The sequence below is a fragment of the Microtus oregoni genome, unplaced genomic scaffold, assembly GCF_018167655.1.
Source record: "Microtus oregoni isolate MIOR12 unplaced genomic scaffold, Mior012 000113F_000, whole genome shotgun sequence".
NCBI classification, from domain to species: Eukaryota; Metazoa; Chordata; class Mammalia; order Rodentia; family Cricetidae; genus Microtus; species Microtus oregoni.
Genome location: NW_024544739.1, coordinates 1987821 through 2048768, shown reverse-complemented (window position 1 = coordinate 2048768; position 60948 = coordinate 1987821). Strand labels below are relative to the sequence as shown.

General features: G+C 39.9%; 1 pseudogene; it reads right to left on the bottom strand.

Annotated features, from left to right (window-relative positions):
• Positions 1-746: 746 nt before the first annotated feature.
• On the bottom strand, positions 747-34561 carry LOC121443790 (annotated as a pseudogene).
• Between the last annotated feature and the right edge of the window lie 26387 nt (positions 34562-60948).

Genomic DNA, 60948 nt, shown 5'->3' with positions numbered 1-60948 from the left:
AATCCTTGGGTAAGCCAGTTCTAATAGCTGGTGTTCGCATTGTATCCTGTCCTTGTGCCTTATTACTCTGTTCACCAGCTCCAATCATTTCTTCAATCATTTCAAGTCATTTTATTATTGTCTTTATTATTGTCTCTTTGAATCCTGAATCTCCTGACCTGCATGAGTTTCTAGTAACCATTGTGTGGTTCTTAGGAGTGCCATATTCTTCCTAAATGATAGAATATGCAAAAGAATACTGAAACCTTGTAACCAGTAAATTAAGTTATCCCCATAGTCATATAAACCTTGTATGATATAACCCATTGTATTGGTAACCAGAACAGTAAATTTGCGTTGGAAATAAAAACTGCCATATTTCCTATTTTCCAACAGGTGGCGCTGTTGCCAAATGGCGAGGAAAACAGGGTCCTTTTTCAGAGTCTGCCTAGTATTTGTTAAAAACTGGAAAATGTAAGTTGCTCAACAAAGTAAATGCAATTAAATCAATTCCAGAGATGGAACCAGAAACCCACTATCCAGGGGTAGAGAAGAGCAACCTGGAAGCCGCTTATGCCTCCACATGACAGAGTCACCCTGAGGGGTTGCAGCTTTCAGCAACCGCATGCTCTGGTTCATGCCACTTAAGCAAGTGAGATTTAAAAATGACTCAGAAAAGAGCAAACCATGCAGGCGGAGAATACGCAGGCCTGTGGAGTTTAAATCCAGGTGTGGAGGCAGATGATAGGGTGCATGGGGGTGGGAAGTCAATCTGAGTTGTCTAAAGAGAAAACATAAAGAACTGCAGCAATTAGGGCCAATGCATGTTGATTTATATTAAGCTGCTGGCTCCACACACAAGACACAGGCCACAAGGCCACCTGCCGGCCAGGGCAGCTGAGGAAGGGAGGCTCACGCCAAGCCAAACTCGCAGCTGGCAGCCGAGCGGGGGAAGGAGAGGTCCTAACACCAAACATTGGGTGCCAACTGAAGGCGTAAGTCATAAACAATGCCACACCAGTTTGGAATTATGATTAATTGGGTGGTATTTATTTAAAGGGGAAAAAAACTTACAGATCACCATCAGCCCTCTGTGCAACCAGGAAGGGAGTCTAGTCGCCCGTGAGCAGGAAGTGAAGAGAGCAAAGAGAGGGAAGTTGCTGCTTTTTTAAAGAGAGAGAGACCACACCCCAATTGGCTGGTATCTCAGCACCTATAGGCTGGAGGAAGTGGAGGACCTCCAGCAACAAGGTTATACCATGAAAGACATAATTAACGATGCCCCCATTCAGCAGGAAGCAGTTTGGAGAGAAAAAACTGCACTCATGTTCCCAAATATGGATTATAAACGTTCTTTTACATTTAAAGAGGGATATGATAAAGATATGAATAATTTGCATTAGTATAGATTTTGCTTAATTGATAGAGATTTAAGGTCAATTTTGTTATATATATATATATATAACAAAAATGCAAAATATATATATGCATTTTTGATCTTTGTTAAGGTATTGTGATTGTGTAGTTCATTTAAAAATGTAATGTATATAGGTTGTTAATGAATAATCATTAATAATAGTCAAGTTTGTAGTCATGTTAGTGGATTTTCTAGCTATATAGATATATATTTCAGTTAGATAGGCATTCTTCATATCTTTCATAGACTACAAAATATGCTATTTAATGATTTAATACCTTAGGGTTTTGCATGAAAATGAGACACTCTGCTTCTGGCAGAACCAATCTACTTCAGGAAGTAGATGGGCTTCAAAGAGGATCCTTCTGGAGTTTGATAGCCATTTGGGCAAGAATCTGCTCTTGCCTGGATGATTGCATGAACTGGACACAGAGAACACGCAGAGAGAGGGCTACTGAACTTGCCTAAATGTGAGATGATCTTTTGGTATTCCTGATTCATGAAAGAGTCTGCAAGACATTCTTCAAGACAAGCAGATAGTGACTGCCTTTGAAATGTCCTGCTTCATGGAAATGTCTGCTGGAAACTATGGGCCTGTAGGCTGAAGATGGGTAAGCCAATGGTACAGAGGAACTTTTGGTGACGGTCCAGGCAGTGAGATGTCTCTGACATTTCTAGAGTTTGAAAGTGGCTTACTTTTTGTTTGCTTAGGAAATATTGTATTCTTCTGGAGTCTTTGATGGAGTTGAAGAACAGATAGATAGTTATAATTTTCCATTGTCATGATGAAAGATAAAATAGATATAAATATTGTAACTGTAATTCTTGCTTGATAACTGTTTTGTTATATGAAATTTTGCTATGTTAAAGTTAAAGATTCCGTTCTTTTTTAAACAGAAATAGGGGAAATGATGGGATAAGGTCATTGGTTAATTAAATAAAGAAACTGCTTGCACTGATAGGTTAGAACATAGTTGGGTGGAGTAAAAAGAACAGAATGCTGGGAGGAACAATAAGTGAGCTCAGAGACACCATGCTCCCCTCTAAAGGAAACTTGTTTTTTTTTTATCCTTTTCTCAATAAAAAAAAAAGTTAAAAAAAAATAAAGTATGTGTGACCACCTTGATGACTGCCTGTCTGACAACAGGGGCAGAGTTCATGGGCATCTGATGCATAGCACAGGATTGTCAGCAATCAATCTCTGGTCCACCTAACTCAACAGCATAAGAGTTGTCATGGTTGCTCATCTGATCTTCCTCATATGACATCCATCCACAGAGATGTCAGAAAAATCCTTCCCTGAGAGAACAAGCTCTTTACAAATGAAAGATTATACAACAGAAGAGACATGGAAGATTTATTTGGGCAAGCTGTTGAAAGGAAAAATTGATGGAAGAAGGTCATTGCTTAATAAAATAAAGAAACTGCTTCCCTTGATAGGTTAGAACATAGGTGGGAGGAGTAAAGAGAACAGAATGCTGGGAGGAAGAGGAAGTGAGCTAAGAGACGCCATGCTCCCCTCTCCCGGGCAGATATTGTAGCTCTGCTCTCTGAGGCAGATGGCGATGCAGCCAGCCACCTGGTCAGACATGCTGAATCTTTCCTGGTAACCAATCTCGTGCTGCAACTAACATTATTAGAAATGGGTTAAGAGAGTGAAAATAATGGGCCAGGCAGTGTTTAAAAGAATACAGTTTTTGTGTTGTTATTTCAAGGCATAAGCTAGCAAGGGGGCCATGGTGCTGGGTATTCAGCACCACTGCTCAGATTACTACAATAAATGGGGAAATGGAAGAAGGGAAGGGAGAAGAGATAGAGAGAGACATGGAAGTATGGATGAATTCAATCATTCATTGGAAAAATGAGTGGACTAATGAATGAGGAGACATAGTAGGATAAAACGTGCTGCATTCCCTCTGTGAGTCAGGCCAAATTAAGTATTGACAAGGTTTTCCACTAAGGAGGAGGCTTACTCTATTTTGCCTTCTTTGTGCTACAGGCGCACCCACAAGAGTGACGATGAGGACAGGGAGAAGAAGAGGTGAGGGTGTACCAGAATGCCCTGGTACAAGTTCTCACCCAAATTGTTGTCAAATCACCTGACCTGGGACAGCTGATCTACATGCTGGACCCTAACTGGCAGTTTGACAACTCTAACAGTTTAACCAAGTTTGTGAAGATGAAAGAACCAAAAAACGCCCCATTACAGGATGGTAGGATCCTTACATGATGCGAGTCAGACATCAATACCATACTGGTATTTGGGGGTCTGATGGTTTTGTGGGGTCTTTGCCACACTCCACCTAGCATCATGGATTCCATAGTTTACTGGTTTTATGGAGCTCGGTGCATTCAACATATGTGTGCATGTCACACACCAGTGTGCATCAGTGTGTATAAGTTATTCATGTTTGTGGGTGAGACTGTTCATGAGTTTTATAACCTAAGTCCTTCAGAACATGATCAATGAAAGGGAACTCCCTTTTACAGATATGGCAGGGCAATTATTTAAATGAACTCACAAGGTTTGGATCACATGCATAAGTCCTATGAGGGTTCAAGGCATACCGAATCCAGGCATGACAAAGGAGGTGGCAGACAGAATTCTGGCAAAAGGAAGTAGGTACCTTGACATCCAACCCACTGCAGAAGACCAACTGGGAGGAGACACTTTTCTCTAAGCAGGAGGCTCCTGGTCACTCCATGCTCCAGAGGAGATCAAACATCCAGTGACTTACAGCCAGTATGAATTAAACCATTCATCAAATGAAACCTAATTTTCGCTGATTTTGAGTATACATTTGTGCCCCTTTCTGATTAATCTACTCTTTATCCTCTTAAGACCCAATACCTCACTCTGATATCTGTCACATCTTTCCATTTGACATTTTTTCCCTCATGCTTTATCCCGCCCTGAGATCCTACAACTTTTTGTCCCCTCTCCACTACTTAATATACAGCCATCTTGTCCATAACCACACCCCACATCCCCAATCCTTTCCTCTCCAAGAGGAAAAGAACATAAATCCTGCTTTGTTTTGAGGCATGTATTTCTGTGATGTCCCATCCACCAAACACAATCCATCATTGACCAAAGAACACAACATGTTCACAAATTTTTATTTTCAGAGGAAAAATATTCCATTGGAAAAGATACCAGGGTTAATAGAAGACCTGAGGTATCTCTGAAAAAAACACATTCCCCAAACACAGTTGTAAGTCTGCCCCTCAAAATTTGGGGATTTCAATTTAAAAGATCTTCACCAAATCATAGACATAGAAATGGAAGTCATTATCAAACTTGATGAAATACACAGAAGGTTTGGTGGGAACTTGGCAAATAATTTTACCTATTTCTTGGGTTCCATCTTTGTTGTTGTACTGCATAATTTTTCCTGCCAAGGAATCTGTGCCTAATTCCAAAGTCACCTCTACTGGAAGACATTCAGGCATGACGTGGTGGTTGACTTCAATGGAGTCATCAAGATGATGGTAAAGGTACAGGACTTGATCATTCTCGTTGACAATGTAGAAACAGTTCATCATAGTCTGCACCTCATCTGGGACCACGCCACTCCACTCCACCTGAGAGCCTGGCATGATGTGGTGGTTGCCTTCATCCAGGGGGTGGTAAATGTACAAGAGCGGATCCTTCTTGTAGGTAATATAGAACCAGGTCTTCATGATTGGCATGTCCTCTAGGACCATCCTGTTCCAGTCATCCTTAGAGCCATTTGTGCCCGTGAATGTATGTTTCACTGCTTTGCCAAGTTTGGTGTTTGAGAGAAGAGTGTCTGTCACCTGAGGAAATGGCACATTATTAGGCAGGATCTTAAGGTTTAAAATCCTTTCTTTGCTGTGAAGCTCCAAGCCATAGACACAATCAATCCCATCATATTCCAACAAATAGAGAGAGGGATATGTTGGCAGTTGATCTAGAATGATGGCTTTCCCTGCATGACTGGTTCATTGGCTTCCTTCCATCCATGAGAAATTCTGCTGCCAACAATATTCTCCAAGGCCTCCAAAGGCTTACTCAGTTTTTGCTTGTGGAGAGATGGCCCATTCTTCTTCTGGAGAGGTGGCATGCATCTCATATTAAGAGGCATCTTCATCATGGTGGTAGACTTACTGAGATAGGCCACAGCACTCATGTTCCACTGTCTCTTGGCTCTCTTTCTGTGCTTGGGTTTCATAGCTGCCAATGTCTGCATTGGAAGAATTCTTCAGTTTCAATCAGACACAAAGTGGTTTCATCCACCATAAGTGCCTGCAAGGATTAGATGGTGAGGATGGAGGTCACGGCTCTGTTCTGGAAGATCTTTGGGGCAGGTGACAAAGGCAGTGCTGAATAGATTTGGGCTGCCTAAATGTAATTTTGTCTTAAGAAATTCATACGACTATTATCAAACAATTGTCCACAGCTCAGTATATGTGTATCGGAGATACATTCCTGCTGCCCAAAGGCAACGGACCTCGACTGAGAAACCTAATTGCTGACTGACTGTGTCAATGAGAGGAGACTCTATGCCTATCCCCAAAGTGAGAAAGAAAAATCTGAACAGATGGCAAAGAATTCAAAGGACAGCCACTTCACTCCTTCCCACTCAAGCTCTTGGTTAGGTGGTTGATCCAAAACCACCAGCACTAGGTCATGGCACTCCAGTCCACTGGCTCTCTGTATTGTGTCTCCTGATCCAGAGCCATGTTTATTACATAAAGCCATTCCGTGTCTTCATTAGAGAAGTGAGTATTGCAAGACAAACTGCAAAAATAAAGACTCATTAATCTGGGTAAGAGCACCATTTAGAAATAATTAATATCTTTTCAAACACATTTGGACAAAGAGGATCTTTGCCACTTTCGTGGACTGATGAATTGGACATTGATAGCAAAGATAAAGTGGGAAGAATACCTGGCATTCATTGTCCCCACAGCTATCAAATATAGAAGCTTTTAACAACATAAAATTTAGACTCACAGGAGATTTGAAGGAAACCTTTCTGGGACTACAGAGGTCCCAGTTGCTTCCTAAACATATTTACCAAAAGAAAATGTCTTGTCTCTCCAGATTCCATCTTCTGGAAATGTTCAGCTGCCTAATCCTGTTGAACAGTTGTGGAGCCCAAGAGCTGAACTCACCTTCTCAGCCACTCTGAAGATAGTACGCCCACCGTCACAGAAGACTAGTGCTTCATATGGAACAGAGTTGCCAACCCCAACCACAGCTTTTTGACACCAACAAGCCTCTATTTATTTCATAAAACCCCTCATAGGCAGGTTTCTTCTCTACTAACCCACAGAAATATCCAGCATACAGGTCCTATAATGCTTCTCATACTGCCCCCTGGGAGAACCAAAATAAAAACCACACTCATCTTCCCAAATACATGAGTCATATTTTGCCAAGTAATTCAATCCCTTTATATGTTTTCTTCTGTAAAAAAGTCGTTGGTGTCTGAGTCAACAACTCACATGAATGTTTTTTTTTCCTAGCTCCAATCTCTTCATTGGTTATCTTCTATTGATTTTTATATTACTTTATAATAATCAATATCAAAATTTCCACTTCTTTTTCTCCTCCCACATTCTTCTTGCTCCCCCACAAAACCTCTCCACTCCAACTCCAGTTCAAATAGAGGGCAGGGTACCTTGACCTGTGGGAAGTCCAAGCCCCCCCTCATCCATCCATTTTTAGGAAGGTATGCATCCACATAGAATAGGATCACAAAAAAGCCTGTATATGAAGTGCAGACAAATGCCAGTGCCATTATCATTGTCTTCTCAGTCAGCACCAATTGTCAGCCACATTCAGAGCTTCCAGATTGATCCCATGTCCTTTCATTCCCAGGCCACTGCTTTAGTTGAAATCCCCTTAGTTCACGCACAGTGTCTCAGTGTGTTGATCAATCCATTTTATTCCTGACAGCCTTGCTCTTTTTCTCCATCAGTCGGCTAGTCAACTGAAGCTTGGAAGCTCCATCTAGTTTTCTGATTTTTACCCTGACTTGATCTCCATCATTTGCCAAACAAAAGTTCCATGGTGATATTCAAGAGAGTCATCAGTCTGACTATAGGGCAAGGCACCTATAGTGCCTATGGACATGGCACATTGCAGTCAACCTCTCCTCACCTGCCCAAGTTCCTAGAAGGGGTCACCCCATGGCTTTCTAAGAAACCCTCGAGAGATAATGATCTCGCCATCCACAAAATGGCCCCCTAAATTGCGATATCATCAGTGTATGTGCATTAACTTGTGTGTGTGTGTGTGTATTTAAATCACAGTAAAAACAAATGGATTGTAATATTGAAATTTCTTTTCATCTTGAGAAGAATGTTTGCTACAGAAACACTGTCACAGTAGTACAGAGAGTGTAAGCTGTCTCAGCAAGGAGAAGTAACTAGAGGAATCCCCCAGGAGTTAGGCTCAGTGTCCCAGGAATTACGCCCAAGGAAAGACAACGAACTCATGGATGGAAGATAAAACTCAGCCTAAATAACACTCCAAATCATTTAGGTGGAACATGAGATACTCTTGCAACAGTTTCAAGATGTCAAAAATGCCTGGACTAGAACATAAGGGGAACACAATGATGTGGAGCTGAGAGTGCATGGCAAAACTGATTGGATCTGGCAAAAATTATGGAAGCATACCAAGGAAACCACCAGGGGGCAAAACCCTAAGAAATCTGTATGACAACATATCATGTTTACAATTCTGTGATTTTTAGACAAAGCAAAGATCCTAAATATGTCACTGCCACACTGGTGATGATTAACCCATTCCATCGTAGTGTGACTCCCTGATGTGTTTAAGATAACCTGTCAATTCTGTCTATTTAGTTACAGGGAAATTTGCATTGTTTGCAGAGATTAACTAACAGCATCATTTACTGACAAGCAAGGGCAAGGCAAAGCAATCATAGACATGTTGTTGAATGCTGATGATGTTATTTGGAGTTTTGTGGGGTTTTTCTTAAATGGAAATCATCGGTGAATCTCATGCATGAAGCAGATCCTGTCTCTGTGATGTATCTGGAAGGACTGAAATAAATAAACTAAATTTTTTTCACATACTATCAACATTTTTTTTGCTATATCCAAAGAAGTGTGTTGCATGAGTTCCTTCTCTCCTTCAGCCAATAACCACTGAGATACCAGCCCATTGAGAGTTGGTCTCTCTCTCTTTCAAAAAGCAACATTACCTTTAGCTTGATCTCTTGCTTCCAGTTTCCCTTCTGGATTCTAGGCTCCTTTCCTGATCCCACAGAGGGCTTTTGTCATGGATGGTCATGTGTAAGTTTTTCTCCTTTAAAGAAATAATCATTCAATTAATCAAAATTCCAAACTGGTGTGGGAGATTGTTTGTGACTTATGCCTTCATTTGTGATACAAGCAACCTGGGTGTGGAGGGTGTTCTCTCTGTTCATGTGTGGAAGGCATGGAAGCAGGAGTAGATGGCTGCTCATTATCTGTATGGAAATCAGGAAACAGTGGAAACCAAGGACAAGGATGTCCTGAAATATCAAGGCTTGTCCTTTCAGGCCCCAAAGCCTCCAGCTAGGTTCAGGGTCACCACAATCTCCAAAACCCACTGAGCGTGAAGTATTCAGAACCAGAAGCCTGTGTGTGCCAAATAACATGAAATCATCGTGAATACACCAATCTGTTTTTCAATGCTACATTCTTTTGTCCCATCCCAACCATGTTTATTACCAATAAACATAACTTGCTGCATCTTTTGGGTCTTATAATTGCTTTAAAGGGAAATCATCAGTGAAACTCATGTATGAAGCAGAATTTGTCTCTGTGATAAATCCTGTAGGAATGAAAAAAGTATATAAACTAAAATAGGTTTTTCTCACATACTGGTAATTTTTTTTTTGCTATGACCAAGTATGTGTGTTGCAGGAGCTTTTTTCACTCCTTCAGTTAATATCTGATGAGATACCAGCCCATTGGTTTGTGCTCTCTCTCTCTTTCATAAAGCAGCATTAGCCTTCTGCTTGATTTCTTACTTCAATCTTCACTTCCAGCTACTAGGCTCCTTTCCTGATCATGCAGACGGTTGTTGTTTGGAATGGTGATCTTTAAATCTTCCCTTTAATGAAATAACCATTCTATTAATCACAAATCTAAACTGGTGTGGGAGACTGTGACTTATGCCTTCATATGTGATGAAAGCAACTAGGGTGTGTAGGGGTTCTCTCTGTTCTTGTTGGGGAAGGCATGGCACCAGTAATAGGAGGCTGCTCGTTCCCTGTAAGGGAATCAGTAAACAGTTGAGACCAAGTGAAATGATGCCTTGAAACATCTAGGCTTGTCTTTCATACCCCAATGGCTATAGCTAAATTCTTGGTCTCCACAACATCCAAAACCTGCTGAAGGCCATTATTCAGAACCAGATACCTGTGTGGACCATATATATGCAATCATATTGATTACGCCAATCTGTTTTTTAATGATACTTAAATTTGTCCCACGAGAACCATCTTTCTTACCAATAAACATAACTTGCTGCATTTTTTTGGGTCTTAGAATTGGTCTAATGTGGTGCTAGTGAGTTCTTATGTACCTTTTTGTGTTGTTATGAGACCTTAAGGGGACCGCAATTGTTTCAGAAATCAAAGGCAGTTGGGTTCAAACATGAGTTTAGCAGTTGGCTGGACTACCTTATGGAAGTACTCTATAGCTACTCTATGGAAGGATGGATTTAACAAATATAGGGAGGTAGCACCTGTGGAGGCAGGTTGCCTTACTTTGCAAATGACCCATTTTGAGGCCTTACTTCAGACAACTATGTTATATTCATCTTGGCTTCTTCATCAGATTTGGACAAGAATTAAACTTCACTCTCCAGGATCTGTGAACACTGAATGAGTTAAGTATGTGTGAACAGAGTGATGTCTGCCAGTCTGTCACCAGGGGCAGAGCTCATGGACCTCTGACTCATTGTACAGGAATGTCAGCCATCATTATATGGTCTGCTTAACTTTACAGCACAAGAGTTGTCATGGTTGCTCATCTGATCTTCCTCATATGGTCTCTATCCATACAGAAGCAAAAAAAAATATTCCCTGAGAGGATAAGATCTTTACAAATGAAAGGTTCTAGAAGAGAAGAGACATAGAAGGTTTATCTAGGAAAGCTGTTGACAGGATACAGGGGAAAATGGAAGAGGGATTGAAGAAAAGAGAGAGAGAGATGGGAGAATGGATGAATTTTATCTTTCATTAGATAAGTTAGTGATCCAATGGATGAGTATGCCTTGTAGGATAAAATGTGCTGCATTCCCTCTGACAGTAAAGCTAAATTGAGGATTTACAAGGTTTTCTACTAAGGAGGAGGCTTATTCGATATTTTCTTATTTGTGCTCCAGGCCCACCCAGGAGAGTGATAATAAGAACAAGGTTAAGGGGTGAAAATGAACCACTGTTGCCTGGTACAGATTCTCACCCACATTGTATCCAAATCACATGTCCAGGGACAGCTGATCTACATGCTGAATGCTGACTGGCAGTTTGATACCTCCAAATTTTTAACCAAGTTTGAGAAGATGAAGGAGCCAAAAATTGCCCCATTATAAGAGGGCAGGATCCTTGCATGATAGGAGTCAGGCATCAATATAACACTGGTATTTGGGGGTATGATGAGTTTGTGGTGTCTTTCCCACACTCCACCTAACATCACAGATTCCCTAGTTAAGTAATTTTATGGAGATCGGTGCATTCACCATAGGTGTTCATATCACACAGCAGTCTGAATCAATGAGTACATATTTATCCTGTGTGTCGGTGAGACTGTTCATGAGTTTTATAGCCCAAGTCCCACAGAACATGATCAATGACAATGTAACAGTGTTTTCCAGATATGGTAGGGAAGATATTTAAATGAACTCACCAGATGCTCATATACCTCTTCAAACAACTCTAAGGAATCAACCAAATTGCATGTGTTATCAACGGCATTGGGAAAATTCTATGTCTCTCCAAAATACACTGAGTTCTTTCTCATCAAGATCAGGGACTGTAGAATATTGAGCATCTTCCACATTAATTCTGGGTCCAAGAATCTTTCCAAAATAAGCTAGGACACTTGTTTTCACAGATTTATCACCATTTTTCAATGGTCCTACAGGGCCTTGGTGATTTCCTTCTGGAACTACAGGACATTTACAGCATGGCACCAGATCCCATGAATCATTTTTATCAACATCCAAAGATCTAGCACATTTTCTATATGACCACCTTTACATATGTACTCAGGGATCTCTACATTATTCACCATATAATCAACAATCACTACTAGAGACATCTTCCCATGAATAGTTGGGAGTATATAAGATTGACCAGTGAATACATAGCCATCTGTCTTCTATACCAGATGATTTGGGAATGTCTCCATTTGTCTCAATGATTACAGACACATTGCCACCAACACCAATGACTTTCCTCTCTAACACAAGCAACTCTAGTTCCTTCTCCATCATTTTTTTGTTTATTTTATTTTTTTATTTGTTGCAAAAAAAATTTCTACCTCCTTCCCGTTTCCCATGTCCCCCCCCTCCTTGCACACATTACCCACTTCTTTCACTCTCATTATTCTCTCCCTCTCCCGCAACACTATTCCCCCTCCCTCTCAAGAATTAAGAGCAGTCCAGATTCTCTGCCCTGCTGGAAGTCCAAGGTTCTCCTACTTCTATCAAGGACCAGGAAAGTGAGCATCCAAACAGGCTAGGCTCCCACAAAGACAGTTCATGTATAAGAATCGTAACATAGTGCCATTATTCTTGGCTTCTTATCAACCTTCATTCTCCACCAGATTCAGAAAGTCCGGTTTCATCCCATGCTTTTCAGTCCCAGTCCTGCTGGTCATGGTGAGGTCCCAATAGATCAGTTCCAATGTCATAGTGGGGGTGGGGTGCAACCCTCATTGTCCTGACTTCCTTGTTCATGTTCTACCTCCTTCTGCTCCTCTTTGAATATTTTTTTAATTGAAAAAAAAATCTGCCTTCTTCCAGCTTCCTATTTCCCTCACCCTCCTCCCACCATTCTTCCCCTCCCCCGCACTGCTCTCCCTCTCCCTCTCCAGACTGAAGAGCAGTCAGGGTTCCTGCTCTGTGGAAAGTCCAAAGATCTGCCTCATCCATCATGGCCTAGCATGATGAACATCCATAATGGCTAGGCTCCCACAAAGCCAGAACATGAAGTAGAATCAAAACCCAGTACCATTGTTCTTGGCTTCTCAGCAGCCCAATTGAACGCCATATTCAGAGAGTCTGCTTTTATCCCATGCTTTTTCAGTCACAGTCCAGCTGGCCTTGGGATCTTAAGCTCAGACTGGTGCTCCAATTTGGGTCTCTGTCTATATCTTGATCCATCGCCAGATGAAGGTTCTAAGGTGATATGCAAGATATTCATCAGTATGGCTATAGAATAGGGTCATTTCAGTTTCCCTCTCCTCAGTTGCTAAAGGTACTATCTGGGGACATCTCCCTGAACACCTGCGAACCCCTCTAGTGTCAAGTCTTTTGCCAACCCTAAGATGGCTCCCTTAATTAGGATATAAATTTCTCAGCTCCCATGTCCACCCTTCCTTTATCCCAAACATCCCATTCCCCCATGCTTCCCCCATTCTCCCCTTCTCACATTTCTTACTCCATATCCCCTTAGCCCCATGCCACCTCACCCACAAGATCCCAGTTTTGCCCTGCAATCTTGTCTACTTCCCATATCCAGGCGGATGACTATATGTCTTTTTTTTGGGGGGGGGGGGTTCACGTTCTTATTTAGCTTCTCTAGGATCATTACTTATATGCTCAATGTCCTTAATTTACGGCTAGAAACCAATTATGAGTGAGTACATTCCATGTTTATCTCTTTGTGTCTGGGATACCTCACTCAGGATAGTGTTTTCTATTTCTATTCATTCTCATGCAAAATTTGCGAAGTCATTATTTTTTTTTAACCACTGAGTAGTACTCTTATATGTATATATTCCACACTCTCTTCATCCATTCTTCCATTGAATTCATCTAGGTTGTTTCCAGGTTCTGGCTATTTTAAATAATGCTGCTATGAACATAGTTGAAGAAATGCTTTTGACATATGATAGGGCATGTCTTGGGTATATTCCCAAGAGTGGTATTACTGGATCTTGGGGGAGCTTGATCCCAAATTTCCTGACATACCACAACACAGATTTCCAAAGTCGTTGCACAAGTTTGCATTCCACCAGCAATGGACATGTGTGCCCCTTACTCCAAAACCTCTCCAGTAAAGGCTATCATTTGTGTTTTTGATTTTAGCCATTCTGACAGGTGTAAGATGATATCTCAAATTTGTTGTAATTTGCATTTCCTTGATCACCAAGGAGGATGAACATGACCTTGAGTGCTTTTTGGCCATCTGACCTTCTTTTTTTTTTTTGAATTCTCCTTTCAGTTCAGTGCCCCATTTTTAAATTGTGTTTATTAGCATTTTAAAGTCTAGTTTCTTGAGTTCTTTATACATTTCGGAGATCAGACATTTGTCTGTTGCTTTTTGGTGAAGATCTTCTCCCAGTCAGTGGGTTGCTTTCTTGTCTTAATGACAGTGTCCTTTGTTTTACAGAAGCTTCTCAGTTTTAGGAGGTCCCATTTATTCAATGTTGTCCTTAACGTCTGTGCTGCTGGGGATATGCCTAGGAAGTGATCCCCTGTGCCCATATGTTGTAGAGTACTTCACAAGTTCTCTTCTATCAGGTTCAATGGGTTCAGCCTGATATTGAGGTCATTAATCCATTTGGACTCGATTTTTGTCCATGGCGATAGATATAGATCTATTTTCATTTTTCTAATGGTGACGACCAGATCTGCCAGCACCATTTGTTGAAGATGCTTTCTTTCTTCCATTGAATAGTTTTAGCTCCTTTATCAAATAACAGGTGTTCATAGGTTTGTGGGATAAAATCCAGGTCTTCTACTCTATTCCATTGATCAACTTATCTGTTTTTGTGCCAATACCAAGCTGTTTTCATTACTGAAGCTCTGTAATAGAGTTTGAAGTCAGGGATGGTAATATCTCCAGAATTTCCTTTATTGTATAAGATTGTTTTGACTATCCTGGGTTCTTTGTTTTTCCATAGAAAGTTTATTAATATCCTCTCAAGATCTGTGTAGAATTTCGATGGGATTTTAATGGGGATAGCATTGAATTTATAAATTACCATTTGTAGAATTGCCACTTTTACTATGTTGATCCTCCCAATCCAAGAGCAAGGGAGGTCCTTCCATTTTCTGATATCCTCCTCAATTTCTTTCTTCAAGGACTTAAAGTTCTTGTCAATTAGGCCCTTCAGATCCTGGTTAGAGTTACCCCAAGATATTTTATGCTATTTGTGGCTATCATGAAAGATGAAGCTTCTCTGATTTCTCTCTCTGCTTCCTTGTCCTTTGTTTATAGGAGGGCAACTGAGTTTTTGGAATTGTTCTTGTATCCTGCCATGCTACTAAAGGTGTTTATCAGCTTTAGGATTTCTTTGCTGGAGTTTTTAGGCTCGCTCATGTACACTATCATATCATCTGCAAATAATGAAAGTTTAACTTCTTCCTTTCCAATTCAAATCCTTTGGATCCTCTTATGTTGTGTTATTGCTATGGCAAGAACTTCAAGCACTATATTGAAGATGTATGGAGAGAGTGGACAGCCTTGTCGTGCTCCTGATTTTAGTGGGATAGCTTTGAATTTCTCTGCCTTTAATTTGATTTAAGTTGTTGGCTTGCTTTAAATGGCTTTTATTACAGTTAGTTATTACCCTTGTGTGCTTAATCTCTCTAAGACCTTTATCATGAAGGGATGTTGAATATTGTCAAATGTTTTTTCAGCATCTAATGAAATGATTATATTTTTTCAGTTTATTTATATGATGGATTACATTGACATATTTGCATATGTTGAACCAGCCCTGCATCCCTAGGATGAAGCCTACCTGATAAAAATGCATAATTTTTCATACGTTTTGGATTTGGTTTGCCACTATTTTATTGAGGATTTTCGTGTCAATGTTCATGAGTGAGACTGGCCTGTAATTCCCATTCTTGGTTGAGTCTTTGTGTGATTTTGGTGTCAGGGTAACTGTAGCTTCATATAAGGCAATGACTTTTCTGTTTCGTTATTGTGAAATATGTTAAGGAGTATACGTATTAGGTCTTCTTGGAAGTTCTGGTGGAATTCTTCATTGAAACCATCTGGATTTGTGCTTTTGTTGTTAGGGAGATTTTTATAACAACTTCTAATTCTTCGCGACAAACAGGTCTATTCAAATTGTTCACCTGGTTCTGGTCAAACTTTGGTATATGGAACTTATCTAACAAAATGTCTGTTTCTTTAACATTTTCCAATTTTATGGCATATAGACGTTTGTAGTAAGATGTAATGATTTTCTGAATTTCCTCTGTGTCTGCTTTTATGTCCCTTTTTTCATTTCTGATCTTATTAATTTGCATATTCCCTCTCTGCTGTTTGATTAGTTTGGATAGGGGTTTATCAATCTTGTTTATTTTCTCCAGGAACCAGCTTTTTGTTTCATTGATTCTTTGGATTGTTTTTTTGTGATTCTATTTTGTTGATTTCAGCCCTCAGTTTGATTATTTCAAGTCTTCTACTCCTCCTATGTGAGTCTGCTTCCTTTTTTTTTCTAGAGCTTTCAGGTGGGCTGTCAAGTCTCCAACGTGTGCTTTCTCTGTTTTCTTTAAGTGGGCACTTAGTGCTATGAACTTTCCTCTTACCACAGCTTTCATAGTGTCTCATAGGTTTTAGTATGTTGAGTCTTTATTTTCATTGATTTCAAGAAAGACTTTAAATTCTTTCTTTATTTCTTCCTTGATCCAGGTGTGGTTCAGTAGTTGACTGTCCAGTTACCATGAGTTCGTAGGCTTTCATGGGGTACCACTGTTGCTGAATTCTAAAATTAATCCATGCTGATCCAATAAGATACAAGTTGTTCCTAATATTTTTTTTATAACTGTGTAATTTTCTTTGTTAATGATTATGTGGTCAATTATCGAGAAGGTTCCATGAGCTGCAGAGAAGAAGGTATATTCTTTCCTATTTGGGTGGAATAATCTATAGATGTCTGTTAATTCCATTTGATTCATTACCTCCCTTAATCCTTTTATTTCTCTGTTAGGTTTCTGTCGGATTGACCTGTCCATTGGTGAGAGAGGAGTGTTGAAATCTCCTACAATTATTGGTTGTGGATTGATGACTGCCTTGAATTTTAGTAATGTTTCTTTTACATAAGTGGGTGCTTTTATATTAGAGGCATAGATATTCAGAACTGAGACTTTGTCCTCATGGATTGTTTCTGTTATGAGTAAAAATGTCCATCTCTATCTCTTCTGATTGATTTTAGTTTGTAGTCAACTTTGTTAGAAATTAGTATGGCTACACCTGCTTCTTTCTTTGGTACATTTGTTTGATAAAACTTTTCCCAGTCCTTTACTCTGTCTTTGTGGTTGGGGTGTGTTTCTTGTAAACAGCAGAATGTTGGATCCTATTTTAGTTTCCAATCTCTTAACCTGTGCAATTTTATAGGTGAGTTGAGTCTGTTGATATTAAGTGATATTAAAGAACTGTGGTTGTTTACTCTGGTCACTTTTTTATTTTTTTGGTAATAGAGTTTGTGTTTTTCCCTTCTTCTAGTTGTGTTGGTGATGGGCCACTAGATGTCTGAGTTATTGTGGGCATTGTTGGACTCCTTGTGTTGTGATTTTCCTTCTATAACTTTCTGTGAGGCTGGATTTGTGGCTACGTGCTGTTTAAATTTGTTTTTATGCTGGAAAGTTTGGTTTCTCCATTTATACTGAATGAAAGCTGGGCTGGGTATAGTAATCTGGGCTTGCATCCATGTTCTCTTTTTTTCTGCAGTACATTTATCCAAAACTTCTGGCTTTCATCCTTTCCATAGAGAAGTCAGGTGTACGTCTGATAAGTTTACCTTCATAAGTAACTTGTCCTTATTTCTTTGCATATCTTAATATTCTTTCTTTATTCTGTATGTTTTTTGTTTTGATTATTGTATGGCAAGGATATATATATATATATATATATATATATATATATTCTTTTTTGGTCCAGCCTATTCAGTGTTCTGTATGCTTCTTGAACCTTCAAAAGAATATCTTTCTTTAGGTTGGGAAATTTTTCTTCTATAATTTTATCAAATATATTTTCTGGACCGTTGAGCTGTACTTCTTCTCCTTCTCTACCCCTATAATTCTTCTGTTTGGTCTTTTTATTGTGTCCCAGACTTCCTGAATGTTTTGTGATGAGAATTTGTTGGTTTTGCTGTTTTCTTTGATCAGTGTTTTTATTTTCTCTATGTTATCTTCAGTGTCTGACATTCTTTCTTATATCTTTTCTAATCTGTTTGCAGTACTTGTCTCAGTAGTTCCTGTTTGTTTACCCAGATTTTCCATCTCCATTCTTTCCTTGGTTTGTCTTTTCTTCATTTCTTCCATTTCATTCTTAAAGTCTTGAACTGCTTCCCTTACATTTTTGATTGCTTTTTCTTGTTTCTCTTGGTTTTCTTGGGTATCCTTGAGCGATTTATATATTTCCTCTATCTTTTTGTTTGTAATCTCTAATTGTTTATGACAGTTTTTCACCTCCTGTTTAGGGTCCTCTATTATTTTCATATAATTCCCCTTTGAGTCGATTTCTTCTAATTCTTCTGGAGTAAGCTATGCATTTCTTATTTCAGGATCCCTGGATTCTGGTGATGTCATGTTGCCATTCAGGTTGTTGGAGGAATACTTGTTTGGCGCTTTCCAATCCTTCCTGGTGTCTTGAAAGAGACTTTGCTGTGACTGACTCTCTGGGTGTATCTCCTCAGTGTAGAAGCAGAAACCATTCCCATCCAGATGAAAGTCCTCAGCACCAAAACATGAACACCGGGTAATCCAATGACCCGCAGACAAATGGGCAAACTTGGGGGCAGGGCAGGGTCCAGTAGAGCACAGGAGACCCTGCCACCAAACTGAAGTTGCCCGAGCTATCTTTGGGTGTCGTAGAGGCCTGCCCAGTAGGAAGCCACTCACCTCTCTGGGTGGGTAGCCTTAGTGTAGGAGTAGAAACCTGTTCTGAGCAAAGGACTTTAAAGACCACACAGGCTTTGGCGGGGGTGTTAAAAAGACAGCCCTGCAGAAGAGGCTGGGGGAGAAGGGTTTGTACTCTCTTATGGGACAATCCATCCCTGGATAGCACACACTCACCAGTACAGATGGAGCTCCTCAGCACCTAAACTGGGACAGCTGGTAACCCAATAAGCCTGGGACAAAAGGAAGAATGTGGCAGGCAGGGTGGTGTCCAGAAGAGCACAGGAGACCCTGCTGCCAAGCTGAAGGTGCCCGTGCTAACTTTGGGTATCTCTGAGGCCTGGCCGGTAGGCAGTCACTCACCTCTCTGGGTGGGTAGCCTTAGTATAGGAGCAGAAACCTGTTCCTGAGCAAGGATCTTTCAGAACAAGCAGGTTTGGGGGTGTTGTGTGTAAGAAAGACAGCCCTCAGAAGCAGCTGGGGGAGGAGGCTTTGTGCTCTCTTCTGGGACAATCTGCCCCTGTATCGCACACACTCACCACTACAGATGGATCTCCTCAGCACCTAAACAGGGACGGCTGGTAGCCCAAAGAGCCTCCTTGTACATCTTTGAAAAAAAATGATGAATTTTGACCATCTTTACAAGAAATTGACAGTGAAAACATAAGGGCAGGTGATGCTGAAAACTTCACCTACTACTCAAATTCCTGAAAAAACTATTCCTTATACAGAACCCACTTTGGTAAATCACACACAGGCAAAAAGCACAGAAAGATATCCACCTTCTAAGTTAGAAACTAATCAATGTGCCCATAAGGAACTCAGTGTTTCTCCACCTGCTCAAATGCTGCTGGTAATTGCTTTACCTACAAAAGGAACTGTAGAATTTTGGGCATCTGCCCAAGAATCTATGATCTTCACTATCTAAACAAGGGTTTCAAAAACTATCTATATCAACACAATGAATTGTAGGGACTCTGGTACCTTCAAATAAGGCTTTGAAACATCTAATTTCTTCCCAATAGTCTAAAATTATTCCTTCATCTATCCAACATATTACAAGGATTACAAGGACTAGAGGATATAACAAATCTAGCCAGAAACCTCAGGGAAATTTTGTCTTAACTAGAGCACATAGAACATTTATCATTTTCTCTAGATGATCTGGAAAATCTTTTATATAATCCATGGTCTCTAGGAAATTTGCTATTTTGAAATTTCCTAAAGTAGTCTCAACAGCTACAGAGGTAACTTTGCTTGCCCAAGTTCTTTGTCATTTATTCAAAGGTCTTCAAAACAATCAGTATATTCTTCAAAAATTTTGAGACAATAGCAATATTCCCAGAATACCTTGGGGCATTTTTCAGGTGTGAGAGAAAGTGTGGAAACTTGGTCTGCTAAAATCATAATAGAAGCTTTGTAACAAACTCTAGTGCCTAGATGATTTTTAAGTTCTGCCAAAGATCTGCAGATTTTTTCCCTTCTGGCCAAGGGAATATAAGAGCTTTGAAACCTGCAAATGGGCCTCTGGAACATGTTATGTCATCTGAGGAAATGCTGAATTTAGCATAATTAACTGAAGAGTCCCTGCAAATTTCTTCACTTTTCAACGCAGTTCCAGTGCCATATACAAATTCTCCATCTACCCAAGTGACCAGGGGAACATTCCATCTATACCAGGGCATCTGGGTGTTTTGTCATCAAGATAAACAACTCCAGCATCTTCTTGTTCTGATGAAATGATTGTGGGAACATGCCCATCATCACAAGGAACTCTGAAAATGTCCAAATCTGCACAAGGGACTCTTAGAGTCTTCCTCTGCTTCCCAGGATACTGTGGAGATTCTCATTCCTGCCAAAGGCACAATTGGATTTGACCACTGTAAAACATACAGTAGGACATTTTGCATCAAGGACAGAACCTCTGACATTTATTCAACATACCCAGACACTGTTAGATTCTTTGCAATCTAGTCAGATATCTTTGTGAGTATCAGGATGCAGAAGGGCTTTTTTGGACCCTTCTTTATTTCCCCAACTGTCTTTGGCCTTATCTGTGTCTGCACAAGGAACTCTAGCGACATTGCTGTGTAATCGAGGAACTAGGAAGCATCCTGCTCCATCTCAAATCCCTCAGAAAACATCTCATTCTGTGCAAAATTCTTTACAGTATCCACCATCTGTCCCAGGATCTCTGAAACTTTCTCAATCTGAAAAGAGCACACAAGGATCTTTGTCCTCTCCTCAAGCCATGGTTCTCAAGAAATGTTTCAAATTTCAGTGAGTTCAGGATATCCTGAACATTTTCTATATTTTGGATCACCTCTGGAAATTTCCTTTGTGCACAAGGTACTCTGTGATTTTTTCATTTCCTCGAGGAGAACTTTATCCTTTACATTTATTTCTGGTAATCTAGTACCATCTTAACTTGTCCAAATGAATCTCAGCCATTTGTCTTCTGTCAGAGAGCCTGTGGTAATCTGTCCATCTATTCCAGGTCCTACATAGTCTTCACCAATTAATAAAGTGCCTAGAAGATTTTCATCACATGTCCCAAGTGATCCAGCATTTCTAATCTCTGCTCATCTGCCTCTAGAAGTTAATGTATCTGATCACTGAGTCCATCAGCATCTTCAAAAGGAACTCTGGGGCCTTTGTTATCTTCTGCAGACATCCAAGGAAATGTCCAAAATACACATAGTTATCATGGGCAATGTCACATAAAAGAGAGACATTAGAAAATTATCCATCACATGAAGGAGGTTCAGTAAATGATCCTTGTCCTCAAGACACTCTGGGACTTTACTCCTTTTGCCAGGTGAGTTAAGCAACTTCTCAATGTGCTCAAAAAATGTAGGTTCCTGTGTATTTACACAAGGGTCTGTCCACATCTGCACAAAGGAGTCTAGGATATCAACATGCTCAAGGGCTCTCAGGAACTTCCGCACATACACAACATACATTATCACAGTAAACTTTTGCACAAAGTACATTAGCATATTCATCATCTACCCCAGTGTCTCAGGGATATAGCCAGCATGCCAAAAAATGGTAGAAACTTTGAAATCTGTTCCAGGGTTTCTAAAAATTTTGTAGAACCTTTGCTAACTGCCTGGGACTCCTCAAGATATTCATCATCTTCACCACGTGTATACAAAAGTTCTACAACTACCAGATGACATGTGGTATCTGACAAGCCATGGGAATATTCCGAATATGCCCCAGAAAACTTGAGTTATTTCCATTCTTTCCAGTGCCTTTTGAAACCTAAACTGTCGGAAGAAGGAACTTTTGTTTACTCTAAACCTAAGCTAGGCAATCTAAGACCCTATCTTTGATTTTATAGGACCTCTTTGATATTGGCAGTCTGCACAAAGGGTTCACCAAAGAGATCCATCTGCTCCAGACACTTTAGGAACTTTGACTTCTTGAAAAGGGCAAATGATGATTTCTTTATCTGGGCAATGCACTCTATCCTCTTCCCCAGAGTCTTTGGAAATTTCCTTATCTGTTCAAGTGACTTTCAGATATTCATTATCTTTACTAGAAGCTGTGAAATTTTTCCTTTATTAATGTGGGAAAAAGACTCTGGAAGTTTCCACCTGTTCACATGGCAATCTAGTGTTATCGAATTACTCAAGAGTGGATTTGAGATCTTCATTATCTACTCCCGTGACGCTAAGATTTTTTTCCACATAACAAAGTGGATTTAGGAATGTCTCCATCTGTTTCATGGACGCTCAGACCTCCTGTGTCTACGCAGGGTGTTCCAGGAACACCTCCATCTTCCCAAGAGGTATAGGAATCCTTCGTTAATCAGAGGAGAACAGAATCTTAGCCATATGCCAATGAAGATCTCTTTCCCAAGGAACTGAGGGAAATTCTTAATTTTCAAAGGGGAAATTAAAAGACTGGTCATCTGCCCAAGGGGTGTTTACAACTGCTCTATCTATTTCACAACCTGTAGAAAAATTTCTATCTGCCTCAAGGACACAATGGCTTTTCAGTTCTACACTCCAACATACTGGGAGCTTTTCTCTATTTTCACGAAATAAATCAGAACTATACACATCTTTCTAGAAGCATCTAGAATCTTCACCAAATGTCCAAACTTCTCTAAAACATTCTCTATCTTCCCAAGAGTCTCTGAGACATACCCCGCTTAAACCAGCTACTCTGGAACAATCCCCAGTAGATCAAGTGTCATAGAAAATTTCTGTATCCACAAAAGTGACTCAAGGATAAACAACACATCAGAATGCATATGAAGGACTTCATTATCTCTCCAAGGTACTTTGTGATTGTCTATATCAGGACAAGAGTCTCTAGGACATTGCTCATTTGTCCAAGGGTCTCCAGAATCATGTAGATCTTCCCAAAAAGTGCAAGACTCTTCTTATAATCAAGGGTCTGTAGCAAACTTCCCATCTGTCCCACAAGAAACATATTTTTCCCTGCCCATGGAATATTGTAATATTTTTCAGCTTCTCAAGTTATTCTAGAAACATCATCTTTTCTCCACAAAATAGAAGGTTCTTTAGATGTGCATGGTGCTTGGCAACTTCAACCTGATTCACAGAGTAGTTGGGAAATTCCCAATGGATTCCAAAGTCATCAGAAACTTTGACATCTCCCTTAATGGTTTTTAAATATTCAGAGTCTTCATCTGTGAGTTTAGAAACTTTGAAACTTCTCCAAGAAATTCTGGTACATTCAATATCTCCCCGAAGTGCTCTGCTCTGTTGCTTTCTGTTTCTGACTATCAAATTCAGGAATCATCATCTCTCCAAAAATCTGTTCAATTTTCTCCATCTTCTAAACGTTCACTGAGACCTACTCCATCTGTACTAGGGACCTCCCAATATTTATTTTCAGCTCAATTGTACTCAAAATTGTCTAGAGCTGCAAAGGGATTCTCAGATCATGAACACTTCAGTATGGGTGTTTAGGAGATTCATTATGCATACAAAAAGCTCTTGGAACTTCCATATCAGCAAAAGCATTTGTAGGACATTCAAAATCTAATGAAGAACCTCTAGAAATGTTCATTTCTTCTCAAGCGGACCTAGAACCTTCTTTAGCCCAAGAGGCTGGTGAACATTCATCATCTATTCCACAAGATTGTGGAATTTCTCAATCTTCAAACGATCCTTTAGGAACATCACTATCTACCCAAGGTGCTATCCAAAAGTCTATTGTAACAGCACCATTATTACCTCAAAGTGTTCTAGAAATTCAGGCTTCTTTGGAGTGACCTCTGTGTTCTTCCGAATATTGCTTAAGAGACAACAGATTCTTTGCCATTGTATATCGAGATTTGTGGTATTTTGAAATCTCTCTCAAGGTCTATAGACACTCTGACATCTATTTTAGAGACAATGAGATTTTCAACAATTGCCAAAGGTGCACAGTCCCTCTATAACTGAACAAGTGACACTGAGATCACCATCAATTTCCTACAAAGCTCTGGGATTTTCTCCATCTAACCAACACTTTGTGAATACTGCCTCATCTCAAATGGGGCCTGGTAGAATTTCATTAATCGACAAAGATTTAAAACAAATGTCTTCATACAAACATGTGACTTTATGATACAACTGCTGCAAAACTGTCCAAGAAATGCACTGTCTGCAGAAAAGTAGGCTCACATTTTCCATATATATCAGGAAGGACTCACGTTCTACCGCTACCCCTCCAAGGAGTGTTTCCAAACCAAGTATCATCAGAATTGAACTTCAAATCTAGTTCCCCTTCTACAAAATATCAAAGATGTTCTCCCTCTCAACAAGATGGTTCCAAACATTTGTAATCAAAGAAAACAAAATCAAAACTTGATTCTAAAGAATCATGCCCCAAATCTGTGCCAACAGAAGATGAAGGCTTAAAATTGCACCATTCTCCCAAAAATGGGGCAGAGGTTTGGTTTCTAACAAAGTTGCTACAAGGCTTAAAACTGAGCCTAAAGAGAGCCTCACTACTACTTCTGCAAAGGGAGTTTGAGATCCTCACAACCTTATGAGGAGGGCCTCAGGTTTTCTCTGTCTTCCCAAGGAATTTCTAGATATTTCAAATCTACCAAAATCAAATTGGAACAGGTCCCCTCTAACAAAGCAGTTTTTCATTTTTCCCATTCAGAACATGAAGGCTGCCTAATATGCTCTTTGTCCAAAACAGAGTTCAAGCATTCATCCTCCAAAGTGAGCCAGAAATAAAAAGCTACTTCTCAAATGTGCAGAGAACCTTCCATGTCTAAGGGAGGCTGCAGATCTTTGCAATCCCATGAGAAGTGTGGTAGAGGTATTGTTTCTCCCAAATGGAGCCATAAACATTCAAGACCTATCAAAACTAAATTGGTACAGGCTCTAACAAAGCAGATATTCATGCTTCCCATACAGAACATGGGGGCTGTAATCATCTCTCTTTGTCACAAATAGGATTTAGACATGTTTCATCTGCCAAAAGGAAAAGAAACCCCTATGACAAAGATAATCATACAAACACATACGTGTTCAATGGGATCTTACAACTTTCTGCTTTTAGATCACAGGACAGAAGGTGGAAAGAGAAAATTGGCTCTCAAGCCATCTGTCTCCAAGTTTGTTTTTAAAAACAAACACTGTTTCTTAATATTCTTTATTTAACCTGTGTATTTAGTGTTTTGATTATTATATGGTGAGGGGATGCTTTTCTTTGATCCAGTCTTTTTGGTGTTCTGTATGCTTCTTGAATATTCAAAGAAATCTCAAGGTCCAAATCAGGAGCAGAAGGAGAGAGAGTATGAGCATGGAACTCAGGACCGCGAGTGTGTACCCACACACTGAGACAATGGAGATGTTCTATAGGGAACTCACCAAGGCCAGCTGGCTTGGGTCTGAAAAAACCTGGGATAAAACTGAACTCACTGAACATAGTGGGCAATGATGACTACTGAGAACTCCAGAACAATGTCAGTGGGTTTTTTATCCTACTGCACGTATTGGCTTTGTGGGAGCCTAGGCAGTTTGGATGCTCACCTTACTAGACCTGGGTGGAGGTGGGTGATCCTTGGATCTCCCACTGGGCAGTGAATCCTGATAGCTCTTTGGGCTGACAAGTCAGGGGAACTTGATTGGGGGACGAGGAGGGAAATGGGAAGAAGTAGCGGGGAAAGACAGAAATCTTTAATAAATAAGTAAAAGGAAAAATGCACTGTCTCTATATGCACAGATATGTACATCTGAACATATCCTTGAGGAAATATTAATGTTTGCATTACTACTTAGTCCCCTGGAAGATTGTTATGAGATTTGCCTTAGACTATCAAATGTTTCTCATTGGGTATGTATGATTTTATTGTGAAAATTAGCTGGATGCTAGTGCAGAGCCAGATACTTATTCATTACCCATGATGCCTTGCGACCTTCCACTTTTGATCCTGGATGAATTGCATATTACTATTTTGCCAAATATGACTGGAGCCCATCTCCCTGTGAACAATGATAATTGGAATTTCTCATTTGCTGAAGATAGTCTCATAAATTTCCATTCTAAGAAGAGGTTTTCTGTAGTCCTGTTTCCAAGAAACCTCATGTATACTTGTTTAATGAAGTTTTCATGAAAACTACTCTGGGTCAAACTGAGCCATCATCCTTATCTCCATTAAGAATGTGTACTTATACCTAATCCACCTATCTCAGGAAGATTAGGAAGCATTGTCTTTGAATCAAGGAAACTCATACATTCCTTTTATTCAAGAGGTGACATTAGAGATGTTATTTTGAATAATACTGCACCCTACCTTGAAGAATTCTGTCAAGAACTCTCAATAATTTTATTCTGTTTCAAAGTACCCCCCAAATATGCTGCTCTAAATAAAAATGATTTAAATTTTAATATTAATTTAATATTTGGTACAGGTAACAAGTGAAATGCATTGCTCCACTGTAGGTTTTGGGTCCCTGTCATAATTTTAAAATTAGAAACTGAATCCTAAGCTATGTTTTTAAATCCAATCACTAGAAATCAACTTGCCACATCACTGGTGCCCATACATGGGATAAGAAAACAACCAGAGAAAGAAGAAATCTAGCTGCTGACAGACACCAAGACATATTGAAGAAAGCTCTTGCTGCTGCCTAACTCTCCAAGAGTAAATAAAAGATGAGAAAGTTCTAAAGAAGTATTGGAAGTTAAAGTGCCATAGTGGGACCTTCCTTCTCTGAATGGGTTAGTGAGGACATTCACCTATAACAGGATGGTGCATGATATTTCACCCCTGTGTTCAAGGGTTTTCCAACTCATACGCTTTCCCTACAGAGGTCTCAAAATTTACCTTTTCTCATGAAGAGCCAATGCCTTGACTCCCCTCAAGTTAGCTTACTCCATTTATTTCACTGAATAAACTGTCAGACCTCCCTCCTAGGACAAAGCTTACTCCAGACTTTCGCCATTTGCCAAAGGTGGTCTCAAGTATTCATTTTTTTTTGGCAAAAACCCTCAAGCTTTTCCTTTGAATACAAAGGGCCCAGATTAAATAATCCTTACACTACTGACACTGTTGAAGTGAGAATCACATTTGCCCATATTCAGTCCAGCATAGTGAAAGTCTCCAACATGTGCTTTCTCTGTTTTCTTTAAGTGAGTACTTAGTGCTTTGAACTTTCCTCTTAGCACAGCTTTCATTGTGTCCCATAGGTTTGAGTATGTTGAGTCTTTATTTTCATTGATTTCAAGAAAGACTTTAAATTCTTTCTTTATTTCTTCCTTGATCCAGGTGTGGTTCAGTAGTTGACTGTCCAGTTTCTAAGAGTTCATAGACTTTCTGGTGGTAGCACTGTTGTTGAATTCTAACTTTAATCCATGGTGATCCGATAAGATACAGGTTGTTCCTAATATTTTTTGAAACTGTGTATGTTTGCTTTGTTAACGAATTATTATGGTCAATTATCGAGAGGGTTCCATGAGCTGCAGAGAAGAAGGTATATTCTTTCCTATTTGGGTGGAATGATCTATAGATGTCTGTTAATTCCATTTTATTCATTACCTCCCTTAATCCTCTTATTTCTCTGTAAGTTTTTTGTCTAATTGACCTGTCCATGGGTGAGAGAGGAGTGTTGAAATCTCCTACTATTTGTGTGTGTGGTTTGATGATTGCCTTGAATTTAATAATGTTTCTTTTACATAAGTGGGTGCTTTTATATTAGGAGCATAGATATTCAGTATTGAGACTTTGTCCTCATGAATTGTTTCTGTTATGAGTAAAAATGGCCATCTCCATCTCTTCTGATTGATTTTAGTTTGAAGTCAACTTTGTTTGAAATTAGTATGGCCACTCCTGCTTGTTTCTTAGGTCCATTTGCTTAATAAACCTTTCCCCAGTCCTTTACTCTGAATTGGTGTCTGTCTTTGTGGTTGAGGTGTGTTTCTTGTAAACAGCAGAATGTTGGATCCTGTTTTTGTATCCAATCTCTTAGCCTGTGCATTTTTATAGGTGAGTTGAGTCCATTGATATTAAGTGATATTAAAGACCAGTGGTTGTTAACTCCGGTCACTTTTTTTTTTTGGTAATAGAGTTTGTGTTTTTCCCTTTTTCTTGTTGTGCTGGTGATGGGTCCCTAGATGTCTGATTTTTTCTGGGCATTGTTGGACTCCTTGTGTTGTGATTTTCATTCTATAACATTCTGTGAGGCTGGATTTGTGGCTACATGTTGTTTAAATTTGTTTTTATTCTGGAAAGTTTTTTTCTCCATTTATACTGAATGAAAGCTGGGCTGGGTATAGTAATCTGGGCTTGCATCCAAGTTCTCTTTTTTTCTGCAGTACATCCATCCAAATCTTCTGGCTTTCATGCTTTCCATAGAGAAGTCAGGTTTAAGACTGTTAGTTTTACCTTCATAAGTAACTTGTCCTTATTTCTTTGCAGATCTTAATATTCTTTCTTTATTCTGTATGTTTTTTGTTTTGATTTCTATATGGCAAGGAGATATTTTATTTTTGGTCCAGCCTATTCAGTGTTCTGTATGCTTCTTGAACCTTCAACGGAATATCTTTCTTTACGTTGGGAAATTTTTCTTCTATAATTTTATTAAATATATTTTCTGGACTTTGAGCTGTACTTCTTCTCTTTCTCTACCCATATAATTCTTTGGTTTGGTCTTTTTATTGTTTCCCTGATTTACCAAAGGTTTTGTGATGAGAATTTTTGGTTTTGCTGTTTTCTTTGATCAGTGTTTTTATTTTCTCTATGTTATCTTCAGTTCTGACATTCTTTCTTCTATATCGTCTAATCTGTTGGTAGTACTTGCTCGGTAGTTCCTCTTTGTTTTCCCAGATTTTCCATCTCTGATGGAGGAAGGTCATTGGTTAAGTGATAAAGAAACTGCTTGGACTCAGAGGTTAAAACATAAGTGGGATGATTAAACAGAACAGAATGCTGGGAGGAAGAGGAAGTGAGCTCAGACTCGACAGCTCTGCTCTCTGTGGTAGAGACACCATGCTCCCCTCACCAGGCCAGAGGAACAGGATGAAGCTCCAACCCAGGATGGACATAGGCTAGAATCTCCCTGGTAGCCACCTCGTGGGCTACACAGATTATAAGAAATGGGCTATTCCAAGTGAGAGAGTTAGCCGAGAAGAGGCTAGATTGAAATGTGCCAAGCAGTGTTTAAATGAATACAATTTGTGTGTTGTTAGTTCTGTCATAAACTATCAGGTGGTCAGGGTGCTGGGGACGCAGCCCTGCTGATCCTATTACTATAGAATGGCACCCAGACGTGTGGACAACTGAATCCACAGGAAGCCTGAAAAAGCTTGGGAAAGAGTAAAGCATGTTTTCTTGATAGTAACAATTTCTCGGGTCTACTGTGCTTGCTAGAGGCAAGCAAGAACTCTCATCTAAGAGAGGCTTCCTGACTCAGCTTTAGCTGCAAAATCCTGCAGCTCATTAAGAGGTCCTGCCACGAAACACTTAAATGGTGTTGATGAAATGCTGAATGCATGCTTTTCGGTTTTCAGCCATAGCAGGAAAAAAGCTGCGCCGTTTAAAAATGCCGGAATTCTGGGTCATCCTGCCAGGACAAACTCTGACTGTTTGAGGCAGGAGGGCCGACTACAGAGAGAGGACTTGTGTGTTGTCTGTGGACATAATGCTGCAACTTACTTGCTGGCAGGGACCTTTAAACGCCATAGAGTTGTGGCAGTAAACATGACTGCAGCCTGTATATCCGCCATGAGGCTGGAAAGCTAAGGAATGGACTGGATCTAGCTGGCAAAGCCACGCCTTTAATCCTACTGACATTGCTTGCTAAATTAAGGACTCAGGTGGTCAAAAAAGAGACATTAACAGTAAAAGAAAGATTCAAAGTCAAAGAAAATGTTTAAATGGTTTACAGTGTGTTAGAAATATATGTATGCTAAAGATTAATGTTCTTAAAGTAAAAAACAAAAAAAGGGAAGAAAGAGAGTAGTTGGCTGTTGTAGTACAAAAAAATTCGAACACTTGGGAGGCAGGGGGAGATTGACCTCTGTGACTTCAATGTGTGGTAGCACACACCTTTAATCCCAGTGCCTAGAAGGCAGGGACAAACATATCTCTGTGAGTTCAAGCTGTAGTAGCATACAACTTAAATCCAAATGCCTGGGTGGCAGAGAGAGGCAGATCTAAGAGACTTCAACGACAGCCTGGTCTACAGAGTTATTCCAGGTCAAAGATACAGAGAAACTGTCTCAAAATACAAAAAATAAAATGGAAAAGTATATAAAATAGAGGTTAAAATGAAGCACACAAAGATTGAAAATACACAGAGAATTTTGATATTGTATGCTATTACACACTGTTTGAATCATTTGAATTCTGAGGAAGGAGCAATAGCTGCTAAAAGATATTTGTTTATAAATGCTGCTGAACTAATCCAACATAGATATTTTGGCACCCACCCACTGAGACAGTGGAGCTGATCTATTGGGAGCTCACCAAGGCCAGCTGGACTGTGACTGAAAAAGCATGGGATAAAACTGGACTCTCTGAGCATGGCGAACAATGAGGGCTGATGAGAACCCAAGGGCAATGGCACGGGGTTCTGAACCTACGTAATGTGCTGGCTTTGTGGGAGCCTAGCCAGTTTGGTTGTTCACCTTCCTAGAAATCGACGGAGGGGGAAGGAACTAGGACTTACCACAGGGCAGGTAACCCTGACTGCTCTTTGGGCTGGAGAGGGAGGGGGAGAGAAGTGGGGGAAGGGGAGAAGGGTGGGAGGAGGGGGCGTAGGGTGGGAGGAGGAGGAGGGAAATGGGAGGCTGGGAGGAGAAGGAAATTTGTTTTTATTTCCTTTTCTCAATAAAAAAAAAGTTAAAAAAAAAAAGAAAATGCCTTGACTTTGAAATTTGGATCTAAGGACATGATGCTTTAGAAAGGAGTTTCTTATTTTGTTTTCACAGAGGGTGACCATCTCTGGATTGCCTCTGTCTCAATATGGTATGATGGACCACGTCCTCCTTAAAGATTGCTGTGAACACCTTCAAAAAATTGATTCTCTCAACTGCCAACTGAGATGAAACTAGCACACAGGTTACACCATGAAAGACCTAATTAACCATGCCCCCATTCAGCAGGAAGGACGTTGGAGGGTAAAAACTGCACCCATTTTCCCACATATGGTTTATAAACGTTCTTTTACATTAAAGGGGGATATGATTTAGATTTGAATAATTTGCATTAGTATAGATTTTGCTTTATTGATAGATATTTAAGGTCAATTTTGCTATATATATATATATGCATTTTGATCTTTATTAAGGTATTGTGATTGTGTAGTTCATTTAAAAATGTAATGTATATAGTTTGTTAATGGATAATCATTAATAATTGTCAAGTTTGTAGTCATGTTAGTTAGATTTTCTAGCTATATAGATATATATTTCAGTTAGATAGGCATTCTTCATATTTTTCAAAGACTATAAAATATGGTATTTAATGATTTAAGAACTTAGGGTTTTTCATGACAATGCGACACTCTGATCCTTTCAGAACAAGTCTACTTCAGGAAGAAGATGGGCATCGAAGAGGATCCTTATGGAGTTTGATAGCCATTTGGGCAAGAAACTACTCTTGCCTGGAGGATTGAATAAACTGGACACAGAGAGCCCGGAGAGAGGACTACTGAACTAGCCTAAAGGGGAGATGGTCTTTCGTGGTTCCTGATTCATGAAAGAGTCTGCAAGACTTTCTTTAATACAAACAGATAGTGAATGCCTTTGAAATTTCTTGCTTCATGGAAATGTCTGCTGGAAACTATGGGCCTGTTGGCTGAAGATGGATACCCATATGGTACAGAGGAACTTTGGGTGACTATACAGGCAGCAAGATGTCTCTGTCATTTCTTGAGTTTGAAAAGGCTTACTTTTTGTTTGCTTAGGTAATATTGAATTCTTCTGGAGTGTTTGATGGAGTTGCAGAATAGATAGCTTGCTATAGTTTTCCATTGTTATGAGAAAAGATAAAATAGATATAAATATTGTAACTGTAATTCTTGCTTGATAACTGTTTTGCTATATGTAATTTTGCTATGTTAAAGTTAAAGCCTTCATTTTTTCTTTAAAAAGAAAAAGGGGAAATGATGGAGGATAGGTCATTGGTTATTTAAATAAAGAAACTGCTTGCCCTAATAGGTTAGAATATAGGTGGGTGGATTAAACATAACAGAATTCTGGGAGGAACAGTAAGTGAGCTCAGAGACCCCATATTCTCATCTCCCAGGCAGACACTATAGCTCTGTTCTCTGAGGCAGATGGCAATGCAGCCAGCCACCAGGTCAGACATGCTGAATCTTTCCTGCTAAGCGCACCTCGTGGTGCCACATAGATTATTAGAAATGGGTTAAGAGGATGAAACCAATGGGCCAGCCAGAGTTTAAAAGAATACAGTTTTTTTGGTGTTATTGCGGAGCATAAGCTTGTGAGGCGGCCATGGTCCTGGGGACACAGCCCCGCTGCTCAAATTACTACAATAAAGGGGGAAATAGAAGAAGGGAAGGAAGAAGAGAGAGATGGAAAAATGGATGAATCAAATCATTCACTGGAAAACGAGTGACCCAATGAATGAGGAGATCTAGTAGAATATAATGTGCTGCATTCCCTCTGAGAGTCATGCCAAATTGAGGATTGACAAGGTTTTCCACTAAGGAGGAGTCTTATTCCATTTGCCTTCTTTGTGCTCCATGGCACCCACGAGTGATGATGAGGATAGGGAGAAGAAGGGGTGAGGGTGTACCAGAATGCCCTGGTATAAGTTCTCACATAAATTGTAGCCAAATCACCTGACCTGGGACAGCTGATCTACATGCTGGACCCTAACTGGCAGTTTGACAAATCTAATATTTTAACCAAGTATGTGAAGATGAAGCAACCAAAAATTGCACTGTTACAGAATGGCAGGATCCTTACATGATGGGAGTCAGACATCAATACCATACTGGTATTTGGGGTTCTGATGGGTTTGTGGGGTCTTTGCCACAATCCACCGAGCATCATGGATGCCCTAGTTTACTGATTTTATGGATCTCGGTGCATTCATCATATGAGTGCATGTCACACACCAGTGTGCATTAATGTGTACATGTTTATCCTGTGTGTGAGTGAGTCTATTCATGAGTTTTATAGCCCAAGTCCTACAGAACATGATCAATGAAAGGGAACACTGTTTTCCAGATATGGCAAGGAAATTATTTAAATGAACTCACAGGGGTTGGATGGCATGCATAAAAACTATGAGAATTCAAGGCATGCGGAATCCAGGCATCACAGCATGCTCCAGTGGGGATCAAACATCCAGTGACTTTCAGCGAGTATGAATTAAACCATTAATCAAATGAAACCTATTTTCTCTGATTTTGAGTATACATCATGTCCCTTCCCGATTAATCTACTCTTTATCCTCTTAAGTCCCAATACCTCACTCTGATATCTGTCACATCTTTCCATTTGACATGTTTTTCCCTCAAGCTTTATCCCGCCCCGAGATCCTACAACTTTTTGTCCCCACTCCACTACTTCCTAGACAGCCATCTTGTCCTTTACCACACCAAGCATCCCCAGTCCATCCTCTCCAAGGGGAAAAGACCATAAATCCTGCTTTGTTTTGAGGCATGTATTTCTGTGATATCCCATCCACCAAACACAATCCAACATAGACCGCAGAACACAACATGTTCACAAATTTTTATTTTTCGAGCAAGAATATTCCATTGGAAAAATACCAGGATTAATAGAAAACCTGAGGTATCTCTGAAAAAAACACATTCCCCAAACACAGTTGTAAGTCTGCCCCTCAAAATTTGAGAATTTCACTTTAACAGATCTTCACCAAATCATAGACATAGATATGGAAGTCATTATCAAACTTGATGAAATACACAGAAGGTTTGGTGGGAACTTGGCAAAAATTTTACCTATCTCTTGGGTTCCATCTTTTTTGTTGTACTGCACACTTTTGCCTGCCAAGGAATCCCTGACTAATTCCAAAGTCACCTCTACTGGAGGACATTCAGAAATGATTGGACGTTGCCTTCAATGGAGTCATCAAGATGGTGGTAAAGGTACAGGACTGGATCAATCTCGTTGACAATTTAGAAACAGGTCGTCATGGACTGCACCTCATCTGCGACCATGCCACTCCACTCTTCCTTAGAGCCTGGCATGATGTGGAGGTTGCCTTCAAGGTAGTCATCAAGGAGGTTGTAAATGTACAAGACCAGATCTTTCTTGTAGGTAATATAAAACCATGTCTTCATGATTGGCACCTCCTCTGGGACCATCCCATTCCAGTCTTCCTTAGAGCAATTTGTGCCCATGAATGTATGTTTAACTGCTCTGCCAACTATGGTGTTTGACAAATGAGTTTCTGTCACCTGAGGAAATGGCACATTATTAGGCAGGATCTTAAGGTTTAAAATCCTTTCATCACTGTGAAGCTCCAAGTCATAGACACAACCAATCCCATCATATTTCAACAAATAGAGAGAGGGATATGTTGGCAGTTGATCTAGAATGATGGCTTTCCACTGGGTGACTGGTTCATTGGCTTCCTTCCAGCCATGAGAAATTCTGCGGCCAACAATATTCTCCAGGGCTGAAGGCGTAAGTCACAAACAATGCCACACCAATTCGGGGTTATGATTATTAGGGTGGTATTTATTTAAAGGGGAAAAAACTTACAGATCACTGTCCCAGGCAACAGCCCTCTACCCAACCAGGAAAGGAGTCTAGTCACCTGCGGAGCAGGAAGTGAAGAGAGAGAGGAGAGGGAAGTGGCCGCTTTTTTAAAGGGAGAGAAACCACGCCCCAGTGGGCTGGTACCTCAGCGGTGATAGGCTGGAGGAGTGGGAGGACCTCCCGCAACACCTCCCCCTTTTGTTTAAATAAGAGAGTTCTAAACCTACTATGAAATTATATACAATAAGTACAAATATCCTATTCTAACTAGCTTAGGTCTTGTATAATAAATAACTTGGCCAACTCATGAGAGAAAGTAACTACATTTATATAGTCTTCAACCCCATCAAAGATCTGAGAAGGGAAATAATGTTACCTGAGTGATGTGGGAGTGATTTCTTATTAATAAAGAAACTGCCTAGACCCATTTGATAGGCCAACCCTTAGGTAGGCGGAGTAAACAGAACGGAATGCTGGGAGAAAGAAGCTGAGTCAGGGAGTCGCCATGATTCTCCCACTCCAGACAGACGCAAGTTAAGATCATTTCTGGTAAGCCAGCTCTTGGGCTATACAGGTTAATAGAAATGGGTTAGATCAATATGTAAAAGCTAGCCAATAAGAAACTAAAACTAATGGGTCAGACAGTATTTAAAAGAATACAGTTTCCGTGTAATTATTTTGGGTAAAGCTAGCCGGGTGGCGGGACACAGCCCGCCGCTCCGTACTTCAACAGAGTGGTAGCCGGGTGGCGGGACACAGCCCGCTGCTCCGTAACTACAACAGAATGGCGCCCGACGTGATGGACTAAATCCACTTAAAAACCTGAAAAGGCTTAAAAATAAGGGAGAGAGACTTTAACACAGATTTTTGCTGTTTGTTGGTGGCGTGCTGTAGAGAGATTTCCTGATTCGGCAACAGCAGCAAAAAAAAAAAGCTGCGTCATTTTAAAGTGCGGCTTCTTGGGACTGTGCAGCCAGTGCAAACTCTGGCTTTAAAGCATTTCAATGGATTTTATGGGACTGGATGTTTGTGTTCCCGCTTGGGATCTGAAGGAGAGTGCTCTCAGCGCTCCCCGCCTGCACCTGGGCAGATGGCAGAATCAGGCTTAGGCAGGCGGAAGAGCATGGTGGAAGAGACATGTTTTCAGACTCCGCAGTGCTCTGCGTGTCAGATTTGGTTGTAACTTGGATAAAAAGAGTTTCTGTGCTACATGCTCAGTCTCAAAATTAAACTGCTGAATGCGGCTCCAATGAGGACTTGCTGTGTGCCTGAAACTGTGCACAGCTCAGGGGCACCAAATGGATCTGAGACAGGAGCGGCTGCTCCTTGCTGAACTATGCTGGTTGGCAGGAACTACCGTAATTACCATAATAACAGCACAGTTAAGGTTTAGACTGGGCAGGACACAGGTGGTACCGTATTACCTGTACATGGTGCAACTTAAGTTTTCAAGAAGTGCTTAACATTTTAAAAAATGCTCCTGGATAGTAAAAATATTACAGATTCACAATAAAACAGATTCAGACATAACAGACCTCAGTGGATCACAGTGTTGGATGAATGTACATAGGCTTGAGAGAGAAAAGAATAAGAATATAGAGAATAAAGTAAATGTCTTTAAAAAAGGGTAAAGTCTTTAAAGAGACAGAGTACAGATAGTTAAGAGATTAAAAGAAATAAAGAAAAATAAGCCACGTAAAAATGAAAAATTCACAGAGAGTCTGGATTATGTACATTGTGTTTTCTTTAAAATTTTTGACTGTAAAGGAGCTAAGTACAGACAGACATTTCATTACATGGGCTGCCAAGCTAAACCAGAATGGATATAAAGGTATTACGATTTCAAAATTTGGGTCTAAGGATATGATACTTTGGAAAGGGTCTTCTTTTGTTTTCACAGAGGACCAGACCCTGTGGATTTCTTCTATCCCAATTTGGTATGATAGACCGCGACCTCCCGAAAAGTTGCTGTGAACATCTTCACAAAATTACTTCACTCAACTGCCAACTGAGATGAACCTGACACACAGGTTACACCCTAAACGATCTAATTAACAGCGCCCCCATTCAGCAGGAAGCAGTTTGGAGAGAAAAAACTGCGCCCATGTTCCCAAAATATTGTTTGTAAATGTTCTTTTACATTTAAAGGGGGAAATGATATAGGTATGAGTAATTTGCATTGGTGTGGATTTTACAGTCAATTTTGTTATATGTATATGTATTTCTGATCTTGATTAAGGTATTGTGATTGTGTAGTTCATTTAAAAATGTAATGTATAATTAAGAAATATAGGTTAATGGTTAATCATCAATAATAGTCAAACTTGTATTCATGTTAGTTAGATTTTCTAGATATATAGAGATACATTTCAGTTAGATAGACATTCTTCATATCTTTCAAAGACTGCAGAATATGGCATTTAATGTTTTAATAACTTAGGACTTTTCATGACAATGAAACATATCTGCTCCTGGTGGCACCAATCTATTTCGAGAGGAAGATGGGCATCGAAGAGGATCCTTATGGAGTTTGGAATATGGCATTTAATGTTTTAATAACTTAGGACTTTTCATGACAATGAGACATATCTGCTCCTGGTGGCACCAATCTATTTTGAGAGGAAGATGGGCATCGAAGAGGATCCTTATGGAGTTTGATAGCCATTTGGGCAAAAAACTGCTCTTGCCTGAACTGTTGCATAAAATGGACACAGAGAACCCGCAGAGAGAGGACTGCTGAACTTGCCTAAAGGTGAGACGGTCTTTTGGGGTTCATGACTCATGAAAGAGTCTGCGAGACATTCTGCAGGACACAGCAGATAGTGACTGAACTGTCTTTGAAATTTCCTGCTTCATGGAAATGTCTACTGGATACTATGGGCCTGAAGGCTGAAGATGGATGCCCCAACCATACAAAAGAACTTTGGGTGACTGTCCAGGCAGCAAGATGTCTCTGTCATTTCTAGAGTTTTCTTATTTCTTGTTTACTTAGGTAGTATTATATCCTTCTGAAGTCTTTGATGGAGTTAAAGAATGAATAGATAGTTATAGTTTTCCTTAGTTATGATAAAAGATAAAATAGATATAAATATTGTAACTGTAATTCTTGCTTGATAACTGTTTTGCTATATGTAATTTTACTATGTTAAAGTTAAAGCCTTTCTTTTTTGTTTAAACAGAAAAAGGGGAAATGATGTGGGAGTGATTTCTTATTAATAAAGAAACTGCCTAGACCCATTTGATAGGCCAACCCTTAGGTAGGCGGAGTAAACAGAACGGAATGCTGGGAGAAAGAAGCTGAGTCAGGGAGTCGCCATGATTCTCCCACTCCAGACAGACGCAAGTTAAGATCATTCCTGGTAAGCCAGCTCTTGGGCTATACAGGTTAATAGAAATGGGTTAGATCAATATGTAAAAGCTAGCCAATAAGAAACTAAAACTAATGGGTCAGACAGTATTTAAAAGAATACAGTTTCCGTGTAATTATTTTGGGTAAAGCTAGCCGGGTGGCGGGACACAGCCCGCCGCTCCGTACTTCAACAGAGTGGTAGCCGGGTGGCGGGACACAGCCCGCTGCTCCGTACTACAACACCTGAGTAATTAGGAAGTTCAGTAAAACAACTTCCAAAACATGCAACAAATCACAGAGACAACTGGCTACCTGGGCAATCACCCAAAATCACGTTAGCAGCGTTGAAGCAACCAACTTTGGCTAAGGCCTAACATAACTGACATACCATTTTCAAAGGCAAGCAACTTTTCAAAACTATCTTACCCTGTCTTGGCAGGATATGACAGCCCTGTTTTATCCACTGATGCACGCTCTGTATCTTTGTCAGTCGTTGAGGTATGGGCATTTCTTTGCCCAAAGGCCAGTTCTGCCAAAATGAAGGCTCCAGGTGGAGTGTCTTTGGTGCTCAACATTCTCTCGGGAATAGAGTGGTGTTGCCAGGAGCAATTGTGTCTCACTACCACAAAACTCTGAGTTAGATTAAAGGCCATTTTCTACAGCTCTTTGAAGAAGTTGAAGATTATCTCTCTATACTGAGTATAATCTCTATATATCTAAAGAACCTGATTAGTCTATTATAAATGACAAACTTAGATGAATATTAGTCTATATAATTCTCAATATCTATCTAACTTAAAGACTAAGACAATAAACGACTGTGAAACAAATGAGGACAATGACCTCCAAATATAAACAATGTACAAATATACATTGCAGTAGGTAAATATATATCAATACACAATCATTATATAAGTATCTTAATCAGAGGTCGAAATGTACACTGCAATATGTTAAATATATACAATATATATATATATATATCAATACAATATATGTCAATACATAAAAAATGTTTTAAACAGAGGTAGAAACATGCGTACAATAGTCAATATAATTTAACTTTGTATCAATATACAAGAATCTATACCAATGTATTTGTCTAAAAACAGTAACTCACAATTACAAATCTATTATCCCATCATCCCTTTTTTTTTCAAAATGATCCCTGAGCGTATAAAATTCCTCCCCCAACCCTCAATCGCATACTAATTATAATCAACCCCTAAATGATGTCCCTAAACCCAAGGGCAAACTTTACTGTGAGAGGGGACGTCGTCCTCTAGAATTACTTCCAGCTGGCATGGGGGTGACGTTCTTTCTGGGGGATCCTGTGAAAGTAAAATGATGGTTAAATTTCAAGATCAATGTCTTTTAAAATTGCCAATAGTCTCTGAGTATTTTGTGCTGGTCTGGCCAAAATATTGTATAAGATGTGCACCATTTCAGCTAACCAAGTTGGAACTGTCTTGTGCAGCTGGTACCCAAATCAGGTCTTGTAGTAGCACTATCAGTATCATGACATCATATCAACCAGGTGGAGTTCTTGTTATGGGGCCCCATCTTCTTCCTGGAAACTTCAAATGTCACTTCAGGAAAAACTCATTGTTCATTATGAAAAACTTAAACATTAATCATATAGACATATATACACATATATATGTCTATATATATATATTCAATGAATATATATATATTCAATGAAAGACATGATAGATATATTCAATGAAATGTATGATAGATATGAAGAAAAGCAAGGATGTTTTCGAAACTCATATTTCTTTCTGTCCCATATCATGGCTCTTGACATGAGACAGAAACTCCAGAAACTCTGGGTTTTTCTCTTACTAACAGGCTTGGAATTGGAGAGGGACTGAGCCAGAGTCCAACTTCAAAACCAGCTTTATAAATTTAGAAATATGGTTTAATATTACTTACACAACCCATTCAGTTGTCTTGATATTTCTTATTGGGCAGGTATTTTTCCATCTGTCAGTATCCAAACATCCAGGGTCCCTTGAATTTCTCAAAGATGAGTGTTTTCCTGTGGAGATAAGAACAGAACCCTGCCCCCATTCTATATGTTTTTCTTACCACCTGCATGAATATCATCGTTGTGGATGAGTTGTCATTTCTCCTTTCCAAGAGGTTTCTCCTCTTCAAATCGAAACTTTATTAATTTTGATGTTATCCACAATTTTTCTTCTCCTGTGGAAACAAGAGCAAAACCCCTTCCCCAACGTAGCACATCTCCTGGCTTCCACTGAGAGGTCAGCACATCTTTGAAATAAATCGGTTGATTTAGTTCAGCAGACTTTTCCATTATCCAATGTCTTTCTGCTGCTGTCATTCCTTTCTCATTAGCGTTAAGAAAATTCAAGCTTAATAAAGCATTATGTAATCTATTTCTGGGGGTATTTTCAGTCCCTTTCTGTTTGTTCAGCATATCCTTTATAGTAAGATTTGATCTTTCTATAACTGCCTTACCTGTAGGATTATTTGTTTTTTTTTTTAATAATTTTTTTATTAAGAAAAGAAGAAAAAAACATAAACAAAAAACAAGTTTCCACCTCCTCCCAGCCTCCCATTTCCCTCCCACTCCTCCCACCCTTCTCCCCCTCCTCCCACCCTTCTACCCCTCCCCCCACTCCTTTCCCCCTCCCTCTCCAGTCCACAGAGCAGTCCAGGTTCCCTGCCCTGTGGTAAGTCCTAGGTCCTCCCCCCTCCGTCCATATCTAGGAAGGTGAACATCCAAACTGGCTAGGCTTCCACAAAGCCAGCACATTAAGTAGGATCAAAACCCCGTGCCATTGTCCTTGGCGTCTCATCAGCCCTCATTGTTCGCCATGTTCAGAGAGTGCGGTTTTATCCCATGCTTTTTCGGTCACAGTCCAGCTGGCCTTGGTGAGCTCCCAGTAGATCAGCTCCACTGTCTCAGTGGGTGGGTGCACGCCTCGTGGTCCCGACTTCTTTGCTCATGTTCTCCCTCCTTCTGCTCCTCATTGGGACCTTGGGAGCTCAGTCCAGTGCTCCAGGGTGGGTCTCTGTCTCTGTCTCCATCCATCACCAGATGAAGGTTCTATGATGATATGCAAGATATTCGTCAGTATTGTTCTCGGATAGGGTCATTTCAGGTTCCCAATCCTCAGGTACCCAAGGAACTAACTGGGAACCTCATGTTGGGCACTTGGGTGCCCCTCTAGGGTCAAATCTCTTGCTCACCCTAAAGTGGTTCCCTTAACTAAGAATTGAGTTTCCGTGCTCCCCTATCCACCTTTCCTTTATCCCAATTCTCCTGATTCCCCAAGTCCCCCCTCCTTCCCTTCTACCTTTTCTCTCCCCATCTCCCCTTACCCCCATCCCACCCCACCCCCAAGATCCTAATTTTCTCCCCGGCAATTGGGTCTACTTCCCTTAGCCAAGAGGATAACTATATGTTTTTCCTTGGGTTCACCTTCTTACTTAGCTTCTTTAGGTTCACCTATTGTAGACTCCGTGGCCCTAATTTATGGCTAGAAACCAATTATGAGTGAGTACATCCCATGTTCATCTTTTTGGGTCTGGGACACCTCACTCAGGATAGTGTTTTCTATTTCCATCCATTTGCCTGCAAAGTTCGAGAAGTCATTGTTTTTTACCGCAGCGTAGTATTCTAGCGTGTATATATTCCATACTTTCTTCATCCATTCTTCCATTGAAGGGCATCTAGGTTGTTTCCAGGTTCTGGCTATTACAAATAATACTGCTATGAACATAGTTGAACAAATGCTTTTGTCATATGATAGAGCATCTGTTGGGTATATTCCCAGGAGTGGTATTGCTGGGTCCAGGGGTAAGTTGATCCCGAATTTCCTGAGAAACCGAAACACTGACTTCCACAGTGGTTGCACAAGATGGCATTCCCACCAGCAATGGATGAGGGTACCCGTTCCTCCACAGCCTCTCCAGCAAAGTTTATCCTTGGTGTTTTTGACTTTAGCCATTCTGACAGGTGTAAGATGATATCTCAAAGTTGTTTTGATTTGCATTTCCCTGATTGCTAAGGAAGTTGAGCACGACTTTAAGTGTCTTTTGGCCATTTGAACTTCCTCTGCTGAGAATTCTCTGTTCAGTTCAGTGCCCCATTTTTTAATTGGGTTAATTAGCATTTTAAAGTCTAGTTTCTTGAGTTCTTTATATATTTTGGAGATCAGACCTTTGTCTGTTGTGGGGTTGGTGAAGATCTTCTCCCAATCAGTAGGTTGCCTTTGTGTCTTATTGACTATGTCCTTTGCTTTACAGAAGCTTCTCAGTTTAAGTAGGTCCCATTTATTCAATATTGCCCTTAATGTCTGTGCTTCTGGGGTTATACATAGGAAGCGATCTCCTGTGCCCAGCTCCTGTAGGGTACTTCCCACTTTCTCTTCTATCAGGTTCAGTGTGTTCGGGCTGATATTGAGGTCTTTAATCCATTTGGACTTGAGTTTTGTGCACGGTGATAGATAAGGGTCTATTTTCATTCTTCTACAAGATGACATCCAGTTGTGCCAGCACCATTTGTTGAAGATGCTTTCTTTCTTCCATTTTATACTTTTAGCTCCTTTATCGAAAATCAGGTGTTCATAGGTTTGTGGGATAAAATCCGGGTCTTCTATACGATTTCATTGGTCGACTTCTCTGTTTTTATGCCAGTACCACACTGTTTTCATTACTGTAGCTCTGTAATAGAGTTTGAAGTCAGGGATGGTAATGCCTCCAGACAATCCTTTATTGTATAGGATTGTTTTGGCTATCCTGGGTTTTTTGTTTTTCCATATAAAATTGATTATTGTCCTCTCAAGATCTGTGAAGAATTTTGATGGGACCCTGATGGGGATTGCATTGAATCTATAAATTGCCTTTGGTAGAATTGCCATTTTTACTCTCCTCTGGAAACAAGATCAAAACCCCTTCGTCAATGTAGCACATCTCCTGGCTTCCATTGAGAGGTCAGCACATCTTTGAGATAAATCGGTTGATTTAGTTCAGCAGACTTTTCCATTATCCAATGTCTTTCTGCTGCTGTCGTTCCTTTCTCATTAGTGTTAAGAACATTCAAGGTTAATAAAGCATTATGTAATCTATTTCTGGGAGTATTTTCAGTCCTTTTCTGTTTCTTCAGCATATCCTTTATAGTACGGTTTGATCTTTCTATAAGTGCCTGACCTATAGAATTATTTGGTATACCTGTAATGTGTTTTATATTATAATAATCAAAAAAGCATTTCATTTTCTTAGATACATATGCTGGACCATTATCTGTCTTTATTTGAGCAGGTATACCCATGATGGCCATAACTTCCAATAAATGTGTGATTACTGAATCAGCCTTTTCTGAGCTCAGGGCAGTAGCCCATTGAAAACCTGAATACGTGTCTATGGTGTGGTGTACATATTTTAATTTACCAAATTCCATAAAGTGGAACACATCCATCTGCCAGATTTCATTTCTCTTAGTACCTTTTGGGTTACTCCCTGCAGGCAACGGTGTTTGATTATAGAATGAACAAGTAGGGCATCTCTTTATAATGTCCTTAGCTTGTTGCCAAGTAATGGAAAATTCTTTCTTTAGGCCTTTACTATTGACATGATGCTTCTTATGAAATTCAGAGGCCTGCAACACACTTCCAATCAATAATTGATCAATCTCAGCATTGGCTTGGGCTAGAGGACCAGGCAGACTTGTATGGGACTGGATGTGTGTTATGTACATCGGAGAAAGCCTGTTCCTGATTATGTCTTGTACCTGGATAAACAATGAAGTCAACTCTGTGTCATCTGGTATAAATTCAGCGGTTTCAATATGCAAGATAACTCTTTCTGCATATTGTGAATCTGTAACTATATTAAGAGGTTCTTTAAAATCCCTTAGCACCATAAGAATGGCATATAATTCTGCCTTCTGGACAGAATTATAAGGGCTTTGTTCCATCTTACTCAATTCATCTGACTTGTAACCTGCTTTCCCTGATTTATTTGCATCAGTATAGAACGTACGGGCTCCAGTTATTGGAGCATCACGTACAATTCTAGGAAGAATCCAAGAAGTTCTTTTTATGAGATTAAGTCTATCACTTTTGGGATAGTTGCTATTAATTTCTCCCAAAAAGTTAGCACAAGCTCTTTGCCATGGTTCATTGTCTTCCCATAACTTTTTTATTTCTTCAGTAGTAAAAGGCACTATAATTTCTGGTGGGTCTATACCTGCTAGTTGACGAAGTCTCAGCTTACCTTTTATAATTAATTCAGAGACTTTTTCCACATAAATTTGTAATTTTTTACTTGGTTTCTTAGGTATAAATATCCACTCTAAAATAATATCTTCCCTCTGCATTAGAATCCCTGTAGGAGAAATTCTGGAAGGCAATATGACTAGGATGCAGCTAAGATTTGGGTTCACCCTATCCAAATGTGCCTCCTATAATTTTTCCTCAATCATTGTCAGTTCCTTTTCTGCTTCAGCTGTCAGTTCTCTTGGACTGTTCAAATCTTTATCACCATCTAAGGTTTTGTTTAAATGAACTATTAGATCAGGTGTTATCCCAACAGCTGGGCGTAGACTGGAAATGTCTCCTAACAATCTTTGGAAGTCATTAAGAGTCTTTAACCGGTCTCTCCTAATTTGTGCCTTTTGCGTTTTAATTTTCTCTAACCATATTCTGTAACCTAGGTAATTAATAGAATTTCCTCTTTGAATCTTATCAGGGGCAATTTGAAATCCCCACCTAGGCAAGACTTTCTTTACTTCTTCAAACATCCTTTCTAAAGTATCTTTATTTGAATCAGATAACAAGATGTCATCCATGTAATGATAAATGATGGACTTGGGGAATTGCTTATGAATTATTTCCAATGGCTTACTTACAAAATATTGGCACAGTGTAGGACTATTGAGCATACCCTGTGGGATGACAGTCCATTGATATCTCCTATTAGGCTGAGAATTATTATAAGTAGGCACTGTGAAGGCAAATTTTTCTCTATCCTTTTCTTGTAACGGTATAGTGAAACAACAATCTTTCAAATCAATAACTATAAGAGGTCATCCTTTTGGTAACAGAGAAGGCAAAGGAATTCCAGATTGTAGTGGGCCCATAGGTTGAATTACTTTGTTGACAGCTCTTAGATCTGTCACCATTCTCCATTTACCAGATTTCTTTTTTACAACAAACACAGGAGAATTCCAAGGGCTGGTTGATTCTTCAATATGGTGAGCATCTAGTTGCTCTTGCACCAGCTGTTCCAATGCCTGTAGTTTATCTTCAGCTAGAGGCCATTGTTTGGTCCATATTGGCTTCTCAGTTAGCCATTTTAATGGTAGGGCTGTTGGTACCTCTAAAGGTTTGGTATTTGCTGTATGTTCTTGTAGAGCCTGAATGGCTGGTGACCTTTTTCCATAATACCTCATCATATCCTTCCTAGAATTATGAGTTCCTGGAAATACAGGAATGTTAATCTGGGTATCCCATTGCTGTAGCAGGTCACGGCCCCATAAATTTATGGCAATATTGGCTATATATGGCCTTAGTCTTCCTATTTGCCCTTCGGGCCCTATGCATTCAACCCATCTTGTGCTTTGTTTTACACGAGATAGGGTTCCAATTCCCAGGAACTGAACATCTACCTCTTGAAGAGGCTAATTTGGATGCCAAGATTCTGGGGTAATGATACTTACATCCGCACCTGTGTCTAATAAGCCTTCAATAAAAGTGCCATTTATACAGACTCTTAGCTTTGGTCTTTGATCATTAATAGAAGTCTGCCAAAATATACATTTACTCTGTCCTATTGGGTTTTTTGACTCATCCTCCACATGTAATTCTTCATTTAGACCAGTATTACTTTTTACAGCAGAAATTGGAGCTTTTAATTTTCTTGGTGAGGCACGTTCTCCACTGTGACTGGGCCACTGATGGCTTGGGGGCCTGCGAGAGGCCCCCCATGGAGTTTCCTGATGATATCGGATTGCCCCGTCTGTCTGTTGTTGACCTACATTCATTGGACCAATGCCTGTCTTTACGGCATCTCCTACATATACCTGAAGGCCGAGGTCTCCTATTTTTGTCATTCCCAGAAGAGATATTATTCCTAGAAATTCTTTGCCTGCAATCCCTTTGCAAATGTCCTAATTTACCACAATTAAAACACCTGGCAGTTTGATGTCTCCTCATTGCTTTGGAAATCGCTTCTCCTACCCAAGATTCATCATTATAGCTAAACGTCTCAACATTCATCGTATGCTGAATCCATTCATCCATAGGTGCTGATCTAGACTTTACAGGCCCAATTATCGTTTTGCATTCTATGTTTGCAATCTCAAAAGCTAGAGATTCAAGAAGTATTCGTCTAGCTTCTGGGTCTGTTACCCCTATGTCCAGAGCCTTAATTAATCTTTGCAAAAAGTCAATAAAGGGTTCTCTCTGTCCCTGCCTAATTCTGGTATATGATTCAACCCTTTTTGCTGGATCTTGTATCTTATTCCAAGCATTTAAAGCTGCTTGGTGACATAAACACAGTACTTCATCGTCATAAAGAGCTTGGACCTGTGGATCAGCATATTCTCCTGCACCAAGAATTTGATCTTGGGAAACCTCAATACCTTTTGCTCTTCCTTGCTTTTCCATATGTTTGGATTCTTCTCTGAAATAAATTCCAAACATCAAGGAAGGTCCATTATCTAAAACTGCAGACACTAACTGATGGAAATCATGGGGGGTAGCTCTATCATTAGAAGCCCAAGTCCTTATCATTTCCTTTACATATGCATTGTGCAAGCCAAAATTAACAACAGCTTGCTTAATTTCTTTCAGATCATTCATTGCTATTGGTGTCCATCTAGCTTCTCTGACTCCCTTTGAGCCTTTAGAAGTTGACGCTTTGTCAGAATTAAGTATAGGGTATGTCGCTAGAACCCTGGGTAAGTCAGTTCTAATAGCTGGTGGAGGCATTGTATCCTGTCCTTGTGCCTCCTTACTCTGTTCACCAGCTGCAATAATTTCCCCAATCTTTTCAAATCTTTTTATCATTGTCTCTCTTAAATCCTGAATCTCCTGACCTGTATATATTTCCAGTGATTTCACTGAGGTATCAAGTTTTTGGTCCCCATTCTGCACCTGTGATTCCAAAGCTTTAATTTTTTCCTTCAAAGATAACATGTCCTCCTTAAACTTTTCTTGTATATCATATAGATTCCCATCTTGGAGGTACATTCTGTCTGTTACCTTATCAAAACTTTGTGATAAAGTCTGAAGGTCAAATTCAACAGCCTGAACCCTTTCAGGTAACTTTCTAATACCCTTGGATATGGAATTAATTTTGTCTGTCATAGTATCCACTTGTTCAGATAACCTCTGATTTTCAATAATTTTAATCCTGTCAATTAGTTGTTCATTATTAGTTCGTAAAGATTCTATCATTCTTAGGAGTGCCGTATTCTTCTGTTCATTATTAGTTTGTAAAGATTCTATCGTTTTTAGGAGTGCCATATTCTTCTGTTCATTATTAGTACGTAAAGATTCAATCGTTCTTAGGAGTGCCATATTCTTCCTTAATGATAGAATATGAAAAAGAAAACTGAAGCCTAGTAACAAGCAAATTCAGGTATCCCCATAATCATATAAACCTAGTATGATGTAATTTATTGTATTAGTAAATATAAATTTACTAATCCATTGTATTAGTGAAAACAAAGCAGTAAAATTTGCGTTAGAAACGAAAATTGCAATATTACCTATTATCCAGCAGGTGGCGCTGTTGCAGAGTCGCGGTGAAAACATGGTCCTGTTTCAGTGCCTTAGTAGATGTTAAAAACTGGAAAATGCAAGTTTCTCAACAAAGTAAATGTAATTAAATCAATTCCAGAGATGGAACCAGAAACCCAGAAGCCAGGGGTAGAGAAGAGCAATCTGGAAGCCGCTTATGCCTCCACGTGACAGAGTCACCCTGAGGGGTTGCAGCTTTCAGCAACCGCGTGTTCTGGTTCCTGCCACTTAAGAGCTGTGCTAACAAGGGAGATTTAAAAATGACTCAGAAAAGAGCAAACCATGCGGCCAGAGACTACGCGAGCCTGTGGAGTTTAAATCCACATGGGGAGGGCAAGGCTGCTGCTGGAAGGCACAGGCAGCAGCTGAGGAAGGGAGGGCTCCCGCCTAGCCAAACTCGCAGCTGCCAAGCCGGACTCGCGGCCGCCAAGCCGAACTCGCGGCCTCCAAGCCAAACTTGTGGCCACCAAGCAGAACTCGCAGCTGCGAGCGGGGAAAGGAGAGGTTCTGAAACCAAACGTTGGGTGCCAAAATGAAGGCGTAAGTCACAAACAATGCCACACCAATTCGGGGTTATGATTATTATGGTGGTATTTATTTAAAGGGGAAAAAACTTACAGATCACTGTCCCAGGCAACAGCCCTCTTCGCAACCAGGAAAGGAGTCTAGTCGCTGGCAGAGCAGGAAGTGAAGAGGGAGAGGAGAGGGAAGTGGCTGCTTTTTTAAAGGGAGAGAAACCAAGCCCCAGTGGGCTGGTACCTCAGCGGTGATAGGCTGGAGGAGTGGGAGGACCTCCCGCAACACGGGCCTCAAAAGGCTTACTCAGTTTTTGCTTCTGGAGAGATGGCCCATTCTTCTTCTGGAGAGGGGGCATGCATCTCATACTAAGAGACATCATCATCATGGCAGTAGACTTACAGAGATAGGCCACAGCACTCCTGTTCCACTGTCTCTTGGCTCTCTTTCTGTGCTTGGGCTTCATAGCTGCCAATCTCTGCATTGGAAGAATTCTTCAGTTTCAATCAGACACAAAGTGGCTTCCTCCACCATAAGTGCCTGCAAGGATAAGAAGGTGAGGATGTGAGGTCAAGACTCTTTTCTGGAAGATCTTTGGGGCAGGTGACAAAGGCAGTGCTGAATAGATTTGGGCTGCCTAAATGTAATTTGGTCTTAAGAAATTCATAGGAAAATTAACAAACTATTGTGTTCAGTTCAGTATGTGTATCAGAGACACATTCCCGCTGCCCAGAGGCAATGGACCTCTACAGAGAAACCTAATTCCTGTCTGACTGTGTCAATGCGAGGAGACAGTATGCCTATCCCCAAAGTGAGAAAGAAAAATCTGAACAGATGTCAAAGAATTTGAAGGACATCCAATTCTGTCCTTCTCACTCAAGCTATTGGTTAGGTGGCTAATCCAAAACCACCTGCCCAAGGTCATGGCACTCCAGTCCACTGGCTCTCTGTATTGTGTCTCCTGATCCAGACACATGTTTATTACATAAAGCCGTTCCTTGTCTTCATTAGAGAAGTGAGTTTTGTGAGACAAACTGCCAATGGAAAGACACATTAATCTGGGCAACAGCACCATTTAGAAATAATTATCTTTTAAATCACATATGGACAAAGAGGATCTTTGCCATTTAAGTGGACTGATGAATTGGACATTGATAGCCAAGATAGAGTGGGGAGAATACTGGGCATTCACTGACCCCAGCTATCAAATATAGGAGCTGTTAACGACATAAATTTTGGACCCAGAGGAGACTTGAAAGAAATCTTTCTGGGACTACAGAAGACCTAGTTGCATCCTAAACATATTTACCAAAAGAAAATGTCTAGGCTCTCTAGATTCCGTCTTCTGGAAATGTTCAGCTGCCTAATCCTGTTGAACAGTTGTGGAGCCAAAGAGCTGAACTCGCCTCCTTAGCCACCGTGAAGATAGTAAACCCACCTTCCCAGAAGATTAATGCTCCATGTGAACAGAGTGGCCACCCCCAACCACAGCTTTGTGACATCACCAAGGCTCTACTTATGTCATAAAACCCCTCATAGGCAGGTTTCTTCCCTACTAACCCACAGAAATATCCAGCATACAGGTCCTAAAATGCTGCTCATACAGCCCCCTGGAGACCCAAAATAAAAATCCCACTCTTCTTCCCAATTACTTGAGTCATATTTTGCCAAGTAATTCAATCCCTTTATATGTTTTTTTTTCTTTAAAAAATTCTTTGGTTTATGAGTCAACAACTCACATTAATGTTTCTTTTTCCTAGCTCCAATCTCTACATTGGTTATATTCTATTGATTTTTATATTACTTCATAATAACAAATATCATAATGTCCACTTCCTTTCCTCCTCCCACATTCTTCTCGCTTCCCCACTAATCCTCTCCACTCCAAATCCAGTCCAAATAGAGGAAAGGGTACCTTGACCTGTGGGAAGTCCAAGCCCACGCTTCTTCCATCCAGATTTATGAATGTATGCATCCACAAAAAAGTATGATCACAAAAAAAGCCTGTATATGAAGTGCAGACAAATGCCAGTGCCATTATCATTGGTTCTCATTCTGCCCTAATTGTCAGCCACATTCAGAACTTGTAGTTTGATCCCATGTTCTTTCATTCCATGGTCCCTGGTTTAGTTGAAATCCCCTTAGTTCAGGCACAGTGTCTCAGTGTGTGGACCAAGCCATTTTATTCCTGATATCCTTGCTCTTATTCTCCATCTGTCTGCTCTTCCACTGGAGCTTGAAAGCTCCATCTACTTTTCTGAATTTTACCCTGAGTTTATCTCCTTCATTAGGCAAACACAATTTCCATGGTGATATTCAGGATAGTCATCAGTCTGACTATGGGATGAGGCACCCATAGTTGCTAGGGACATCGCACAGTGCACTCAACATCTCCTCACCTTCATAAGTTCCTAGACGGGGTCACCCCATGGCCTTCTAAGAACCCCTCAAGAGATAATGATCTTGACATCCCCAGAATGGCCCCCTAAATTGAGATATCATCAGTGTATGTGCATTAACTTGTGGGTGTGTGTGGGTGTGTATTTAAATCACAATAAAAACAAATGGATTGTAATATTGAAATTTCTTCTCATTTTGAGAAGAATATTTGGTACAGAAATACTGTCACTGTAGTACTGAGAGTGTAAGCTGTCTCAACAAGGAGAAGTAACTGGAGGAATCCCCCAGTAGTTAGGCTCAGTGTCCAGGAATTATGCCTAAGGAAAGTCAATGAACTCACTGATGGAAGATAAAACTCAGCCTAAATAACACTCCAAATCATTTAGGTGGAACATGAGATACTCTTGCAACAGTTACAGGATGTCTAAAATGCTTGGACTAGAACATAAGGGGAACACAATGATGTGGAGCTGAGAGTGCATGGCAAAACTGATTGGATCTGGCAAAAATTATGGAAGCATATCAAGGAAACCACCAGTGGGACAAAACCCTAACAAATCTGTATGACAACATATCATGTTGACAATTCTGAGATTGATAGACAAAGGAAAGATCTTAAATATGTCATAGTCACACAGGTGATGATTAACCAGTTCCACTGAAGTGTGACTCCCTGATGTTTTTAAGATAACCTGTCAATTCTGTCTATTTAGTTACAGGAAATTATGCTTTGCTTGCACAGATTAATTATCAGCATCATTACTGCACAATCATAGGCAAGTCAAAGCAATCATAAATATTTTGTTGAATGCTGATGATTGTATTTGGAGTTTCCTGTGTTTTTTCTTAAAGGGAAATCATTGTTGACTCTCATGCATGAAGCAGATCCTCTTTATTAGATGTATCCTGAAGTACTGAAATAAATAAACTAAAATAGTTTTTTTTCTCATATACTAGTCACATTTTTGTTGCTATATCCAAATATGTGTGCTGCTTCCGCTCCTTCAGCTAAGAGCCACTGAGATACCAGCCCATTGAGGTGTGGTCTCTCTCTCTTTAAAAAAGCAACATCTAACTTCAGCTTGATCTCTTCCTTCCAGCTTCTCTTCCGGCTACTAGGCTCCTTTCCTGATCCTGCTGAGGGCTTTTGTCAGGGATTGTCTTCTGTATGTTTTTACCCTTTAAAGAAATAATCATTCTATTAATCACAATTCTAAACTGGTGTGGGAGATTGTTTGTGACTTATGCCTTCATATGTGATACAAGCAACCTGGGTGTGGAGGGTGTTCTCTCTATTCATGTGGGGAAGGCATGGCAGCAGGAGTAGGAGACTGCACATTCTCTGTAAGGAAATCAGTAAACAGTGGGGACCAAGTACAAGGATGTCCTGAAATATCAAGGCTTGTCCTATCAGCCCCAAAGATTCCAGCTAGGTTCAGGTTCACGATAATCTCCAAAACCCACTCAGCATGAAGTATTCAGAACCAGAAGCCTGTGTGTGCCATATCATATGAAACCATCGTGAGTGCACCCATCTGTTTTTTAATTCTACATTCTTTTGTCCCATCCGAACCATGTTTATTACCAATAAACATAACTTGCTGCATCTTTTGGGTCTTATAATTTCTTTAAATGGAAATCATCGGTGAAGCTCATGTATGAAGCAGAACCTGTCTCTGTGGTATATCCTGTAGGAATGAAAAAAAATATGAACTAAAATACGTTTTTCTCACATACTGGTAATTTTTTTTTTTGCTATTGACCAAGTATGTGTGTCGCAGGAGCTTTTTTCTCTCCTTCAGTTAATATCCGATGAGATATCAGCCCATTGTGGTGTGCTCTCTCTCTCTTTCAAAAAGGAGGATTAGCCTTCAGCTTGATTTCTTTTTTCAAGCTTCACTTCCAGCTACAAGGCTCCTTTCCTGATCATGCAGAGGCTGTTGTTTCGATTGGTGATCTTTAAATTTTCCCTTTAATGAAATAACCATTCTATTAATCACAAATCTAAACTGGTATGGGAGACTGTGATTTATGCCTTCATATGTGATGAAAGCAACTAGGGTGTGGATTGGGTTCTCTCTGTTCTTGTTGGGGAAGGCATGGCACCAGTAATAGGAGGCTGCTCATTCCCTGTAAGGGAATCAGTAAACAGTTGAGACCAAGTGATAGGACGCCCTGAAATATTAAGGCTTGTCTTTCTTACCCCAATGCCTACAGCTAAATTCTGGATTTCCAGACATTCAAAACCTGCTGAGGGCCAAGTATTCAGAACCAGAAACCTGTGTGGGCCATATCACATGCAATCATGTTGATTACGCCAATCTGTTTTATAATGCTACATCATTTTGTCCCACCAGAACCAACTTTCTTACCAATAAACATAACTTGCTGCATTTTTTGGGTCTTAGAATTGGTCTAATGTGGTGGTGGAGAGGTCTTATGTTCCTTTTTGTGTTGTTATGAAACCTTAAGGGGACAGCAATTGTTTCAGAAATCAAAGGCAGTTGGGTTCCAACATGTGGTTAGCAGTTGGCTGGACATTTGTACTCTATGGAAGTACTCTATAGCTCCTCTATGGAAGGATGGATTTGACTAAGACAGGGAGGCAGCACCTGTGGAGGCAGGTTGCCTTACTTTCCAAAGGACCCATTTTGAGGCCTTACTTCAGGCAACTCTATTCTCTTCATCTTGGTGTCTTAATCAGATTAGGACAAGAATTAAACCTCACTCTCTAGGATCTGTGAACACTGAATGAGTTAAGTATGTGTGAACACAGTGATGTCTGCCAGTCTGTCACCAGGGGCAGAGGTCATGGTCATCTGACTCATTATACAGTTATGTCAGACATCATTATATGGTCTTCCTAACTTTAAAGCACAAGAGTTGTCATGGTTCCTCATCTGATCTTCCTCACATGGTCTCCATCCATAGAGAAGCCAAAAAAAAAGTCCTTCCCTGAGAGGATAAGATCTTTACAAATGAAAGGTTCTTGAACAAAAGAGACACAGAAGATTTATCTAGGCAAGCTCTTGACAGGATACAGGGGGAAATAGAAGAGGGATTGACGAAAAGAGAGAGAGACATGGAAAAATGGATGAATTTTATCATTCGTTGGATAAGTGAGTGAACCAATGGATGAGTATGCCTTGTAGGATAAAATGTGCTGGATTCCCTCTGACATTCAAGCTAAATTGAGGATTTACAAGGTTTTCTACTAAGGAGGACACTTATTCCATTTTTCCTTCTTTGTGCTCCAGGCAGACCCAGGAGAGTGATGATGAGGACGAGGAAAAGGTGTGAGGATGTACCAGTGTTGCCTGGTACAGGTTCTCACCCACATTGTAGCCAAATCACATGTCCAGGGACATCAGATCTACATGCTGAATGCTGACTGGCAGTTTGATACCTCCAAATTTTTAACCAAGTTTGTGAAGGTGAAGGAACGAAAAATTTCCACATTACAAGAGAGCAGGATCCTTGCATGATAGGAGGCAGGCATCAATATAACACTGGTATGTGGGGGTATGATGGGTTTGTGTTGTCTTTCCCACACTCCACCTAACATCACAGATTCCGTAGTTAAGTAATTTTATGGAGATCGATGCATTCACCATAAGTGTTCATATCACACAGCAGTGTGCATCAATGTGTACATATTTATCCTGTGTGCCGGTGAGACTGTTCATGAGTTTTATATCCCAAGTCCCACAGAACATGATCAATGACAATGGAACAGTGTTTTCCAGATATGGTAGGGCACATATTGAAATGAACTCACCAGATACTCATATATCTCTTCAAACAACTCTAAGGAATCAACCAACTTTCATGTGTTATCAACGGCATTGGGAAAATTCTATGTCTCTCCAAAATACACTGAGTTCTTCCTCATCAAGTTCAGGGACTGTAGAATATTGAGCATCTTCCCCATTATTTCTGGGTCCACCAGAATCTTTCCAAAATAAGCTAGGACACTTGTTTTCACAGATTTATCACCATTTTTCAAAGGGCCTACAGGGCCTTGGTGATTTCCTTCTGGAAGTACAGGACATTTACAGCATGGCAACAGATCCCATGAATCTTTCTTATCAACGACCAAAGATCTAGCACTTTTTCTATATGACCAACTTTACATATCTACTCAGGGAACTCTACCTTCTGCACCATATAACCAACAATCACTACAACAGTCAGCATCTTCCCATGAATAGTTGGGTCTATATAAGATTGGCCAGTGCACACATAGCCATCTGTCTTCTATACCAGATGATTTGGGAAGGACTCTATTTGTCTCAATGATTACAGACACATTGCCACCAACACCAATGACTCAAGGACTTTCTTCTCTAACACAAGCAATTCTAGTTCCTTCTCCATCATTTTTTTTTGTTTATTGTATTTTTTTAGTTGTTGCAAAAAAAAATTTCCACCTCCTTCCCATTTTCCATTTCCCTCCCCCTCCTTGCACACATTACCTCCATCCTTCAGTCTCATAACCCTCTCCCCCTCCCCCTCGCCATTCCAACTCCCTCTGAAGAATGAAGAGCAGTCCAGATTCTCTGCCCTGCCAGAAGTCCAAGGTTCTCCTACTTTAATCTAGGACCAGGAAAGTGAGCATCCAAACAGGCTAGGCTCCCACATAGCCAGTTCATGTATTAGGCTCAAAACCTAGTGCCATTGTCCTTGGCTTCTTATCAGCCTTCATTCTCCGCCAGATTCAGAAAGTCCGGTTTCATCCCATGGTATTCAGTCCCAGTTCCGCTGGCCATGGTGAGCTCCCAATAGATCAGTTCCAATGTCATAGTGGGTGGGTGCACCCCTATTGTCCTGACTTCCTTACTCATGTTCTCCCTCCTTCTGCTCCTCTTTTGGATATTTTTTTAGTTGAAAAAAATATTCTGCCTTCTTCCAGCCTCCCATTTCCCTCACCCTCCTCCCACCCTACTTTCCCTCCCCCCACTGCTCTCCCTTTCCTTCTCCAGACTGAAGAGCAGTCAGGGTTCCTGCCCTAAGGAAAGTCCAAAGATCCCCCCCGTCCATCCTGGCCTAGGATGATGCACATCCATAATGGCTAGGCTCCCACAAAGCCAGAACATGAAGTAGGATCAAAACCCAGTGCTATTGTCCTTGGCTTCTCAGCAGCCCTATTGTCTGCCATATTCAGAGAGTCCAGTTTTATCCCATGCTTTTTTCAGTCACAGTCAAGCTGGCCTTGGGATCTTAAGCTCAGTCCGGTGCTCCAATTTGGGTCTCTGTCTATATCTCGATCCATCGCCAGATGAAGGTTCTAAGATGATATGCAAGATATTCATCAGTATGGCTATAGAATAGTGTCATTTCAGGTTCCCTCTCCTCAGTTGCTAAAAGTCCGAGCTAGGGACATCACCCTGGACACCTGCGAGCCCCTCTAGAGTCAAGTCTCTTGCCAACCCTAAGATGGCTCCCTTAATTAGGATATAAATTTCTCTGCTCCCGTGTCCACCCTTCCTTTATCCCAACCATCCCATTCCCCCATGCTCCCCCCATTCTCCCCTTCTAACTTTTCTTACTCCATGCCACCTCACCCCAAGATCCCAGGTTTTGCCCTGCAATCTTGTCTAATTCAAATATCCAGGCATATGACTATATGTCTTTTTTTGTGGGGAGTTCACCTTCTTATTTAGCTATTCTAGGATCATAAATTATATGCTCAATGTCCTTAATTTATGGCTAGAAACCAATTATGAGTGAGTACATCCCATGTTCATCTTTTTGCGTCTGTGATACCTCACTCAGGATAGTGTTTTCTATTTCCATCCATTCTCAAGCAAAATTTGCGAAGTCATTTTTTTGTAACGCTGAGTAGTACTCTAATATGTATATATTCCACACTCTCTTCATCCATTCTTACATTGAAAGGCATCTAGGTTGTTTCCAGGTTACAAATAATGCTGCTATAAACATAGTTGAAAAAAAATTTTTGACATATGATAGGGCATCTCTTGGGTATATTTCCAAGAGTGGTATGACTGGATTTTGAGGTAGGTTGATCCCAAATTTCCTGAGAAATCAAAACACAAATTTCCAAATGTTGCACAAGTTTGCATTCCCAACATTGGATGTTTGTGCCCCTGACTTCACAACCTCTCCAGCAAAGGCTATCATTTGTGTTTTTGATTTTAGCCATTCTGACTGGTGTAAGATGATATCTCCAATTTGTTGTAATTTGCATTTCCCTGATAACCATGGAGGACGAGCATTTCCTTAAGTGTCTTTTGGTCATTTGAACTTCTTTTGTTTGAAATTCTCCTTTCAGTTCAGTGCCCTATTTTTGAATTGTATTTATTAGCATTTTAAAATTCAGTTTCTTTATATATTTTGGATATCAGATATTTGTATGTTGCTATTTGGTGAAGATCTTCTCCCAGTCAGTGGGGTGCCTTCTTGTCTTAGTGACAGTGTCCTTTTCTTTACATACGCTTCTCAATTTCAGGAGGTTCCATTTATTCAATGTTGTCCTTAATGTCTGTGCTGCTGGGGATATGCCTAGGAAGTGATCTCCTGTGCCCATATGTGGTAGAGTACTTCCCACTTTCTCTTCTATCAGGTTCAGTGTGTTCAGCCTGATATTGAGGTCTTTAATCCATTTGGACTTGAGTTTTGTCCATGGCGATAGATATAGATCTATTTTCATTCTTCTGCAGGTTGACAACCAGATCTGCCAGCACCATTTGTTTAAGACGCTTTCTTTCTTCCATTGAATACTTTTAGCTCCTTAATCAAATATCAGATGTTCATAGGTTTGTGGAATAAAATCCAGGCCTTCTACTCTATTCCATTGATCATCTTCTCTGTTTTTGTGCCAATTCCAAGCTGTTTTCATTTCTGAAGCTCTGTAATAGAGTTTGAAGTCAGGGATGGTAATGTCTCCAGAAGTTCCTTTATTGCATAAGATTGTTTTGACTATCCTGGGTTCTTTGTTTTTCCATATAAAGTTGATTAATGTCTTCTCATGATCTGTGAAGATTTGTGATGGGATTTTAATGGGGATAGCACTGAATTTATAAATTACCCTTGGTAGAATTGCCACTTTTACTATGTTGATCCTCCCAATCCAAGAGCAAGGGAGGTCCTTCCATTTTCTGGTATCCTCCTCAATTTCTTTCTTCAAGGACTTAAAGTTTTTGTCAAATAGGACCTTCAGATCCTTGGTTAGAGTTACCCCAAGATATTTTATGCTATTTGTGGCTATCATGAAAGATGATGCTTCTCTGATTTCTCTCTCTGCTTCCTTGTCCTTTGTTTATAGGAGGGCAACTGAGTTTTTGGAATTGTTCTTGTATCCTGCCATGCTACTAAAGGTGTTTATCAGCTTTAGGATTTCTTTGCTGGAGTTTTTAGGCTCGCTCATGTACACTATCATATCATCTGCAAATAATGAAAGTTTAACTTCTTCCTTTCCAATTCAAATCCTTTGTATCCCCTTATGTTATCTTATTGCTATGGCGAGAACTTCAAACACTCTATGGAAGATGTATGGAGAGAGTGGACAGCCTTGTCATGCTCCTGATTTTAGTGGGATTGCTTTGAGTTTCTCTGCATTTAATTTGATGTAAGTTGTCGGCTTGCTATAAATGGCTTTTATTATAGTTAGGTATGACCCTTGTAGCCTTAATCTCTCTAAGACTTTTATCATGAAGGGATGTTGAATTTTTTCAAATGTTTTTTCAGCATCTAATGAAATGATCATATTTTTGGCAGTTTATTTATGTGGTGGATTACATTGACATATTTGCATATGTTGAACCAGCCCAGTATCCCTAGGATGAAGCCTACCTGATAATAATGGATAAATTTTCTAATATGTTCTTAGATTCTGGTTGCCACTATTTTATTGAGGATTTTTGCGTCGATGTTCATGTGTGAGATTGGCCTATAATTATTTTTCTTGGTTGAGTCTTTGTGTGATTTGGGTGTCAAGGTAACTGTAGCTTCATAAAAGGAATTTGGCAATGACTTTTCTGTTTCTTTATTGTTAAATACATTTAGGAGTATAGGTATTAGGCCTTCTTGGAATTTCTGGTAGAATTCTGCATTGAAATCATCTTGTCCTGGGCTTTTTTTTGGTAGGGAGATTTTTATAACAACTTCTAATTCTTCGCGACTAACAGGTTTATTCAGATTGTTCACCAGGTTCTGGTGAAACTTTGGTATATGGAACTTATCTAACAAAGTGTCTGTTTCTTTTACATTTTCCAATTTTATGGCATATAGGCTTTTGTAGTAAGATCTAATGATTTTCTGAATTTCCTCTGTGTCTGTGTTTATATCTCTCTTTTAATTTCTGATCTTAATAATTTGCATACTCCCTCTCTGCTGTTTGATTAGTTTGGATAGGGGTTTATGAATTTTGTTTATGTACTCCAGGAACCAGCTTTTGTTTCATTGATTCTTTGAATTGTTTTTTGTGATTCTATTTTGTTGATGTCAGCCCTCAGTTTATTTCCAGTCTTCTACTCCTCCTATGTGTCTGATTTTTTTCTAGAGCTTTCAGGTGGGCTGTTAAGTCTCCAACATGTGCTTTCTCTGTTTTCTTTAAGTGGGCACTTAGTGCGATGAACTTTCCTCTTAGCACAGCTTTCCTAGTGTCCCATTGGTTTGAGTATGTTAACTCTTTATTTTCATTGATTTCAAGAAAGACGGTAATTTCTTTCTTTATTTCTTCCTTGATCCAGGTGTGGTTCAGTAGTTGACTGTCAGTTACCGTAAGTTCGTAGGCTTTCTGGGGGTAGCACTGTTGTTGAATTCTAAATTTAATCCATGGTGATCCGATAAGATACAGGTTGTTCCTAATATTTTTTGTAACTGTGTAAGTTTGCTTTGTTAACAATTATTTGGTCAATTATCGAGAAGGTCCCATGAGCTGCAGAGAAGAAGGTATATTCTTTCCTATTTGGGTGGAATGATCTATAGATGTCTGTTAATTCCATTTGATTCATTACCTCCCTTAAGCCTCTTATTTCTCTGTTAGTTTTCTGTCTGATTGACCTGTCCATTGGTGAGAGAGGATTGTTGAAATCTCCTACTGTTAGTGTGTGTGGTTTGATGACTGCCTTGAGTTTTTGTAATGTTTCTTTTACATAAGTAGGTGCTTTTATATTAGGGGCATAGATATTCAGTATTGAGACTTTGTCCTCATGAATTGTTTCTGTTTTGAGTAAAATTGTCCATCTCTATCTCTTCTGATTGATTTTAGTTTGAAGTCAACTTTGTTAGAAATTTGTATGGCTACACCTGCTTGTTTCTTAGGTCCATTTGCTTGATAAAAGTTTTCCCAGTCCTTTACTCTGTCTTTGTGGTTTAGGTGTGTTTCTTGTAAACAGCAGAATGTTGGATCCTGTTTTCGTATCCAATCTCTTAGCCTGTACATTTTTACAGGTGAGTTGAGTCCAGTGATATTAAGTGATATTAAAGGATAGTGGTTGTTTACTCTGGTCACTTTTAAAATTTTTTTTTTTGTAATAGAATTTGTGTTTTTCCCTTGTTTGTGTTGTTCTGGCGAAGGATCACTAGATGTCTGTGTTATTGTGGGCATTGTTGGACTCCCTGTGTTGTGATTTTCATTCTATTACTTTCTGTAAGGCTGGATTTGTGGCTACGTGTTGTTTAAGTTTGTTTTTATACTGGAAAATTTTGTTTTCTCCATTTATGCTGAATCAAAGCTGGGCTGGGTATAATAATCTGGGCTTGCATCCATGTTTTCTTTGTTTCTGGAGTACATCTATCCAAAACTTCTGGCTTTCATGCTTTCCATAGAGAAGTCAGGTGTAAGTCTGATAGGTTTACCTTCATAAGTAACTTCTCCTTATTTCTTTGCAGATCTTAATATTTTTTCATTATTCTGTATATTTTGTGTTTTGATTTTTATATGGCAAGGAGATATTTTTTTGGTCCAGCCTATTCAGTGTTCTGTATGCTTCTTGAACCATCAAAGGAATATCTTTCTTTAGGTTGGGAAAGCTCTCTTCTATAATTTTATTAAATATATTTTCTGGACCATTGAGCTGTACTTCTTCTCCTACTCTACGCCTATAATTCTTATGATTGGTCTTTGTATTGTGTCCCAGATTTCCTGAATGTTTTGTGATGAGAATTTGTTGGTTTTGCTATTTTCTTTGATCAGTGTTTTTATTTTCTCTATGTTATCTTCAGTGTCTGACATTCTTTCTTATATCTTTTCTAATCTGTTTGCAGTACTTGTCTCAGT